Below are 72,089 nucleotides of genomic sequence, written 5' to 3'. Positions count from 1 at the left end.
ACATCTAGAGCATTTGTAATTTAAATATGATTTTTTAATACAATCACGTTTGGGAAAAAAGTGTACATAAAGGATATTGATAAAGTTCATTATAGATATAATATATGCTAGTGTCATCGAATATAGCTGGAACCTAGCAAAAAACAAACCACTGAACATAGTAAATATAATCAATTTTTTACGAAAAATTACAATTTTTGTGCAACACGGTAAAAGGAAATGATATAATATCATCTTGCGTATGAAGATCAAAATAGTATTTTTAACATAATCAAAAGCATGTAGATATAGTTATAAGAGATATAGTAGCTCCTTTAGAGTCTTAACAAAAAATCTGATTGGTGAACTGAAGTAATACTAGAGTAATTTCTAAAAAATTTCAAACAAAGTCAAAATTGAATCCGCGGAAGTTTTTCAACCAATGAAGGGGAGTTTGGGGATGACGAGGGGGTAGTTCTAATCCTATAAGGGAAAATTTTGCTTGTTTTAGGGTCCAATGCTACCCTTTACTTTCATAATAACGGCGAAGACCAAAAATATTCCAGGAAATCAAGAAGAACTATATATCGACACCTACCTCCACTTATTAGTTCCATAGAACTAATTTTGTGTTTATCTGAGTTGGTGATGCTAGACTTTTGCCTAATGATCTGGTTTCTTTCATTCGTATTTATGCCCAGCAAATGTGATAAGCTCTTTGATTTTATTCTTTTTTCAATTTTGTTGGTGAAAAAGCCTCATTAAATTTCGTTAAAAATTAGACGTCTGGACGTCTGGTCGTTACCATTAGAATAGAATGGAACATGATTTATCGGCTAAAATAGCAAAAAAGCTAGCATAAGCACGTAAGAATTACCATAACAAAACAAATATTATCGGATAAACATAAAACAAAAATTGAATCAATAATAAAACAGATTTTAGGGGATAAACATAAAAGAAAAGTTATATCAATTATTAAAATGGGAAACAAAATAGGGGACAAAGGATTTTTTGTATCTCATGGTCAACATTTGGGGATACAGGTCCAGTTGGTTATTTGGAGCTCTACGAGCATTGATTATTGTATTAGGAAGGGTTGGGGGATTTTCTTTAAAGGGAGGATAAAACGTCAATGATAGTCAGAACTAAGACACTTGTGACCAAAGTTCATGGTAAGGATGTGATGTCATGATTCCAATGTAATAAGTTCAAGTCTAGCCAAACCTTCATCGTATGTAGTATAAGCCGTCCCCAGAATAATTTTTATTGCTCTTTTTTTTTGACTACTTTCAATTTTAGAACATTGGTCTTTGGTCAACCAAGGATGCCAGACAGGACAAGCATATTCCAGACAGGGTCTTATATAAGAACAATAAATTATTTTAAGGTTTTGGATTGATATGGAGAACCGTTTGAGAAGGGAAAAAGATTTAAGGAGAAAATAACCTGACTTAAATAAGTGGGAAAGATGGGAGTTTCATTTAAAGTCGTTGTCCATCTGCACACCAAGCAGTTTAACTGTATTTAAATTTGGTATGCAAAGGTAATTATTGATAGGGGGTATATTAAAAAAAAAACATGAAACTGCTTTTGGGTATGCTTAAGTTGAGTTTAACATTGTCAAGTAATGTTTGTTTCACTAATTTCAAATCATCAGCAAATTTAAAATAGTTGTCAAAACTTGGTAGAACATTATTAAAAACTAATAAAAATGCTAAGGACCTAACTTACTCCCTTGAGGTGCTCCACAGTAAATTGAGGAAAAACCTGATGAATCCCCGTTAGGGAGGACTACACATAGCTCAAGGCCAGACAAAAAGCTAGCTAACATACGTAAAACAAAATCTCTTGCACCTAAATCCCTTGCATTATCTATAACTGTCTGATGATCCAAATTGTCGAAGGCTTTGCTAATATCAGCAAAAACAGCCTCAACGTAGGTACTATTCAACTCAAGATGTTTGAAAATAGTATCAAGCACATAAATCAAGCAACGCGTGGTGCTATGATTCTGCCTAAAGCCAAACTGATTTGGGTTGATTTTATCATGAATATCGTCAAAAAGGAAATGGTAAATAAAACTTTCAAAGATTTTAGAGAAAATGGGGTTTTTGATATTGGTCTTAAGTCAGAGGGAACTTTATAGGTCTTAGTTTTTGGTATAGGAGACATAATAGCTCGTTTAAAACACACTGGAAAAATAATATCTACAAAATATTGGTTAAAAATAGCAGTTAGAGGTACACTTAAATGCTGGACACATTCCACAATCAATTTGATATTGGGTATACTGACTTATTTGTGTCAAGAGTTTCAAGTTTAAGTTGAGTCTGATGAATTTCAATCACAGGAATGTCACTCACTGCACTGTTGGCCGGCATATGCTGAAGTGGCGGGTGAATTTTACAATTTGAAGCAAAATGATCATTTACGAAATCCGCACTCACTGGATCACCATTACTGTCCAGTAAGAAAAATTTTGAAGAGACCTTTCCCATGAGTTCTTGGACACTTTTGTGGAATTTCTTAGGGTTCGAATACAATAACTTATTGAGCACCTGCTCACCATGCTGCTTTCTTGCTTTACGGATTTCGCTAACAACGATGTTTCTAAGCTTTCGAGATTCTTGGAAAACCCTTCCTTAAAGAGTTTATCTCGCTCATTTATTAGGCACAAAATTTTTTTCTTTATCCACGGTTTGCAGTTAGATTTGCGAGTAACATTATTCACTGGAAAGGTGTCACAGTCTATCTGGAAAAGTTTCACTGAAAACTTAGAAGCCATTTCATTACCATTGGTAAGACACAGGATATTGGCCCAAGATTTGGAACTAAGTTTTAATTTGAAATGGGTGACCTTCTCGTCAGTAATGGGTCTATAAAAGTAACTGATCAATTGCTTAGTGGGAAAGGACGATAAAGGGGTCCAAAAGATGCATAGATGGTCACTTGTCCCTAATTATTGCAAATATGCCGTCAGCTTCTTCTTAAATCCACTAAGGGGAGGGTAATAATTAACACAAAAAATCATGGAAGATACTTCTTTTAGGAGGTTTTTGAGTCTGTTTCAGAGCCAAAGAAATTCGGTTTTGGAGTTTTCCACTATTTCAGAAAATAAAAGAATCCAATTAGGAAGGGTAGACCAACAAAAAAAAGAAGCTACTCCTCCACCATGAGATAGAGTGATACCATCTTTGTCTATCCTGGGCTTAAAATGGAAAACATAATTTGGAATGGAGCAAAAGTCTTCAGTTGCAGGCCATGTTTTGGTAAGGCAAGCAATATCTATCTGGTTTTTGTCGAGACTAATTTGAAGTTTCTCCATTTTATTTACCTTACATGCACTAGAAGGATTCTGGGAAATGTGTAGGAGGAGGAGCAATGTATCAAACCAGGGTTTCTTGATTTGTTATTGTAGACTTGTTGTAAGTTCTTGGGTTCATTTGATGTAAATAACGGGACTGGGGAGATGGACTGATTTGGCAATTTAAAAGGGAGGGAGCTGGAACGTAACATGGAGGTCTTCTTAATGGGTTTGTTCGGTGCCGTTGATAACTCGGATTCATGTCTCTTTTAATGGCTGGTGGGAACAGTGGGCTGGTGTGGCAAACTTTGTTTTTTGGCTGCTCAATATTCATAGTGATTATACACGGGAGTCAGTTTAAGAGTTGATGATAACTCTTTCTGGTATTATTAAAAAGTTTCTTGAATGCGCCATAGCCATGATTCAAATGAATCCGGTCACAACCAAAACAATGACCACTTCCAAACTTAAAACAAACTTTATGGTGTAATAGTTGGCAGCCAGAGACTTTACACTCACCCCCAACACTAAACAACTTGCAAAGATGCAGATATTTACATTTTTGCCTTTTTTGCAAATATTATTCCAGGCAAATTTACGTACACCCTTATGTGTAGTGAGTTCATGACCGCTTATCTTGATTGAGTTGATCTTTAGTTCGCATTCATTAGTTAATCAACTTCATGTTCTACAGGTCAGATGAACTCTTAATTATATTATCCTCAAGGTAGCTGAACTTTAGAAAAATACAAGTTTGTTTCATCGCCTCTTTGTTACAGGAAATAATTGAATATTTATCTGGGTGGGATTTATTAATGATAATTTCCTGATTTTAATCCTCATTAACATCAGACGACTTTGGAGGGATTTCATTTAGACGCGACCTAAGGTCTATGATTACAGATAATTCCTTGCTTATTAATTCTAATTTATCTCTCATTGCTATCAGGGACAGGAGTGATAAGCCCGATAGGGGATTAGAAAAACAATTGCCACAAGTAGTAGTTTCAGTCTGGCAGGAGGCATTAGATTCGTTGACTTCGTAATAAATATGTCTTAACAGGTCAGAGACTGAATAACGACTAAAATTTGACCAGCATTTTGAGGTTCCCACTTTGTAGTTTTTCTGGGGCTGCTCAATTTTGCATGTTGGGAAATTACCTATGAAAAATTTTTACAGGAGGAATTTTTTGTGAGAGGGGGTGATTTGCCGGGGGTAAAACTTCTAGTGCCGAATAAATCATTTTAAAATTACAGTAAAGACCGAAGTTCATCTCATAGTAACTGATGCATCAGAGAAAAGGAAAAGAGGTCTGTGTTATATATTACGTTAGACGATGTTACATTTGATTTTAAATTATTTGTATTGAAAAACGATCATTAGAAGAAAAAAAAACATTGTATATATTATTTATAATAAAAGACGATCAGAAGAAGAACAAACTATTGCAGATAGTTGACTTAGTTAGCTGCCTCATTCTTTGAGGTTCGTCTCATACTATTCCAAAGAAAAAAACCGTCGGCTTTTTCTGTTTGTTACGACAAAGAAAGAATATAAAGTTATCATAAAAGACACTGAGATAGAGTTACATAAGGAATCTAAATGGTTCACTATTCGGGTTGCAGCGGTAGCTGGCAATCCGGGTTGCATCGGTAGTCCGGGTTGCATTATAATAAAGAACGACTTCTTGCCTATACGGCATAACTGTTGGCCTTTGACATGCCCAATATCCCAAAAGCAAAGTCACTGGACCGTTCTTCTATGCTGAACAAAATTGTTTTCTGAATGTTTTGACTAGATGTGTTTGAGAAATAAATTGGCTTTAGAGGCGGGCTGATTGCCCTCCTTTCTCTTTTTACACTAACCCTAGAACTTTTAATTTGTAATTGATTTTACATTAGAGGACGAACTATAGCCCATTTTAACTGGAATCTGCGCTGCAGCAATAGCTTGCAACCAATCCAGGTTGCCGTGGTAGCCAGCAACCTAGTAAGAGACGATCACGTCCAATGTCAAGACATATGAAAACCCATAACTCATAAAAAGGAGTCAGGTCAAAATAAAAAATATACCACTAGAAGTGTCTTGTCATTAGCCCCCAAATATAAAACTTTCTGTCATTTGGTTTGAACAGCCAGGGGAATATATTTGCTTGAAAATCAAGAAAAGTGGCAGATACTGCAGCATTCTGCCTAAACGGCATTAAAGATTGAACTGTAGCCCATAGTAAACGAAGCATTGAATCTGGGTTGCATAAGTAGCTAGTAACCTAGTAAGAGATCAGGGTTCCAACAGTAGCTAGCAAGCTAGTAAGAGACGATCACGTCCAATGTTATGAAATATAAAAACCCATAACTCCTTTAAAAATAGTCAGATCAAAACAAAAAGTATATCATTAGAACTGCCTTGTCCAACACCCTTGTAAAGAAAAATTTCTGTCATTTGACTTTAACCGCAAGGGAAATATATTGACTTGAAAATCAAGAAAAGTGAAAGCTACTACAGCATTGTTCCCAAACGGTATCTTTTTTTCCTTCCACAGATAGATTGGCACTGGAACATAATTGAGAGTTGTTCATTGGCTCATTTTAAAGGAAATCTTTAGATGAAGTGAAATTGGTAATTAATTTTTTTTAAATAGAATTATTTTTTACGACAAATTCATTTCTTATGCACAAAACTGATCAATGACGTCTTAGTCGTTGGATGTACTACATAAAGGCTCGATCATCAAATAAAGCTGAAACTATGTAAAGGGCAATTATGCCTCCATATTTTCATATTGAAGTCTGTAATTTTCCATTACATCTGTAAACTGTTCCACAGTTGGCGGTCCATACCTTGGATGCTTTTCATTAAACATGCAATATTTCTTTTGGATGCTACTATGAAGTTTTACCAATGCATTATATTAAAAGACGATCGTTAGAAGAACATTTATATATTAAAAGACGACCATTGGTATACCAAACCTTTGCATATATTGGACTTAGCTAGCTACATGATTGTTTGAGGTTCGTCTCTTACTGTTTTAAGGAAGATCCGGGTTGCGGCAGTAGCTAGCAACCTAGTAAGAGGCAATCACGCCCCATAGTAAAAACTAATGTAACACATAGCTTCTGAAAAAGGATTTAGATCGAAACAAAAAGTTCACTATTAGAACTGCCTTGTTCAAAAACCTATATATAGCAAACTTACTGTCTCTTGGCTTGAATAACAACGAAAATATATTGGCTTGAAAATCAAGAAAATTGACTTTAACCACGATATTCTCCACATAAGAATATACAAGTATCTTTTCAAAGATATTTGAATTTTGGAGAAATCCAATGGTTCATGGTAATTAACTCTATAGTAATAGGTACTAAATAGGAACTCTATAGTAATAATTCTCAATAGTAACCGATATTCTAAGGAACAAAATTTTGGTACCAATAGCCACATCAAAGCAAACAGTTCGGATTAGGGGCCGATCAAAGAATTAAAAATGTCTATATGAATATTATACACAAATCAAAATTCTTGTTTAGGGTAAAAGTTTCCGTGTTGTAGTTGTAGCTACCAACCTAGTAAGAGACGATCACGTCCAATGTTAAGAAATAGATAATTGTTAAGAAATGTTAAATGATAGATAATTATGTAAAATGAAGTAATCTGCCTGATTCTTTGAGAGTCGTCTATTACTACTCCAAAGAAGAAAAATCCTTAGACTTTTTCCTGTTTTTTATATAAACCATCGATATCATAATTATGGATTATGTAAGTTTTAGCAGGATTATAGTCTAGTAAAGAATTATAATAAAGAACGAATATGAAGTTATCATAATCCAATTTATGTGGTACCGGTTTGCAACTTGTTGAAACTATACAAAAGGATTACTTTTTTTGCATATTTACATAAAGAATCGACAAAAGACTAGTGATTAGATTTTAAACAATTACATTCTGAAAAATTAGAGGCCGACCGAATTTGAACCGGTGACCAATCGAACTGCAATCGAATACTCTACCCCTGAGCTACGGCCCTTGTGATTACGAAAGAATTAAAAATTTCTACATGAATATTATACACAAATCAAAATTCTTGTTTAGGGTAAAATTTTCCGTGTTGTAGCTGTAGCTACCAACCTAGTAAGAGACGATCACGTCCAATGTTAAGATATATAAAACCCAAAACTCCTAAAAAAATCAGATCAAAACAAAAAGTACACCATTAGAACCGCCATTTCTGAAACCCCTGTATAGAAAACTTTCTGTCATTTGAACAATATATTTCCCTTCCTTGAACAGGATGGGAAATATATTGGCTTCAAAATCAAGAAAAGTGTCAGCTACTACAGCATACTGCTTTAACAACATCTTTTTTCTTTATTTTTTATGTTCCACAGATAGCTTGGCAATGGAATATCGTCTAGAGTTGTTCAAAGGCTCCTTTTAAAGGAAAATAACTGGGTTAAAAACCGTTTGTAACTAAACAAATTATTTTAAAACAGAATAAATTTTCCACTAAAAACTGCATTTTTGATGTCTTTTCATACTGCTGTCATTTCAAAGATATTTGATTTTCGAAGCCATCGAACAGTTCGTGGTAAATTTATATTGGTAAATTTTAATTTATGTTGGTTCCCAAACTATCTGTCTTTGGTGGAGGTGGGTGCCCATATTTTCTATGGTTATTAGCTGCTAATCTCTCAAGGTTGTGGAATCTGTCAGCTATTTCCCTAGATGGCCACCCTCGGCCTCCATCCCGCCTTTTTGGTTCACGATTTGGCTCCTCAAAGTTCACCCGCTTCTGTCCCCTTTCACATCTTATACTTTCTTGGGCTCCTGTGTTATTTATTGACATCTGATCAAACTTTTTCATAGCCTCGTCAATTTTTACTTCTGTTTCGACTAGGATTATAGACTGCTCTAAATTTTCAGGTTTTCGTGATAATATTATTCTTAATAGCTTTTTTGGTAACCCTTGGGTAAAAGTATGTAGCTGTACTTTCTGTAATGTCTCGTCATTTCCGCCTTTCTCTAATTCTAGGCATACAGATCTACAAATTTTGTCAGCATATTCCCTGATACTAGTTGAGGTATTGAATGTCACTACCTCTGTTCTTAGCCTCTTGGATATGCTTGTCTGTATGAACCTTATTTTAAAAGATTCAATTAGAGTACTGATATCCTTGGGCTCTTTTTCCTTAATTGCCTCAAAATGTTTAAGGGCGCTTCCCTTTAATATGGCTGCAATGCATTGCTCTTTGAACTTATCCTCAAACGATTCAGTTACTTCTTCGAAAATTTTCAATTTTTCAATTAACTCATCTACATCTGAAATTCCCGCGTATTCGGGTATAATTTTTGCAATTTCAAGTACCGTTGATAGGAAGTCATTTTTTCCTCTGGTAAAGCCATTTTATTTCAATCTACTAATTTTATCTAGCCCTATCGATCAAGCTTTTCCAACGGCCACCAGTTGCGGTAAGGTAATTCTTATTGTATTTAAGTGGGGTATAGTGGTAGATGCCTTTATTCTCCTTTTATAGGGGAGATAAACTATGGCCCTAAGGTAATTAAACTTTGGTAGCGTGCCTTAGCCTATGACCGGACTAATGAGGTGTACCAGCTGGGTATTTTCGAGGGAATAAATGTAGATTGAAGAGAGGTTGGCTATAACACAATACTCTTATTCAGTTAGCATATACTGATACAAGGTTTGATAATACATATATATTTTAGTGGGACTGGTTGTCCCAAGTAGACCACAAGTCTCAGAAAACTACAATAATATATAATAAGATACTTAAATACTTACTATAATCCGACAATATTCCAAGGTATTTCTAAAGCAACGGACCAGAGGTCAGTCCGGCATAAAGTTAGTATCCGTCTATGCCTTCCCATAAAATTTATCTTTTATACATTTTTATCAACCACACCTTCCTGGACCCAACCGACGCAATAGCTAGGAAGTAGTGATTTCTCAATTTCCCGTTAAGCAGAAACTTGGCAGGATATGATCCTTATCTTAATAAAAAGTGGTATTTCTAAACTTTGTATTTGTGTCTTAATATTTTTACTAAATTCCAAATTGACTTAGTTAGGAAGCTTTACCACACAATTTGCAGTCAAATAAGCCCCTTTGAACTTTTTACGACAATGCTTTAAATGAAAATTTTATATGACCCCAGGAATAACTTATAACCTTAGCCCTGAGGGCTTTGAGGGGGGGGGTTGTCATCCTCCAAAACCTAATTTCCAGAACTTTCAACTATGTTGAGCAAAATGGCTATCTCAAAATTTTGACTGGATGTGTTTGGGGAAATCGTGGGCTTGAGAGGCCTTTTTATTAAAAAGGGCACTAACCCTCTCAATTTCGAATTGAATGAGCTCTTTTCGAAGTTTCTAAGACAAAACTATCTATAAAAACCTTATATGCCCCCAGGGCATAAATTACAACCTTTGCCCTGGGAGCTCTGCCAACCTCATAGACATAATTTCTAGAGCTTTCAACAACGTTGAATAAAATGGCTATCTCAAAGCTTTTATTGAATGGGTTTGGGGAAATCATGGGCATGAGAGGGGGGTTAGTTGCTCTCAATTCACTTTCGAATATGAAAAAGGGCACTAGACATTTTAATGTCTATTCAAATGAGCTTTTTTGCAGTTTCTACGACAAAACTTTCTATAAAAGCCTTATATGCCCCCAGGGTATAACTGACAACCCATGCCCTGAGGTTTCTGCGGGGGATTTCATCCTCAAAAATTTAATTTTCAGATCTTTCAACTAAGTTGAACAAAATGACTATCTTAAAATTCTTATTGGACATGTTTGGGGAAATGGTGGGCGTAAAAGGTGGGTTAGTTGCCTTTCAATCAATTTTGATTATTAAAAAGGGCACTAGCCATTTTAATTTCCAATTGAATGAGCTCTTTTTGAAGTTTCTACAGCACCACTATCTATAATAACCTTATATGCCCCCAAGGCATAACTTACTACCCTTGCCCTAAGGGCTGTGGGGGGAGAGGGGTTGTCATCCACAATGACCTAATTTCTAGAACTATTCTACCTGCGTTGAACAAGATGACTATCTCAAAGTTTTGTTTGGATGTGTTTCGGGAAATGGTGGGCGTGAGAGCGGGGTTAATTGCTTTCCATTCACTTTCGACTATGAAAGTTTCTACAACAACACTTTCTATAAGAACCTTCTATGCCCAAATGGCATAACGTACAACCCTTGGCCTAAGGGCTGTGGGGGGTTTGTCATCCTCAAAGACATAATTTTCAGAACAAACAACTACGTTGAAGAAAATGGGTATCTCAAAATTTTGATGGTATATGTTTGGGTAAATAGTGGGCGTAAGAGGGGGGTTCGTTGCCCTCAAATCGCTTTCAACTGTTAAAAAGAGCACTAACCATTTCAATTTCCAATCGAATGAGCCCTTTTCGACGTTCTTACGACAACGCTTTTCATAAAAACCTTATATGGCGTCATGTCATAAATTACAACCCTTGCCGTGAAGGGTGGGGAGAGGATTTGCCATCTTCAAAGACACAATTTTGAGAACTTTCAACTACGTTGAACAAAATGGCTATCTCAAAATTTTGATTGGATGTGTTTGGGGAAATGGTGAGCGTGAGAGGGGGCTGTTCAATCACTTTTGAATATTAAAAAGAGCACTAGCACTTTCAATTTCCAATCAAATGAGCCTTTTTTGAAGTTTCTTCGACAGCCCTTTCTATAAAAACCTTATATGCCCTCAGGGCATAACTTACAACCCTTATCCTGAAGACTATGGGGGGTTTGTCATCATAAAAGACATAATTCTCCGGATGTTCAACTCCGTTGAAGAAAATGGCTATCTCTAAATTTTCATGATATGTGTTCGGGGAAATAGTGAGAGGAGGGTTAGTTGCCCTCCAATCGCTTTCAACTGTTAAAAACAGCATTAACCATTTCAATTTCCAATCGAATTAACCCTTTTTGAAGTTTCTACGACAACAATTTTTTATAAAAACCTTATATGGCAAAAGGGCATAAATTAAAACCCTTGCCCATAGGGATGTGGGGGGTTTGTTATACTCAAAGTTATAATTTCCAGAATTTTCAACTACGTCAAAAAGAATGGCTATCACAAAATTTTGTCTGAATGTGTTTCGGAAAATGGTGGGCGTGAGAGGGGGTTATTCAATCACTTCTGAATATTAAAAAGGGCACTGACAATTTCAATTTCCAATCAAATGAGCCCTTTTTGAAGTTTTTGCGACAACGCTTTAAATGAAAATATTATATGCCCCCAGGAATAATTTATAACCTTAGCCTTGAGGGATGGGGGGAGGGGGTGTTCATCCTCAAAGACCTAGTTTCCAGAATTTTCAATTTCGTTGAGCAGAAAGGCTATCTAAAAATTTTGACTGGATGTGTTTGGGGAAATGGTGGGTTTGAGAGGATGTTAGATATCCTCCAATTACTTTCGACTATTAAAAAGGCCACTATCCCTCTCAATATTCAATTGAATGATCCCTTTTTGAAGCTTCAACGACAACGCTATCCATAAAAACCTTAAATGCCCCCAGGGAATAAATTACAACCTTTGCCCTGGGGGCATTGGGGGTTTAGTCATCCTCAAAGACATTTATTTTAGAGCTTTCAACTACTTTGAACAAAATGACTATCTCAAAACCTTTATTGAATGTGTTTGGGGAAATGGTGGGCTTGAGAGTGGGGTTAGTTGCTTTCAATTCATTTTCGACAATGAAAAAGGGCACTAGCCCTTTTAATTTCCAGTAAAATGAGCCCTTTTGAAGTTTCTACGACAACACTTTCTATAAAAAGCTTATGTGTCCCCAGGATATAACTTGCAATCCTTGCCCTGAGGGCTCTGAGGGGTTTATCATCCTCAAAGATCTATTTTCCAGATCTTTCAACTACGTTGAACAAAAGGACTATCTAAAAATTTTATTGGACGTGTTTGGGGAAATGGTGGGCATGAGAGGGGGGTTAGTGGCCTTTCAATCACTTTTGACTATTAAGAAGGGCACTAGCCCTTTTAATTTCCAATAGAATGAACCCTTTTTGAAGTTTCTAAAACATCGCTTTCAATAAAAACTTGATACAATCCCAAGGCATAACTTACAACCCTTGCACTGAGGGGTGTGGTGGGGGGAGGAGGGGTTGTCATCCTCAAAGACCTTATTCTAGAATTTTCTACTCCGTTGAACAAAATGGCTATCTGTAAATTATGATTGGATGTATTTCAGGAAATGGTGGGTGATAAAAGCGGGGTTAGGTTTTAGTTTTCAGGAATAAAGAACATACACGTCTAAAATAAATCTGATTCTATTAATTATATTTGATTTTTTAATAAAGTTTGGTTTTAGTTTTCAGAAACAAGAACATCCACTTTTAAAATACATCTGGTTTTATTAATAATATTTGATTTTCAAATAAAATTGGGTTTTAATTTTCAGGAATAAGAGAATCCTCGTACTGACCCATTTTCAACACCACATCTGCTGTCTTCTTTTCACCTTTAGTTATAGATGGCAGCACACCAGCTCAAGCAGAAGGCCATATTGAGAGACAGGCAAAAAGTTAGGTTCATTTAAATGAAAAAATGAACCTTGTGGATGTTCTTATTTCTGAAAACTAAAACCCAACTTTATTAAAAAATTGAATATTATTAATAATGTCATATGTATTTTAAACGTGGATTTTCTTATTTCTGAAAAAAAACCAATTTTATTAGAAAATCAAATATTGTTAATAAAACCAGATGTGTTTAAACGTGGCCACTCTTATTTCTGAAAACTAAAACCCATTTTTATTAAAAAATCAAGAATTATTAATAGAATCAGATGTATTTTAGACGTGGATATTTTTATTTCTGACAACTAAAACCCAAACCTTATTAAGATAAAAATAAATATTATTAATAAAATCACATGTATTTTAAACGTGGATGTACATATTTCTAAAAACTAAGACCCAACTTTATTAAGAAAATCAAATATTATTAATAAAATCAGATGTATTTTAAACGGGGATCTTCATAATTCTGAAAACTCAAACCCAACTTTATTAAAAAATCAAATCTTATTAATAAAATCATATGTATTTTAAACGTGAGTGTTCTGATTTCTGGAAACTAAAACCCAACTTCATAAAAAAATAATATTATTAATAAATCAGATGTATTTGAAACGTGGATGTTCGTATTTCTTGAATTTAAAACCCAACTTTATTAAGAAATCAAATGTTATTAATAAAATCAGATGTCTTTTCAACGTTGATGTTCTTATTTCTGAAAACTATAACCCTACTTTATTAAAAAATCAAGAATAATTAATAAAATCAGATGTATTTTAAACGTGGATGTTATTACTTCTGAAAACTATAACCCAACTTTATTAAAAAATCAAATATTATTAATAAAATCAGATATATTTTAAACGTGGACGTTCTTATTTCTGAAAACTAAAATACAACTTTATTTAAAAAAAATCAAGTATTATTATTAAAAGCAGATGTATTTTAGACCCGGATGTTCTTATTTTCAGAAACTAAAACCCAACTTTATTAAAATTATATATTATTAATAAAATCAGATGTATTTAAACGTGAATGTTCTTATTTCTGAAAACTAAAACCCAACATTATTAAGAAAAATCAAATATTATTAATAAAATCAGATGTAATTTAAATGTCAATGTTCGTATTTCTTGAAACTAAAAACCAACTTTATGATAAATCAAATGTTATTAATAACATCAGATGTAATTTAAACATGGACGTTCTTATTTCTGAAAACTAAAACACAACTTTATTAAAAAAAATTAAGTATTATTAATAAAATCATATGTATTTTAGACGTGGATATTCTTATTTCTGAAAACTAAAACCCAAACCCTATTAAAATAAATCAAATGTTATTAATAAAATCACGATAAATAAAAGTTCAAATAGGGATAAAATCCTTTTAATAGACAGTGATGATGATAGCAGTGATAGAAATTCACAAAAATACCAGATATTTTGGTCACGTATACAGTGACCGTCATCAATAGTAAAACTAAAATGAAACAATTTAGAACAAAAGTTTATATACTAAATCAAATAACACTACATATTGTTTAAATCTATAATTCTTTTCAAAGCGAAGGCGGAAGCTATTCTCTTTGACCTTCTTGGATTCGGTTCATTAGCGTTCAATGATATAACATTTGGACAACGGTTAACTACATTGGGTGAATTGAACTTTACTCTGTCAGATTTTAATAAATTATCATAGATAGAGTTCAGCCCATATTCACCTTTATGCCGATTCAGAGCAATATTCTTGAATAAGATTTTCTTTATTTCAAGAATTTCACGAAAATTTTGCTTTAAACCCCGATCCCTAGAAATCAATGAGACATTTTCGAATAAAATCAAATGGTCTGGAAAATTAAAAATATGTTCTGAAAGGGCTAAAGCAAAATCTTCAGACTTAGAATCTTGCTTTAAAGCCGAAGAAATTGAATTTTTGTGTTGTAATAATCTCATTTCCAAACTTTAGTTAGTACGTCCCACATATGAGTTTCCGCAAGCACATGGGATCTGATAAACCCCACTTTGTTGCCACAATGAAGTTAGATCCTTCCCAGAATTTAGAAAACTACCCAAAGTATTATTACTCTTTAAAGCTACCCTTAGACCATTGCTTTGTCAAATTCTTTTAAGTTTTTCACTTAGCCCGGGTACATATGGTAAGGAACAAAAAACATCCTTCTCCCGAGTTGTCTCTAAGACTTCTTTAGAAACTTCTAGAAACCTTTTTCTTCTTTTTGAAAAGTCTGGTTAATTAACCATTCTGGATACATGTTGCTTATTAGTATTTTCCTTAGAAAAGACAACTCCTCCTCAACAAATTTTGGAGAGTAAATACTAAAGATCCGATCAGTTAAAGATATAATCAAACCAATTTTTACTTGGTGAGCGTGACCGGAACTATAAGACAAAAATCTATTGTTATTTGTCGGTTTTCTGTAAATTTTAAAATCCAGACTATTTCGATTTTTCAAAAGAAGAACATCAAGGAAAGGAAGTTTCCCATTCTCCTCCAATTCAACGGTAAACTTTCAATCCCTCCCAAACAATTAAGATGTTCCAAAAATCCTTTTAATTCCTCCTCCCCATAAACCCATACTGGAATAATGTCATCAATAACACGGCCCCAAGAAATATGTTTTAAAAAATATGAATCTAACGCAATTGTTACAAAACTATCCCCACAAATATAAGACAATAAAGGGGATAAAGAGGCCCCCGTAGTTAAACCATTTATTTGTTACAAATACTCCCCTCTGAATTGAAAAAAATAAGAGAACTTATTGTACTACCTTAATAAATACATAATTATAGAAACATCCAAATCGGTTTTTCCGCTAATCAAATCTAAATTTCTGAACAGCTTTCCTTATAGAAGAGTTACGACTGCTTCTACATCAATATTTGTGTACATTGATACAATGTCGAAGCTTGAAAGCAAAGAATTCGAAGAAATTTATACTTTTTTCAGTTTTTCAACCAAATTCGAAGAATTCTTTATATACGAAATTTGTGTAGACAAAAGTGGTTTGCAGATTGACACTAAACATTTGCTCAAAACACTTGTTGGTGACCTTGTACTTGACACAATTGGTCGTAATGGTAGGTTAGGCTTATGAATTTTGGGAAGTATTTACTTGCAGAAACTCATATGTGGGACATACTAACCAGAGTTTGGAAATGAGATTATTACAACACAAAGATTCAATTTCTTCGGGTTTAAAGCAAGATTCTAAGTCTGAAAATTTTACTTCAGCCCTTTCAAAACATATTTTTAATTTTCCAGACCATTTTATTTTGTTCGAGAATGTCTCTTTGATTTCTAGGGATCGGGGTTTAAAGCAAAACTTTCGTGAAATTCTTGAAATAAAGACAATCTTATTCAAGAATATTGCTTTGAATCGGGATACAGGTGAATATGGGCTGAACTCTATCCATGATAATTTATTAAAATCTGACAGAGTAAAGTTCAATTCACCCAATGTAGTTGACCGTTGTCCAAATGTTATATCATTGAACGCTAGTGAACCGAATCCAAGAAGGTCAAAGAGAATAGCTTTCGCCTTTGCTTTGAAAAGAATTATAGATTTAAACAATATGTAGTGTTATTTGATATAGTACATAAACTTTTATTTTAAATTGTTTTAGTTTAGTTTTACTACTGATGACGGTCACTGTATATGTGACCGAAATATCTGGTAATTTTGTGAATTTTTATCACTGTTATCATCATCACTGTCTATTAAAAGGATTTTATCCCTATTTGAACTTTTATTTATCGTCATGGAAAGGCAGTGTGGTCTTGGAAATTATCTACGTCATAAAATCACATGTATTTTAAACGTGGATGTTCGTATTTCTTGAAGCTAAAACCCATTTTTATTAAAAAAACAAACGTTATTAATAAAATCCGATGTAGTTTAAAGGTGGATGTTCATATTTTTGAAAACTAAAACACAACTTTATTTTCAAAAATCAAGTATTATTAATGAAATCAAATGTATTTTAGACGTGGATATTCTTATTTCTGAAAACTAAAACCCAAAACCTATTAAAATAAATCAAATGTTATTAATAAAATCAGATGTATTTTAAACGGGGATTTTCGTATTTCTTGAAGCTAAAACCCAATTTTACTAAAATCGAACGTTATTAATAAAATCATATGTATTTTAAAAGTGGATGTTCATATTTCTGAAAAATAAAACCCAACTTTATTAGAAAATAAATCTTATCAATAAAATTAAATGTCTTTTAAACGTGTATGTTCTTATTTCTGAAAACTAAAACACAACTTTATTAAAAAATCAAGTATTATTAATAGAATCAGATGTATTTTAGACGTGGATGTTCTTGTTTCCGAAAACTAAAACACAAAACTTATTAAAAAATCCAAAATTAATTATAACATCACATGTACTTTAAACGGGGATATTCGTATTTCTTGAAACTAAACTCCAACTTTATTTAAAAAAATCAAATAGTATTAATGAAATCAGATGTATTTTAAACGTGGGTGTTCTTATTTCTCAAACTAAGATCCAACTTTATTAAAAAAAATCAAATATTTTTGATAAGAAAACATGCATCTTAAACAGTAGCGTTCATGTTTTCTAAAATTGAAACACAACATTATTAGAAAAATCAAATATTAATAATAGGATCAGATGTATTTCAAACGTGGGTGTTCTTATTTCTGAAAACTAAAACCCAACTTTAATAAAAAAAATATTATTAATAAAATCAGATGTATTTTAAACGTGGTTGTTCGTATTTCTTGAAACTAAGACCTCTTTTTTATTTAAAAAATCAAATGTTATTAATAAAATCGGATGTATTTTAAACGTGAACGTTCTTATTTCTGAAAACTAAAACCCAACTTTATTTTTTTAAAAATTAAATATTATTAACAAAACCAGATGTATTTTAAACGTGAATGTTCGTATTTCTTCAAAAACAAAACCCAACTTTATTAAAAAATCAAATGTGATTCATAAAATAAGATATATTTTAAACGGAGATGTTCATATTTCCGAAAACTAAAATCCAACTTTAAAAAAAACAAATGTTATTAATAAAATCAGATTTATTTTATACGAGAATGTTCATATTTCTGAAAACTAAAACCTAACTTTATTAAAAAATCAAATATTATTCATAACATCACCTGTATTTTAAACGTGGATGTTCGTATTTCTTGAAACTAAAACCCAACTTTATTTAAAAAATCAAATGTTATTAATAAATTCAGATGTATTTTAAACGGGAACGTTCTTATTTCTGAAAACTAAAGCCCAACTTTATTTCAAAAATCAAATATTATTAATAAAACCAGATGTATTTTAAACGTGGATGTTCATATTTCTGAAAACTAAAACCCAACATTTCTAAAAAAAATATTATTAATAAATACTGATGTATTTTAAACTGGGATGTTCATATTTCTTGAAACTAAAACCCAACTTTATTAAAAAATCAAATGTTTTTGTAAAATCAGATGTATTTTAAACATGGATGTTCTTATTTCTGAAAACTGAAACCCAACTTTACTGAAAATATCAAGTATAATTATTAAAATCAGAAGTATTTTAGACGTGGATGTTCTTATTTCCGAAAAATAAAACCCAACTTTATTAAAAATCAAATATTATTAACAAAATCAAATGCAATTTAAATGTGAATGTTCGTATTTCTTATAACTAAAACCTAACTTTATTAAAAATCAAATATAATTCATAAAATTAGATGTATTTTAAACGGGGATGTTCATATTTCTGAAAACTAACACCGAAGTTTATTTAAGGAAATCAAATAATTTTAATAAAACTAGATTTATTTTAAACGCGGATGTTCATATTTTTGAAAACTAAAACCCAACTTTATTAAAAAAATCAAATACCATTAATAAAATCACATGTATTTTAAACACGGTTGTTCTTATTTCTGAAAACTGAAACCCAACTTTATTAAACAAAAATATTATTAATAGAATCATATGTACTTTAAACGAGGATGTTCCTATTTCTGAAAACTAAAACCCAACTTTATTAGAAAATCAAATATTATTAATAAAATCACACGTATTTTAAACGTGGATGTTCTTATTTCTGAAAAATAAAGTCCAACTTTATTCAAAAATAGAATATTAGTAATGAAATCAGATATATTTTAAACATGGAATTCTTATTTCTGAAAACTAGAGCCCAACTTTATTAAAAAATCAAATATTATTAATAAAATCAGATGTATTTTAAACATGGACGTTCTTATTTCTGGAAACTAAAACCGAACTTTATTAAAAAAAATCAAGTATTATTAACATAATTAGATGTATTTTAGACGTGGATGTTCTTATTTCCGGAAACTAAAACCCAAGCCTAATTATAAAATTCAAATATTATGAATAAAATCACATGTATTTTGAACGTGGATGTTCGTGTTTCTTGAAACTAAAACCCAACTTTATTAAAAAAATCAAATATTAATAATAAAATCAGATGTATTTTAAACGGGGATTTTCATATCTTTGAAAACTAAAACCCAACTTTATTAATGAAATAAAATATTATTAAGAAAATCAGATGTATTTTAAACGAGGATGTTCATATTTCTGAAAAATAAAACTCAACTTTATTAAAAAATCAAATATTATTAATAAAATCACATACATTTTAAACGTGGACGTTCGTATTTCTTGAAACTATAACTCAACTTTATTAAAAATCCAAGATTATTAATAAAATCAGATGTATTTTAAACGTGGATGTTCTTATTTCTGAAAACTACAACGACACTTAATTAAAAAATCAAATATTATTCATAAAATTAGATATATTTTAAACCTGGATGTTCTTATTTCTGAAAACTATAACCCAACTTTATTAAGAAAAATTAAATATTACTAATAAAATCAGATGTATTTTAAACGTGGATGTTCTTATTTTTGAAAACTAAAACCCAACTTTATTAAAAAAAAATATATTATTAATAATGTCATATGTATTTGAAACGTGGATGTTCCAGTTTCTGAAAACTGAAAACTGTCTCAGTCTGTGCGTCTGGACGGGATGTTTGCTTGTCTGTCTAGATTTTTGAGAAAAAAATTCAGCTTATCTCTCTCAGACTTTGGTAAAAGTTCTTTTAACCTATCTCATTTTCTAATATATCCGCTATAAGCGTGTTAGTAGTAGTATCGATATTTCTGAAAATTCTTTTTCTTACATCTCCAGCTTTTCAATACATATTTTAAACGTTTGACGTTCTCGTATATACTAAAAATAATGGAAATATATCAAAGTAATGCATAAAATATTTTTATTGAAATAATGACATGTAGAATCTTAACATAAATATGTTACATACATTATTATACTTTATTAGTGTCATTGAACAACTTTGGACATTTTGATTCTGTTCCATAAGATACCTCATAATGTTCTCTCTTGATTCTGTAGCTATTGTCATCTCTTAGTTCGTAATCAGTAGAATAATCATTATTTGATTTTGAGTCATACACACATTTTACTGGGGTGTAATTTTCTAAGTCCAAAAAATTCAGTAAAAAAAAAATGCTAGTACAAACATTATTTTTCTAATAGTAGAAGTCACGACAGAAATATCTATATCATTCTCATTCTGAATTTGGAAAATATTAAATGTGAATTTTTTATGTTTTAAGTATGTTTCATGTCATTCTAAGACATATAAAAAAAGTTGTAAAAAATTACCATGTTAAAAAAAGTTAAAAAAAAGTATAAGAAAGTGGGGGGGACGCCCTAAAAAAAATGGAGAGAGGGGACCCCTTGGTGGTTGGGGAGAGGGAGGCCCTTAGAGGTTGAGGTCCCTGGTGGCTAGGGTCAATGGTGGCTGCAGTCCTTGATGGTTCAAATCCATAACCATCTCACTAGTCGATTTCTAAGGATTTCTAAGGATTGTCCTGAATTTCTATATTAAAATTCTTTTTTCTTGGCATCTACAAATTTATTAGTTTTAACTTTTTTAGTATACTCCAATGCTACAACATTCATAATCAGGAAACATTTAGGCTATGGGAAACTTTTAAAAGCTAACCATCTAAATTGTCATATATGATAATGTTAAGCAAAAAAGTGTCAAAATTGAACATTTAATTCGTTCACTTTTCTAACTGTCAAAGATGAGGTTTGAAGATTGTTCTGATAACTTTTTGTCTTACACATTTATAACTCTTAATGGAGCCTCTATATTGAAAATTGGAACTTGTGTATTATAGCAACCACACGCTAGAAATTCTAACTTTTTTCCTGTCCAAATAATCCCTAAAATGTCTCAATCGGTTTCGTCGAAATAGTTCCCATAAAACGTCTCAATCTTTTTCGCCCAAATAGTCCCCTAAAATTTGTCAATCTGTTTCGCCCAAATAGTCTCCTAAAATGTCTCAATCTGTTTCGGCCAAATAGTCCCTTAAGCTGTCTCAATCTGTTTCGCTCAAATAATGCCCTAAAATGTCAATTAATCTCTGACGGTTCCCTTGTTCTGACAATTGTGCATTGAAACATTTAAAATTCCCAGGAAATCATTCCCGCGTTAAATATATTTAATCTCTATTAATCTCGCTTGAATTTCTGAAAATTATCTTATATGTCCTAGTTACATTATAAGGGCTTCGAAATAACAATTCCAGAATTTATCTCTCAGACTAAAGAATTTTAAATTACATATCTCTTATACAATAGAATCTATAGGCTTCCTCTCTCTCCCTCGGTAAAGCAATAATAATTCCACTCTGTATATATTACACTTAGAAACATCTTAAATCTAGCTTTTAATAATCCTTCCAAGCTAAATTCATAGAGGTCAAGCTATGTCACTCCCGGTCAGATTCCAGCTCTCTGATTGGCCAAGAAATAGGCTTGTGGCTGTGACGCCACTCCCGGTCGGACTGGGACCCCTCTCCCTACTGGCATAGGGGTTTTGAGCCCTACTCATGTTAATTTCTGCCCGTTTTGAGTTTGACTCGGTTATTTTCTGTAATTTCTGCTCGTTTTGGGTTTCATTATTTATCAATACTGATTTGTGGTAGTTTCACGCTTGGTATTTTTAATTAATTTCTGTTCGTTTTATATTGACATAGTCTTTTCAGGGAAAGAAAAAATAATTCTTTAAATCTTGACGATTTTTTAAGACTTTACAGTTTGGCCTGCTATTTGTATGCTGGAGAAAACTTTCAGCAATTTTTAACAACATACAAACTGTTAAAAATCTGGAGACAAATACTAGTGTTTAATTTAGTTTCATACCTCCTCTAGTTGACCTGAAATAGAACACTTGATACCATTTGCAAAAAAAATCTGTTTACTTTCATTGATAGCTTGGATACACTTACGCTATTTTGATTTGGTTAAATTTTAAGAGCAGAAGTAGCCCCAAAAGTTTGAACCTAATACCCTCAGTCGTTCTTGAGATACTGCTGAGGTGCCTTATTGGGAATTAGCAATAACACAGTGGATTTTGATTTAATCCTAAGGCAACATTTAGTTTTTAAACATAATGGGCAAATTCGTGGATGGTTGTGGGAGGGGGCTAGTTGCCCTCCAATCACTTTCGACTGTTAAAAAGGGCATTAGCCCTTTCTATTTTCGATCGAAAGAGCCCTTTTCGGAGTTCCTAAGACAACTCCTTTGATACGAAGTGCCCTGGTCTAAACAAAAAAAAATAAAAAAAATAGTAATACATTGTACCCACATCAATCTTTACTATAAAAATGTCAAGTCTTCCAATCACTTTCTACTGTTAAAAAGGGCAGAAGTCCTTTCAATTTCCGATGGAATGAGCCCTTTTTGAGTTTTTACGACAACGCTTTCTATAAACACCTTATATGCCCCCAGGGAATAAATTATAACCTTGCCCTGAGGGCTGTGAGGGGGGTTTAATCCTCAACGACCTAATATACAGAACTTTCAACTACGTTAAACAAAATGGCTATCGCAAAATTTTGATTGGATGTGTCTGGGGAAATGGTGGAAGTGAGAGGGGGGGGGGTTATTTGCTCTCCAATCACTTTCAGCTACTAAAAAAGGCACTAGCCCTTTCAATTTGCAATAAAATGAGCCCTTTTGAAGTTTCTACGACTGCTTTTAATAAAAACCTTATGTGCCCCAGGGCATAACTTACAGCCCTTGTCCTGAGGACTGGGAGGGGGGGATGTCATCCTCAAAGACCTAATTTCCAGAACTTTCAACTACATTGAAGAAAATTGCTATCTCAAAATTTTGATTGGATGTATTTTGGGAAATAGTGAGCGTGAGAGGGGGGTTAGTTGCCTTCCAGTGACTTTCAGCTATCAAAAAGGGCACTAGCCATTTTAATTTCCAATCCAATGATTCCTTTTTGAAGTTTCTATGACAACTTTTTCTATAAAAAAACTCATATGCTCCCAGGACATAACTTACAACCCTTGCCTTGAGGGCTGTGGGGGAGTGTCATCCTCAAAAACATAATTTCCAGACTTTTCAATTACGTCAAACTAAATGGCTATCTAAAAAAATTTGATTGGATGTTTTTTGGGGAAATGATGGGTGTGAGAGGACTATTATTTATCCTCCAATCACGTTCGAATATTAAAAAGGGCACAATTCATTCTAATTCCCAGTCGAATGAGCCCTTTCTGAAGTTTCTACAACATAACTATCTATAAAAACCTCATATGCCCCCAGGGCAAAACTTACAACCCTTGCCCTGAGGGCTCTGAGGGGATTATAATCCTCAAAGACCTAGTTTCTAAAACTTTTACATACGTTGAACAAAATGGCTATCTAAAAATGATGATTGGATGAGTTTGGGGAAAACGTGGGTATGAGAGGGGTGTTTGTTGCCCTCAAATCACATTCGACAATCAAAAAGGGCACTAGTCCTTTCAATTTCCAATCGAACGAGCCCTTTTTCAAGCTTCTACGACAAAACTTTGAATAAAAAACCTTGTATGCCCCCAGGGTATAACTTACAACCCTACATTGAGGGCTCTGGGGGGGAGTATCATCCTCAAAGATATAATTTCAGAACATTTCAACTACTTTGAACAAAATAGCTATCTAAAAGTTTTGATTGGATGTGTTTAGATAAACGGGGGGCCTGGAAGGGGTGTTAGTTGCCTTCCAGTCATTTTCGACTATTAAAAAAGGCACTAGCCATTTCAGTTTCCAATCTGATTAGCCCTTTTTGAAGTTTCTACGACAACGCTTTCTATGAAAACCTTATTTGCTCCCAGGGTATAACTTAAAACCCTACATTGAGGGCTCTGGGGGGGGGGAGTATCATCCTCAAAGATATAATTTCAGAACATTTCAACTACTTTGAACAAAATAGCTATCTAAAAGTTTTGATTGGATGTGTTTAGATAAACGGGGGGCCTGGAAGGGGTGTTAGTTGCCTTCCAGTCATTTTCGACTATTAAAAAAGGCACTAGCCATTTCAGTTTCCAATCTGATTAGCCCTTTTTGAAGTTTCTACGACAACGCTTTCTATGAAAACCTTATTTGCTCCCAGGGTATAACTTAAAACCCTTACCCTGAGGACTGTTGGGGTGGTGTCATCCTCAAAGACCTGGTTTTCAGAACTTTCAACTACGTTAAACAAAATGGCTATCTAAAAATTTTGAATTTATGTGTTTGGGGAAAAGGTGGGCATGAGAGGGGGGTTAGTTGCCCTCCAACCCCTTTGACTATTAAAAAGGGCGCTAGTCCTTTGAATTTCTAATTGAATGAGGCTTTTTTGAAGTTTCTACGACAAAGAATTTATAAAAACCTTATATACCCCCAGGGCATAACTTACAACGCTTGCTTTGAGGGCTGTGAGGGGAATGTCCTCTTTAAAAGCATAATTTCTATCTTTAAATCATCTACGCTGAACAAAATCGCTATTTCAAAATCTTAATTGGATGTGTTTGGGAAAAGAGGGCGTGAGGGGGAGGGCTGGTTACCCTCAGATATCTTTTGACTCTTAATAAGTGAACTAGAACTTTCAATTTCCAATCAAATGAGCCCTCTCTGAAGTTTATACGAGCATTCATTTCATAAGAACCATATATGCCCCCAGGTCATAACTTACAACACATGCCCCGGGGCCCTTGGGGGTTGTGTCAACACCTGAGTTTTTGTAATTTGATCTTTGAACTACTTTTAACAAAATGGCTATCTCAAACTTTTATCAGATGCATTTTGGATAAAAAAAAAAGCTGTGTGGCGGGGCTGGTTACCCTCCGATATCTTTTGACTCTTAAAAAGTGAACTAGAACTTTCAATATCCAATCAAATGAGCCTTCTCTGAAGTTTATACGAGAATTTCTTCCATAAGTACCATATATACCCCAAGGCATAACTTACAACGCCTGCCCCCGGGCCCATGGAGGCTGTGTTGACACCGGAGTTTTTGCTATGTGATGATTGAACGATTTTTAACAAAATAGCTATCTCAATATTTTTAACAGATACATTTGGTAAAAAAAAGCCATGGGGGGGGGCTAATTGACCTCCGATCACTTTGACTATTAAAAAGAGCACTAGCCCTTTGAATTTCTAATCCAACGAGGCTTTTTTGAAGTTTCTACGCCAACGATTTTATAAGAATCTTATATGCCCCCAGGGCATAACTTACAACCCTTGCTCTGAGGGCTGTGAGCGAAATGTCCTCTTTAAAAGCATAATTTCTATCTTAAAATCATCTACGCTGAACAAAATCGTTATTTCACAATCTTAATTGGATGTGTTTGGGGAAAAGGGGCATGGGGGGGGCTGGTTACCCTACGATTTCTTTTGACTCTTAAAAAGTGAACTAGAACATTCAATTTCCAATCAAATGAGCCCTCTCTGAAGTTTATACGAGCATTCCTTTCATAAGAACCATATATGGCCCCAGGGCATAACTTACAACACCTGCCCCGGGGCCCTTGGGGGTTGTTTCAACACCAAAGTTTTTGTAATTTGATCATTGAACTATTTTTAACAACCTGCCCCCGGGCCCATGGGGGCTATGTTGACACCGGAGTTTTTGCTATGTGATGATTAAACTATTTTTAACAAAATAGCTATCTCAAAATTTTTAACAGATGCATTTATTAAAAAAAGGGCATGGGGGGATAGTTGCCCTCCGATGACTTTTGATTCTTAAAAAAGGTACTAGAACTCTAGATTTCCAATCGAATGAGCCCCCTTCTAGTTTATACGACGACCCCATCCATATGAAGTGCCTCTGGAAAAAATTGTAATGATAAAACATTGGAGCCGTATGGCCTTTACTATAGGCAACGCTAGAGCGTTGCCTTTGATAAAAGATGACAGATTGCCAAAGATTATGCTATCCATATTGAGCTTTTAGGCTATCCATCAAGGGAAAAACGAGGAGCAAGCCCTCTCCGACTGGTTAGGATCATGAGGTTATAAAGAAGAATCCGAAGGGAATTGGAAGGGATAAGATGAGAGGGAATACGGAGTAAAGCTTTGTAGAAATTGGGACGGAAGGGAACCATTTACAGCTTTTTAGCTCTTATTCAGCTTGGTACTGCAGTGAGTTACTATTGATATTAGCAGTAACGTTCAGGGTCTTATTCTGACGTAAGGGCTATTTAGCTAATTGTATTAAGTAAGCAAGATATGGAAAGAAATGAAAAGAAAGGAACATTGCTGGTTTTGATTTCTATGCACTCAGATCTTCCGTTTGGAAAATACTTAAAATTGTTTGGGGGCTGGATACGTAGAAAGCGTTTAATTATTAGAGTTTGGTGTAACTAAATATATGAACTTGGTGTTTAATTCTCAGGAGGTTGGTGCCTAATGTACCTCTCTAGTGGTTAATTTACATCTTTTTGCGCCGCTTGTTTCACAACGCACATCAGGTGGACTTTTACAACGTCATATCTCTTCGCCCAAGGTACAGTAAGGCACATTTGTGGCCACGCATGGCAACTACCATATACGATTTAGTTCCAGCTTATATGATTTTTCAAAGCATAGCCCTTAGTTGAAGCTTCCAGTGATTTCAAAAATTAATCTCTGCTGATTCCTGAAAGTTTTATTATATGTCAGAACAATGAATCACATGGGGAAGAGAAACTTTCCTGGACTTAGATTTTACTGATGATTTAAGTACCCTGGATGGAAGTCTCAGCAAAATGAATGAACTCTTATAGGTTTTGCGAGTTCAGGGTGCTAGAATAGGTTTGAAAATTACTGTTAACATGACTAAATCGCTAAGGCTAGGAATAAGTGAAGATGAAAAGGTAACGTTGGGTAACAAAAAGATCGATCAATTGGACAGTTTCTCTTACTTTGGTAGCATCAGAGGCAACGCTATTGCGTTACCTATAGTAAAGGCCATAAGGCTCTAGCGTTTTATTTTTTCCAGAGGTAGTTCATATAGAAGGAGTGGTCGTATAAACTTCGATTGTAAATTTGAATTTCTAGTGCCCTTTTTGACAGTCAAAAGTGGTCAGAGGGGAAAAAGCCCTCCATGTCCTTTTACCCAAATATATCCGATAAAAGTTTTGAGATGGCCATTTTGTTAAAAATATATCAAAAATAAGATACCAAAACTCTGAGATCGACACAACACCTCAGAGCCCGGGGGTAGGTGTTTTAAGTTATGCCCTGGGTGTATATATTGTTCTTGTGGAAGGGGTGATCGTATCAACTTCAGAGGGGGCTCATTTGATTGGAAATTGAAAGTTCTAGTTCACTTTTTAAGAGTCAAAAGAGATCGGAGGACAATTAGACCCCCCCCCTCCACGCCCTTTTTTCTCTAAATACATCCAATCAAGATTTGGTGAACGCTGTTTTGTTCAAAATAGTTCATATATTAGATAACAAAAATCCGGGGTTCACATAATCCCCCCGGAGACCAGGGGCAGGTGTCGTAAGCTATGCCCCGGGGGCATATAATATTTTTATGGAAGGAGTGGTCGTATAAACTTCAGAGGGGGCTCATTTTATTGGAAATTAAAAGTTCTAGTTTCTGTTTTAAGTTTCAAAAGTGATTGGAGGGCATCTACACAACCCCCAAGAGCCCGGGGGCATGTTTGGTCAGCCATGCTCTGGGGCCAACTAAAGTTTTTATTCGAGGGTTTTTAAAAGCAGTTCAAAGATAAGATGAGCCCAACACGCACTAAAAAAACTTATTGACGATATTTTACTCCAAAGCTCATTTAAGCTGACCCCTGTCTCTCCATGGCCCAATCCCCCTCCGCCAAAAAAACATATCGACAATATGTTATTCCAAAAATCATGGGAGTTGACCCCTCGCCCTCCCTTCATGGCCTGACCTCCCTCCCCCCGCCTAAAAAAACATTGACGATATTTTATTCAAAAAATTATGGGACCTTCCCCTGTCCCAACCCCCCCCCCAAAAAAAAAAAAACAACTTATTTAACAATACTTTATTCCAAAATTTATGGGATGTGATCCTTGGCCCTCCATGGCCCGATCCCCTCCCCCGGAAAAAAACTTTTCAATGATAGATCATGGGGTTTAACCGCTGGTCAACCTTCCATGGTCTGACTGTTTTTAAATAATGCTAGGAAATCCGGCGACCCCTTCAGGCCACTTATTCTCTTCTGTAAATAATGAGCAAGATCTTGATGTCACTATTGATAATGAACTAAAATTCAGCACTCATGCTAAGAGGTCTGCTGCTTGTGCTAGTTTAACTATGGGACTAATTAAGCATGCTCCTTCCACATGTTCCGCTAAAGTCATCAGTCTTCTATATTAGGGATTTGTGCGTCCTAAACATGGAGTTGGAATGTCTCTTACCTCCCCATATTTTGTGAAACACAAAAAAGTTCTTGAAGATTTGCCAAGACCTGCCAACAAAGTGATATCTGGCAATTTGGATCTTTTCTACCCAGCAAGACAATCAAGGCTAAATCTCCCTACACTTAATTGCAGGAGAAATGAAGGGGATGCCATTTTAGCCTATAAGTTAATGAGGGCTAATACTTTCTCAGCATTATTCCCTACTGTTGGTACCAACTCAAGAACTAAAGGTCATCACCCGAAATTACTCAAGCAGTCTAGCATGTATAAAGTCCGGACTCAACTCTTTTTATCACGAATTATGAACATTTGGAACAAACTCTTTGAAAAAAAAGTTAGTGCCGAATCTGTTGATGTTTTCAAACAAAGGCTAGATGCTGAGTCGTCCTGCAGAGAGTTTAAACTCAATTGGGATGCTAATGATTATGCAACAGCACCTAGTCACTAAAGAACCTTGAATACAACACTAATAACTAATGACGAATAAGTCATCATTTGTGAGCTCTACAAGCAGAAATCCTTAGATTACTCCTAGCTGCAATTTAAGGTAAAATACAGTTAAAGTTTTCCGGTTTAAAAAAGCCCAGGAGTCTGCAACTAATTTTACTAGTGGTGCTAACAATATAATAATAATATATAATATATATTGAAAACCCGTCGTATACAATAAATGTACAATGACAGAGTATACAAAAATACGAAAAGAGGAAACAATACGATAATAATAACAACAAAAGCAACAACTTCTTAAATAGTATACAAAATCCTGGTTGGGATTGTGATATGCTTTTAGAAATTGATATACCAGTGAAAAAGGGTATTAGGCAAGGAGCAGTGAATTCACCAGATTTATTCAATAATTCCGTAATCGAAGTGCAACATGAAGCACCAATAACGTGTATTTTATGTGGGATTGTTGTGTCGCTCATAGGTTATGCCGACGACATTTTAAACATTAGTAGAACCCTGAATGGAATAAAGAGTTGTTTTAGTGCAATAAAGGTAGAATATGCTCGTGTCGGCCATACATTTAATCCATCGAAAACTGAATTGTTATTTTTCAATTATAAAGTGTCGACTGAGGACATATGCGTTATGCTAGATGATACGGAAATCAAACCTGTTCCATCACTTACTTACCTTGGAGTCCCGATCGGTACGTCACTCAAGGCCACACGCGTAATTATTATCGCTGATACCCTTAGAAAAGTTCATTCTGCATATGGAAAGCTTGTCCTGAGCAAGGCGAGATTTATTCGTGATATTTTAGCCCAATTGTATAATGCATTTGTTTTACCGAGTTTTCTCTACATCTCTCCGTTTTGGAGTTGCTTCACACAGACAGAGAAGAAAAAGTCGCGCATGATTTATTTTAAATACGCTAAGTTTCTACTTGGACTACACCCATGGTACAAAAACCAGTATTTGATCATGTTTGGATTGATTAACCCTTCCTTGGCATTTCCTTACTGAGTGGTAATTCTTCATAAGAAGTTAGTTACTCCATGTTATCATAGGTGAACTCTTCAGTGATAAGAGATATGAATTTTCTATTTGAATGTCGATGTTGCGGGATAAGTTCATTTTATTTTTTCTTGTTAATCTGTACTTTGTTGTTTTTCTTTTCTTTTTGCATTTTTTTTAACTTTTTTATACACTGCCTCCCATTGTATCTTTTAAATTTTTTTCAGGTAATAAATCTACATGATATATATTATTATTATATTAAAATAGTACGAAAAGTGGAAACTGAAAGATAGCATACTCAAAGATTACAACAGAAACAACAACTTCTTCGAAAATAGCAACAACGAAAACAACTTTTGAAAGGAGAAGAAGAAAAAAAAAAAAAAAAGAAATAAATAAAAAGGGAAACAAAAGGGAAAATTAAAAAAGCAAACTTGCCCACTCGTGCTTTAGAATTGCTGGTTTTGTTTTTTGCCGGCTAATAAGTGTCTGAACAGCTAGATTTGGGTCCGCTAGGTTAAAGCGCCGAATCAGAAAACTATTTTTTGTCCAAGGTTGCAATTTTAGTAGGTACTTTGCAAAACGGAAAAATATAGAGCGGATTTTAGACTTTTCACGGTTTGCCAATAAATTCCAGAAAGGGGTCACATATAATTATGTATAATATATACATATAATATATGTAATTCTTTTTTACAACTTCTACCTTTCTTACAATTTGATAGTGTTCGCAATTTTTGTCAAATGTAACCAAAAAATTACTTTTCTTACCATTGAATATTAAGAAATGTGTTTTGGCAACGATGCCTGATGGTCAAATAGCCCAATGTGTTTAAATTCTGAAAATACTGAAATTACAGCATAAGCTCTAACATAAAAGCAAATTATGGATTATAAGTCTGTAGGTTAACACTAGGTCATAATTTCTTTTTAAGGAAACATGATTATGATATATCAGTAGGCTACCATTATAGGCTAGGCATGTCTACAGTTTTACCATTAACTTACTAATGACTTAGCTTTGACAGAGACATTTCTTTACAGTCAGGGTTTCATTTTGAATCCAATATAATATTCATTTAGATAGAAATGAGCCCCCAAGTGAGCAAATATATAGGTTATGCCTACCCTGAGTTGTATAGGCCTGTATGCACTACATTTTCTGTAGATCATTTTATTTTTCAGAATGACTGGTAAATTTTTCATTGTTCATATTATTGACTTATGAATAGAGTAAACATACCACTCACGGCCTTTTTTATGCTCTTTCCAAATATAATAGGCTAATCATTTTTGTCAAAAATGAATTTTACCCCTCCCCTATATATACCAATTCAGGGGGTAATTTTTTGGTAAATATTTACCAAATCATATTATTGAATTACAAATAAAGTGAATATACCATTTGATGCCTTTTTTATGCTGATTATGAATATGACAATCATTTCTATTGGAAATGAATTTTACTACTACTAACAACTCTTTGCAGCACCAAGCTGCCTGAGGCCAACACAGCTACACATGCTCCTCCTCCATCCCAATCTATTCAAAGCCTCCCTTTTTACACCTGCCCACGAAGTTCCCATTTCCTTTAAATCTTTCTTTATGACGTCCTCCCACCCTAGACAGGGATGACCTGCTTTCTGTTTAGCCCTAGATGGTTGGCCGAAAAGAACAATCTTTGGCAATCTGTCATCCTTCATCTACACAACATGCCCTAACCACCTCAACCTTTCTTTCACTATAGCCCTAGAAAGCAGTATTGAGCCACATTTTTTGTATAGCCTGTGGTTTGAAACATGGTCAGTCAGTCAGGTACCCAGAACAATCCTTAAGCAATTTCTCTGGAAAACGTGTAGCAAATCTTCATCCACTTTTTGGAGCATCCATACTTCAGAGCCATATTTAACCACTGTCATCACTGTAGCTTCTAAGATTCTAATCTTGGTTTGCAGACTTATCTTCCTATTCTTCCAGACTTTTTTTAACTGTGAAAAAACACCCTGAGCCTTGGCTATTTGATTTTTAACATCTTCACTGCTCCCACCATCTTTACTAATAATATGTCAATTCAGGATATATATTTGCACATATGGGGGTGGGGGTTAGGTTAGGGGGGAGGCTGAAATTCATTTCCAATAGAAATGATTGTTATATTTGTAATCAGCATAAAAAAAGGCATCAAATGGTGTATTCACTTTATTCTTAACTCAATAATATGATTTGGTAAATATTTACCAATTTTTTTTTCAAATCATATTAATGACTTATGAATAAAGTAAACATACCACTTGATGCCTTTTTTTATGCTCTTTCCAAATATAATAATCATTTTTGTCAGAAATAAGTTTGATAAAAATTTAGAATTGTGGCCCCTGATAAGGAGACATGTTAAGAAAACAATTCTTACTTTAAAATATTTATAATGATCCTAGCTTACTTATTATCCAAGGGGAGAACCTTTATCATCAAGTCTTTTCTCTTTTTCCCTTCTTTTTCTAACTTAAAAGAAATAAAACTACAATTTTTGCCATGTTCTTGTTGCAATGCCTAAATCTTTTGAAATTGCTGCTTTCAAAATTGTTTATTATAGATAGCATTCATCCTGGTCATTGTTAATTCTGTTTTTTTTTTCAATGATAGATAAAGCAGTGGCGATTTTGTATTTTCGCCTCACCATTTTCAATCATTAAAAAAATTATTATACCCCCACCCCCCTAATGTGCAAAAATATAACCAAAATTGCATTCTAATTATAAAAATAACCTTCATTTACATCAAAAATAAATTTTGCCCCCACTCCCCTGATGTGCAAGTATAAACTGTGATTTAGATGTATTTAGGGGTCGGGGTATAGTTCATTTGGTTATATTTAGATTCAGAATGCAATTTTTGTTATATATTTGCACATTAGGGTGTTGGGGGTATATACTCTACATGTATATGTATATTTATAGCAATATTTTGTATTTTTGCCACTGCTTTATTTGTCATTAAAAAACAAAATTAACAATGACTGGGATGAATGCTATCTATAATAAACAATTTTTATAGCAGTAATTTCAAAATATTTACACATTTTGACAAGAGTGTGGCAAAAATTGTAATTTTTTCTTTGAAGTTGGAAAAAGAAGGAAAAAAGAGAAAAGACTTGATGAAAAAGATTCTCCCCTTGTATAATATGAGAACTAGGATCATTATACATGTTTTAAAGTAAGAATTGTTTTCTTAACATGTCTCCTTATCAGGGGCCACAATTCTGAATTTTACCCCCACCCCTATATATACCAATTCAGAGTATATATTTGCAAATTAGGGGGGGGGTAATTTTATTTCTGATGTAAGTGGAAGGTAAGTTTAAACTTTACTCCACCCCCCTAATGTGCAAATATATACCCTAAATTGGTATATATAGGGGTGGGGGTTAAAATTCATTTCCAACAAAAATTATTATTATATTTGGGAAGAACACAAAAAAAGACTTTTTTTAAATGACTTAACTGTTTAAGTGGTGATTAGCTATCCAAGTACTGGGATTTCCTATGTAATCTTTTTTTTAGAATGTTTAAAGTAGTATCCAGAATTTTATAGTATTTCTTCATGGACTGTCTAGTACTAGTTTATAGGTTGGCTTCCTTAGAAGAAAAGGAATGCAAAGCTCTGAAAACAAGGGTAAAGGAACAATTTTTTGACACTGCAATTTTGGAACTACTGCTGAAATTCTCCTTCAAAACAGGTTAACTCTGCTTAGTTGTGACTTGGAACACCATCTCTTGAAGCCATCGTTATATTTTGACAATGCAAAATGTGGACACTATCCAATACTCCCAGATGAGAAAAGAATATTTAATTCAATCAGTTCCTGTTTTTGACACAAAATGAGCTCCCAACAATTTTTTAGTTATGTAATGTTCAAACTGTTATTACTTGGTTATTATTTTTGCAAAAAAAAAGTTAGGATCAGCACCAATGCATCAAGATACATCTAATCTTCTCTAAAATGTAGCCACATTGGTTTTGTTTTGATAAAATTATGTTTCAAGTGTCAACAACTCTTGTCTGATGTAGTGGATTACCAGACCAACTAAAAATGTTCATTCAGCTAAATTCAAATGTAGATATTGGCTTCTATCATGAGATTCATTTCGTTTGAGAATATCTTGTAGTAACCTTGTCAAAATTTTCAAAAGACAACAACAGGCCCTGTCAAAATATAGGTAACTCTGTTGAAACTTCACTGAACATGTAAAACAGATGAGAAACAATTGGTGTCAAAATTCAAGGGTCCTCTGAGAAAAACATAGTTGTCAAATTGATGGGTACTTTCTCAACAACAAGAGATTTTGATGTTAATTATTTCTAATAATAGAATAGAATATTATTTCTAATAATATATAGTGTAAAAAAAAACATTAAAAAAAAGTTTTTTTAAAATATAGTTTTACTGATTGATGCTAGATACTAGATTTTTCCATCATCTGAGGAACTGCCACTTGGCCTCATACTAAATTCATAATTTTAAGCATTTGACTTGGTTGATCATAACATCCTAATTCATTTATCACTAAATAATTTTGAAATAGACCCTCTCTTAGTAAATTTTCTATACATTTTCTTTCAAATAGATCCCAAGTTCTAAAATACAATAATATTCTTTCTGAACCCCTCCCTAATTAGCGTGGAAATCTTCAAGGAACCTTGTTAGGACCACTCTTATGTGTAGCATTGATTAGTGAAATTGCTAAGAGTTGCTGAAAGGTGTTAGTATGTAGATGACCTGCTCATCCTTGCTATGTTTTGGACAAAACTAAGAATTTACCTATGAAAGTAGATTCCACTAAGTCAAATATAATGATAATAAACTTCTTAAAACTCTTAAAATCAATTCCCACTTTCTTAGACCCCATCCCACCCAAAATTCTAGTGAAACATGGTAAACTCCTCAGTGCCTCAAATTGTTAATCCTCAATAGGACTTGCATATCTCAAGGATTCTGGACTTTCCAGACAAATGATAGTCAAAACTAAATGTTTAAAGTCGATTTTAATAGCAGATTAACTTCAAAATGGCAAAATCACTGTGGACAACAAAGAAATCTCTGTTGGACCATTAAAGCTGAGAGGAAGTGGGCCATTCCAGATAGCGTGTAAAGAGTGACCTATATCACACATTATATTATAGAGACTTGGGGCACACAATTTACACTTTATATGATTATCTAATTTTGTCCCTATTTTTGAAAGTTTTTTGTTTCTACTATCTGAATAGTGTTTTACACATTTACATTACATATGTTTACATAATTACATTAAACAAAGTTCAAGAGAAAAAAAGAAGTAAAGTAAAAAGAATAGACATGTTGAATGCACCAGGATCTGCCCACAAGTATTCCCCAAGTATTTTGCCACATGTCAAATTGGGTTCTAACTTGTGTCAAAAAGGTAACTTTTTTGTTCTGTCAAATTTGTGGGTGAAAACGCTCCAATTTAAAAAATTGGAGTTTTGTACCCTTTTCTGATAAAACTTTAAACTTTTAATCAAACAATTAGGTTCTTAGATGTTTTTCTACATCTGAAATCATTTTCAAACCAAAAGTCTTTAAATTAAGCCTTCTAGAGTAGAAAAAGTGTTTTTCTTGCAAAAACTGTTTAATCATTAATGCCTTTACCCTAATCTTCAAAATTCTAGTATGCTCATTTCTATTGTTCCTAAAACATCTTGCTTTACTTTACCCTGGTACTGGGTAGATAAAGTAAACTGCTTTTAGGAATGGTGTAAGTAGGCAAAGTATTTTATAATTTTTAAAAGTAGTTCTCAGAATTTTATAGCATATTCTTCTGAGGAGCCCAACCACTAAAGTAGTACTTTAAAGTCTGTAAAGAAACACCAATAAAATTTTAATGGATGGAAAGCCAACAGTGGAGCCCAATCTTGGACACTTACAGCTTGAAGAAATAGAGACAGCTTGTTTAAACTGGACACAGCTTGAGCCTAGAGTTGGAAAATTCTGCACAATCTTGGACTTGGGAACTTGACATCACAAATAAGTATCTCAAGTAAATACAAACTATCATGGATGCATTCAATCTAAGGCATATATTGTGAAGCAGAATAATTTTATTTAAATAATATATGATGTAACGGCTGAAAAACCAATCATATCCAGGATTAGGAAAATACTGTTTCTGTTAATGAAAGATGTATTTTAACCAATATATTTACCCATGACTAGGCACTGTCTTGGTTTTACCCTGTAATGAGGGTCTGCATATAACTAGCTTGAAATATTTATTCCTTGACATCATTTGTAAAGTTAAATTTATGCTAATCATAGTTCAGTCCAAAAGTTCAAGAATTCAGCTGTCATTACAAAGCTTATTTGGGGCTATAATCTGTGACTGTTGGAGTTAAGAATGATGCTTTAAATTTTAAATCAAAAGTTTTTTTTCAAGTTTGTGTTACTTTCTACATTTATAAAATTTAAGAAGATAATACTGCATGAAGATACCCCATAGATTAATAGGTAGATAATGTATTTAAAAGCCAAAGGCCATATACATGAGTAGGGGAGAACGGGGCGAAATTGGACAGGGGTAAACTTGGACGTCGAACCTGACATCTAGCCTATTGCTTCTATCGATCCACAAAAAATAGGGTAGATGGGGCTTATGTATGTCTACATTGGCGGGAAGTTTGAAATCTAACAGAACTGTTAACACCAGGATAAGAGGTAAGAAAGTTTTTGATGCTTAAAAAAAATCTGGGAGTCGCAACATCAGCTCGATTTGCGGTAACAAAAGGTGGTAGTTTTCCTTTGTTGTTGATGTTGTACAGTTGCTAGATACATCCTCTATCTATGCCCTGATTTTCATTTGTCTAGCCCTAGTACTTCTTTTTCAGGACGCTATTTTCTAAAATTGGCTTGATAGGGGTATGATTGGAAAACAATTCGGGGGTGACTTTGGTCACTGGCCAAGGTCACTCCGTGTGTCCAACTTCACCCTGTGCTATTTTTGTTTATCATTTGAGAGAATGTCTTTACCTCTGTAGAGGCAATTTTTAGAGAATTTCTTATCTAATATTTGGAGTTTGATCGATGATGCTAGATGGCGTTGCTTGTGTGTAGATGTGTTTTTTTTTCACACAACACAACGAGGTTAAGTTGGCTGTTTCATTAGCTTAATGAAAGGAGCAGCATTAAAACTTAAAACGAACAGAAATTATTCCGTATATCCCCTCCTCAACGCCTCACTCGTTACTACGCTAAAGTTTGACTCGTTCTCACAACTCTATTTTATTAAAAAATAAAAAATTTTATCGTAAAGAGAGTGGCGTTGAGAAGGGGACAACCCCTTTCATATACGGAATAATTTCTGTTCGTTTTAAGTTTTAATTACGCTCCTTACTTTCAGTTAAAAAAACTAGTCTTTTGTAATTTAATTTCAGGACGTTTTTGAATTAATGCAGTTTCAATTTTGGCTCATCGTACATGAATAATTCAAACAAAATTTGTATATCAATTTTATTTATTTTTTGGCTAAATGGCTTTCTCGAAATTTTGTTCTGACGTAACTTATGAATTCACTCACGTAACAAACTATATTCGTATATTTTTATTCCGTATTTTAGGGGGTTCACCCCCTAGTCAATACCTCACTCTACGCTAAAGTTCAAATTTTGTTCCAATGCTTTAAGAATGACCCCTTAATCACAAAAGCCGTTAATTAAAAAAAAAAAAATTAATTTTTAATATAATTTTTTTTTAATTACATGATCAAACAATTCGTGGTAACGAACTGTAAGTAAGGAGGGACCCGGTTCATATCATTGCTTCTTAAAGCTATTTTCAGGTTATTTCCCATGCATTTACTGTTTGTTCTTTCTAGTTGGCCAATGGTTCGCAACTACATCAGGAAACACGATCTACCAGATGGCGAATCCATGGAGCAGGCAGTGAATGCAGTCTTAGAGCGTAGACTATCTATTAGAAATGCCGAAAAAACCTATGGACTGAAGAAATCAACCGTTGCCTATGCTCTGAAAAATCGACAAGGAGTTACTGAAGAACCTCGAGCGAATCCAGTTACACCCCCAGGTTGCCCAAACTGAAGAGAAAAACTGTTTTCTCTAACAAACAAGAAAGAGTTTGTAGAGTATCTCCTAAAATGTCAGCTGATGAATCACGGCCTCACTCCGTAAGAAGCGAGGAAACTTGCCTTTGAATGGGGCAAATTGATTGGCGTCGAAACACCGAAGAGCTGGGTGCGAGACGACATAGCTGGGGTGGACTGGTTCTCAGGCTTTATGAAACGAAACCCAGAGCTATCTATTCGTAAGCCTGAAAATACCAGCCAGGCAAGGGCTGCTGGCTTCAATCAAGTGGTTGTGAATCTGTTCTTCGACAACCTGCAGAAACTCTATGAAAAATTCAAGTTCCCACCAAACCGTATCTGGAACTGTGATAAAACTAGGGTTCCTACTGAATTGCCAGCTCCAAAAGTAATCGCAAGGAAAGGATCGAAGCAAGTTTCCCAGACAGTGTCAGCAGAGAGAGGGGAAAATGTTACAATGCTTGGGTTTATTTCAGCAACTGGTCAAGCTCTTCCCCCCGTTTTTATATTCCCACAGGTGATGGTGAACGACCGGCTTTTTCGAGAAGGCCCCACAGGATGTCTCGGGCTTTCTCGCCCTAGTGGTTGGATGACTTCCATCTACTATTTAGCTGCTATTGAGCACTTCATCAAGCTGGTGAAGCCATCGAAAGAAGACCCTATGCTACTGCTACTTGACAACCACGATAGCCATGTTTCGGTGTAATTAGCGCGGCTATGCAAAGATAATTGGGTCCACCTCTTGACCTTTCCTCCCCATTGTTCCCACCGCTTACAGCCATTGGACGTCACTGTCTACGGACCATTCAAGTTTGCGATGAGAGAATCACTGAACACCTGGTTGCAGATCCATCCAGGTCAACAAATTCCGATTCACAAGACTACCTAGCTCTGCAAAGAACCATTCCTTCGCAAGTTCAACCCAGAAAATATAACAGTTGGTTTCACGAAAGCTGGAATTTGGCCCTTCAACAGAAGTGTATTTTCTGAGGTAGACTTTCTACCTGCTGAGGTGACAAATCGTCCACCCCCGGACGATTCGTTACTAGATGTGCAGCCAATACCCTCTCCCTCTCCTCCTTCACCTTCTCTTCCCCAAAGCGAGCTAGGAAAACAGACTCCTGAAGCAGTAAGACCCTATCCAAGAGCAGATATGACAAAGCCCAGAAGGAATGCGAGAAAGCAAGGTCGAACTCGTATTCTTACCGATACACCTGAAAAAGATACTTTAGAAGCTGAAGCACGAGCAAGAAAGGAAAAGCAGAGTAAAAAGCCTATGCCCAAGCAGGCCAAGCAGCCCACTGCCAAGAAAAGAAAGCAAATTGAATCTCCAGTGGAAAGTAGTGGTGATGACATTGAACTTGACGACAATTCATCTGACGATTCTCTGCACCTCCATGAGGCTGATAAGGATGACGTAGACAAGGACATTCAAGCCGGAGACTTTATTATTGTCAAGTTCGAGTGAGGAAAGAAGAAAGCCCTTGTGTATTATGTTGGCGAAGTTCTTGATGTTGTGGAAAAGCAGTTTGCGAGGGTTAACTTTCTTCGGAAACAAGGGGACAAATTCATGTTTCCTCAGCTTCCTGATATTGCTGAGATAGACATTACCGACATAGAACTGAAGCTTCATGTCCCCTCTTCAGCTGGTGGAACCAGTCGTGCAGTTCAGGGGCTTGTCTTTGGTTGTGATCTTTCGATGTACGCTTCAAAATGACAATTCTAGTTGAAACCCGGATGCCCGTGCAATTTTCCTGGCTGATTTTTTTATGCGATTTTGAGTTTTCATATGATTTTGAGTGATTATGTATCATTTTACACGAATATTCTGTATTTGGATAAAGTTTAACTGCTTAAAACTGTCTTGTCCTAGGTCGTCCCATGCCTGTCCAATTTCACCCCGTGTATGGGGCGAAACTGGACACTTGACAAGGTCCTACTCTCATGGTACTCACGCTTCAGGGTGATCTTTAAAAAATCTGAAAAAAATTCACCATTATTTGCGAGACTTTTACCTTTCTAACGACCCACACTAAATTGTTTTATGTCAATCCAGTACCTAGTTATGCTTGGAAAACTAAAAAGTGTCCAAGTTCGCCCCGTTCTCCCCTATTCAATCAACCAAACAAAAATAATGAACTTCAACTGAACTTTTAAAACAAGAAAACAAATTTATAGCCTACAAATAACTAAAAGTTTCTTCTCTTTAACTTTTAACTACACACTTCCTTAAATTCAAAACTTCCTCAAGGTAGCTGCAAACTGCCTCTATCACAGGTTTTGCCCTCAATTCAAGAATACCAGTGAGAGAAAGGGTGTCCTTTCCAAAAATACTCTCTCTTGGGCTTGAAAGCTCCTAGTACCGTGTGAGAAGATGGTTTACATTCTCAACTTCTGATCACAAAAGGGGCAAGAGTACTTCGAATCCGTTTAACTCCTGTTTCTATCAAATACTTTCCATCGACCATGCAATGGAAGGCTATTTGCTCTGAGCTGGAACCACATCCCATGGCACTTAGTGGGTAAATCTATCTTGAAATAAATTTTCAAGATGGGAGGAAACACTATACCTTATGGCTTACCACAGCTTTTCAGACTAAAGAATAATAGTCTTTATCCAATAGCCTTGGTATAAGTTAAGCATTTCTATTGTCACTTCTAGTTTAGTGGTTGCCCTCCTTAGGGAGAAACATTATAAAAGTCTGAAAACTGTTCTTATAAAGTTCTGAATTATTTATATCATTCCTAAGAGCACTTAACTTTATTTTAGCATATCTGTCCCTATTGTGCATATATATAGTCCAAATTGTATGTCCTTCTTGTGTTTTCTAAAACTTGCCAATGAGGTAATAGCGTTGCCTTCGTATTTGGAAATCAGAGGCAACACTATAGTGTTGCCTATAGTAAAGGCCATACAGCTCCAATGTTTTATTATTTATTATTTTTTTTCCCCAGAGGCACTTCATATGGAAGGGGTCGTCGTAGAAGCTTCAAAGGGGGCTTATTCGATTGGAAATCGAGAGTTCTAGTGCCCTTTTTAATAGTCAAAAATGATTGGAGGGCAACTAACCCTCCCCATGCCCATCATTCCCCCAATCACATCCAATCCAAATTTTGAGATAGCCATTTTGTTCAGCGTAGTTGATTTCCAGATAGAAAATATATTTTTGAGGAGGATACTCCCCCACAACCCTCAGGGCAAGGGTTTTAAGTTATGCCCTGGGGGCATATAAGGTTTTTATAGAAGGCGTTGTCGTAGAAACTTCAAAACAGGCTCATTCGATTGGAAATTAAAAAGCTAGGGCCCTTTTTAATAGTCAAAAGTGATTGGAGTGTAACTCGCGGCCCCCCCCCCCCCCCCCCCCATCATTTCCCCAAACACATTCAATCAATATTTTAAGGTAGCCAATTTGTTCAGCGTAGTTCATTTCCAGATAGAAAGTGTGTTTTTAAGGAGGACACTCCCCCACTACCATCAGGGAAAGGGTTTTAAGTTTTACCCTGGGGGCAAATAACGTTTTTATAGAAGGTGTTGTCGTAGAAACTTCAAAACAGGCTCACTCGATTAAAAATTAAAGGGCTAGTGCCATTTTTAATAGTAGAAAATGATTGGAGGGCAACTAGCCCCCCCCCCCCCCCACGCCCATCCTTCCCCCAAACACATCCGATCAAAACTTTGAGATAGCCATTTTGTTCAGCATAGTTGATTCCCAAATGGAAAATACATTTTTGAGGAGGATACTCCCCCACAACCCTCAGGGCAAGGGTTTTAAGTTATGCCCTGGAGGCATATAAGGTTTTTATAGAAGGCGTTGTTGTAGAAACTTCAAAACATGCTCATTCGATTGGAAATTAAAGGGCTAGTGCCCTTTTTAATAGTCGAAAGTGATTGGAGTGTAACTAGCTCCCTCCCACCACGCTTATCATTTCCCCAAACACATCCAATCAAAATTTTCAGATAGCCAATTTGTTCAGCATAGTTGATTTTCAGATAGAAAATATATTTTTGAGGAGGACACTCCCAAAACCCTCAGGGCAACGGTTTTAAGTTACGCCCTGGGGGCATATAAATAGAAGGCGTTGTCGTATAAACTTCAAAACAGGCTCATTCGATTGGAATTTGCTATTACCTTTTGTTTTTTCAATATCCCTCTCAACACACCCTGAAAGTTTCCCCTTAATGATGGCTGGTGTTTACCTTCCCGACACTTACCCCCCCAGAAAACACCCCGCAGAAAATATCCCCCAGAAAATTCCCCCTTCTCCGCCAAGGATGGGGGAAAAGCTTTGCCAAAACCTAGCTTTGCCCCGCCTTCTTCTTCTAATTCACAGCAGGTGGGCTATTTAGTTGATACTATTTAGCCCTCTTCTTTTTGCTTCACTCTGTGGGTTACAGAGCTACTGTCTTGATTGTCTCTTGTTTATTAGATATTCTCAGATATCTTTCAGTAGATCTTTTGACTCAAGGAGTTCAAATATAAGATGATAGATATCGATTTCTTTGCTCTGTGAGCAGGTATAGTTGGCTAGGCTCTTGTCTGATAATGAGATTTTGTGGTATATGAAGCATTTTAACAGTTCACAAAGCAAGGTATGTTGTGCAGACGTAAGCATATTCCATTCAAATAGACAATGGTCATTTGTTTCATTATTCATATTACAATGCCTGCCAAGAGGGGACAGGGGAATTGAACCACTTCAATTAGAAAACTTATATGAGAATGCAAGTAAATTTAGTCCATTTGTTCCAGAACGAATTCTGTGATAAATTTTAGAAAGATACTTATTGGGAAAGTGGGAAAGGATAGGGTTAATCTTACTAAAATTAATATCTGATAGCCTCCATCGGTAAATATCTTTAATTGGGATTGGTCCCAATTGGTCCCGCCATTTATTTAAGAAGTTTAGAGTACGTGCTTTCTCTAGAAAAGTTCGAGAGAACAGAGTTGGTGGAACCAAATGTTGGAATTCACTTCCCATTTGAATGTGATTTGTTTATTTTCCGGTGAAATTGCGGAAAAATAGAAAAGACAAATAAACGATAAAGGCAGATTATAATTTGCCAATTCAGGCTAAAATGACAAGCTCATATATAGTAATAGTATATAGTAAGCTTACTATATACAAGCTTACTATACATAATAGCAAACATAAGTTACAGCACCTTGTTTACTTCTATCTAAGTCTAAAAAGACTTTATACCCACTTCATAGATTTCATTCAAATAATTAAAATAACCCATTTTGCAGACTAGTGCTCTTTGTTTTTTTTTTGGGAAAATAAACTGGTGATGTTCTTGAAGTTCGATTCACAAAGGTTAAACAATCTGTTATTTGGGTTAGGCTCAAAAGTGCCTATGGGAGTAAGAAGCAATAGCACCCCTTACACTTTTCAAAGTAGATTTTTTTCAAAGTAACAATACAATAATACCTTTTTTTATTTATTTCAATTGGAAATAAATGCCAAATAAAAGATCTAAAGGCAAACTGGCCAGCTTTGTCAAAACAAAGGAATAAATATGAAAAGGACAAACAGATCCGTGATTTTTAATATATGTGATTAATTGTATATGTATATATATATATATGTATATATATATATATATATATATATATATATATATATATATATATATATATATATATATATATATATATATATATATATATATATATATATATATATAAACATATATATACATATATGTATATGTATATATATATATTTTAGTTACTCTGTTTTAGCTTTATATATGTTTTTCTTATTTTAGTTTTAGATTCTAGTTGGTTTTTTTTTACCCAAACCAAACAGAAATTACAGTAAATAACGGAGTCAAATGAGCAGAAATTAACATGAATAGGGCTGAAAACCCCTATGCCTTCCCAAGGCAAGAACATAATTTGCACTTTACTGAAAAAAAATACAAATGAATGTGAATTGTCAGTTTAATATACATATACTGATATTTAGTACGGTAATCAAAATGTCGATATTTGCTTTATTAAAGTTATAAACTTAAAAACATTTATATTTTTTCCGTAAAGTGCAAATTATGTTCTGGCCTTGGGAAGGCATAGGGGTTTTGAGTCCTACTCATGTTAATTTCTGCTCTTTTTGAGTTTGACTTGGTTATTTATTGTAATTTCTGTTCGTTTTGGGTTTCCTTTATTTATCGATGCTGATTTGGGTAGTTTCACGCTTGGTAGATTATTTGATTTAATTTTTGCTCATTTTTGGTTTAATGGAGTTCTTTACTTTTCGTTGAAAAACTTATTTTGTGGAAAAAGTTTTTTTAATTAATTTCTGTTCGTTTTATATTGACACAGTCTTTACAGGGAAAAAGAAAATAATGCTTCCTGTTTACTTTCTTTGATAGCTTGGATACACTTACGCTATTTTGATTTGGTTAATTTTAAGAGCAGAAGTAGCCCCGAAAGTTTGAAGATAATACCCTCAGCCGTTTTTGGGATACTGCTGAGATGCCTTATTGGGAATTAGCATTAACACAGGGCATTTTGATTTAATCTTTAAGTTTTAAACATAATGGGCAAATGGGAGCGTGAGCATGAAAGGGGGATTAGTTGCCCTCCAATGACTTTTGACTATTGAAAAGGGCATTAGCCCTTTCTATTTTCAATCGAATGAGCCCTTTTCGAAGTTCATACGACAATTCCTTGGATACAAAGTACCCTGGTCTAAAAAAAAAAAAAAAAAAAAAAAAAAAAAAAAAAAAAAAATACATTATACCCACATTGATCTTTACTATAAAAATCTCAAGCCTTCCAATCACTTTAAACTAATAAAAAGAGCACTAGGCCTTTCGATTCCCAATCAAATGAGCCTTTTTTGAGTTTCTATGACAAAGCTTTCTACAAACACCTTATATGCTCCCAGGGCATAAACTACAACCCTTACCCTAAGGGTTGTGAGATTGGTTGTCATCCTCAAAGACCTAATTTCCAGAACTTTCGACTAAGTTAAACAAAATGGTTGTCACAAATTTTTGATTGGATGTGTTTGGAGAAATGGTGGTCGTGAGAGGAGTGTTGATCACTCTTATCACTTTCAACTATTAAAAAGGCACTAGCACTTTCAATTTCCAATTGAATGAGCCCTTTTGAAGTTTCTTCAACAACGCTTTCAATGAAAACCTTATATGCCCCCAGGGCATAGCTTACAACCCTTGGCCTTATGGCTGGGGGGGGGTTCATCTTCAAAGACCTAATTTCTAGAACTTTCTACTATGCTGAACAAATTGGCTATCTGAAAATTTTAATTGGATGTGTGTGGGGGAATGTTGGGCGTGAGAGGGGGGCTAGTTACCCTCCAATCACTTTTGACTATTAGCGGGCACCAGTCATCTCAATTTCCAATTGAATAAGCCCCTTTTGTAGTTTTTACGGCTCTATCTATAAAAACCTTATCTATGCTCTGGGTGGTTTGTCATCCTTAAATTCATAATTTCCAGAACTTTCAACTACGTTGAACAAAATGGCTATCTCTAAACTTTGATTGAATGAGTTGGGGGAAATGATGGGCCTGAGAGGGGGGTTATTTGCTCTCCACTCATTTTTAACTATTAAAAAGGGCAATTTCAATTTTCAATCAAATGAGCCCTTTTTGAAATGTCTACAACAACTTTCTATATAAACCTTATGTGCCCCCAGGGCATAACTTACAACCCTTACAGTGAGGGCTCTGAGGGGGTTATCATCCTTAAAGACCTAATTTCAAGAACTTTCAACTACGTTGAACAAAATTGATATCTCAAAATTTTGATTGGATGTGTTTGAGGAAATGGTGGGCCTGAGAGGGCGGATAGTTTCCCTTCAATCACTTTTGACTGTTAAAAAGGGCACTAGTCCTTTGAATTTCCAATTAAATGAGCCCTTTTTGAAGTTTCTAAAGCATTGCTTTCTATAAAAACCTTATATGCCCCAAGGGCATAACTCAAAACCCGTGCCCTGAGGGCTGTGGGGGGGAGGGAAGGGGTTTTCATCCTTAAAGACCTAATTTCCGAAACTTTCAACTACGTTGAATAAAATGGCTTAGTAAATATTTTGATTGGATGTGTTTGGGGAAAAGGTGGGCGTGAGGGGGGGGGGTAGTTACCCTCAAATCACTTTCAACTATTAAAAAGGGCACTAGCCCTTTGAATTTCCAATTGAGTGAGCCCTTTTTCAGGCTTCTATGACAAAGTTTTCAATAAAGACCTTATATGCCCCCAGAGCATAACTTATAACCCTTGCCCTAAAGAGTGTGGGGAGAGTGTCCTGCTCAAAGGTACAATTTTCAGAACTTTCAACTACGTGGAACAAAATGGCTATCTCAAAATTTCGCAAATTTTATAGGTCAAAATTGAAATCACCCAATATAAGAACTGGTATTTTACACTCCCCCAACTTAACAAGTACTTGATCAAAAAGATCAAAAAGTCTCTCTGAATTACTAGAAGGAGGTCTGTAAAGAACATAAAATAAACGGTAAGCATCCCGATGGAGTAACCTCAAGGAGTTAGCTCTCAAATATACCTTCTTCCCAAATAGACATCACTCAGCAGGATGGAAGATCAACTATTTCGAACATAAATTGCTAAGCCACCTTTCGCACTGATTTTCCTATTGTGGAAAAAACACCTCATATTGCAGATATCCAGCATGTAAACAGGAGTATTATCCAATAAAAATGTTTCACAGACAGTAACAACGTCATGTAGACTCAAAGCCAATAAGAACCTGTGTTCGTTTTGAGCACTTTGTAACCCTTGAGCGTTTAAGTGTAGTACGCGGAGAGGAAATTTACACTGGCCAAGAGCACTGGGTAGCTGGTGACTGTTTGTTGAAAAATCACATTCCGGCAAGTTTTTTACACTTGGTAGGTCACCGTCACTGGCAATTGTCATGTTTAAAATGGTATCTTGTTTCAACTTCGAGTCTAAAAGTCCTTGGAAACGGCCCATATCAGAATGTAACTTTATTCAAACAGAAGGTGGGGTCTCCAAACTGTAAATATCGGCAACGTCAGCAATCCTCTTACAGGGTACAATATGTGAACCATTTCTCACATATATAACACCTCTAAGAGTCCACTGCTTGAAGGCTAAATAAATATCAAATTTTTTGCTAAAAAATTGTCAGACAAGTTTCGACAATATTCAATACAAGTGACCTTCTTTCATCGAGTGATTGAGAAAGATTGTAAAATAAGTTCATAAAAACTTGCCACACGGGTTTGTTTAAAATCCAGAAAAAGACCATTTATCGTCTGCACTGATTGAAAGATAGATTCATGCTGAATCTATCACTAAATTAAAAGACGCTCAGTGAAGCCTTGTTGTCAAAATGTGTATCAGCTATACTTCAAGAATTGCTAAGGGTATCAAGTTTAAACTTTTGATTAATTTTAAGTGGGGTGTTGAACTAGCCAAAAAAATGAACCCTTAGCCCGCTAAGGGTTTTAAGTTGAAACTTGTAAGGAATAGTTAACTAATTGAAAAAAAGCATGTGTATCCAAGTTGTCAATTTGGCGTGTCCGCAACTTCTCAGGAATAGCTAAGAGTAATAATTTGAAGCCTTTAGGCAATGACTATGGAGATATTTTACAAGATCAGAAGACACTATGTTTATCAATAAAGGCTAAGGGTATTAAGTTGAAACTTTCAGGTGGCACTGAGGGAGATGCTGAATACTATTTTAAATTCAAATATATTATGTGAATAGAAGTTATCAAAACGCTGTATATGCAATATGCCAGTAATGGCTAATGGTATAACAATCTCATTTATATTGTCTATAATTTTTTTTTTAGAATTAGAAGAAGGTGAAATGACAACGAATGATGATGAACTTAACCATTTTAAATACTCTGAGTTGCCAGTTAAACAGGAATGTAATTCAGCAGCCATTTCGACACAATTGAAGCTTGATCTTGACTTTACTGGGACTAGTTTATCAGATTACCAAAATGAAGGTATGATTTGAGAGTGATAATCTTCACCTTTTATATTACTTTTTGTGATTGTTTTCCTTTTCTTGATTTGTTAACTTCTGTTCATTGTTTATTTTACATTGTAAATAGGAACTGTTTTTCGTACCATCCTGGTATGCTTTATGAACGTGACATTACATGTTTTATGATTTTGATTATGTTTTTATTATGATTTTCATTATAATAAGATATTAAAACATTTTTTTGACTGCGTTATCAATAAGTTTAACGTCTCTGATTCTTAAAAATTATAAATTCTAATTCATAGCCAAATTGAGTGTTATATATTATCAAAATCTTTAACATATCGTTGATAGGCTGTGGAGAAGAGTAGTGCTCCACCTCCTAATAAGGGTGCTTGTTTCTCAGTTTATTTTGGTTTCTTTGTCTATTTCTTACTTTTATTTTTATTTTTTCATTTTGTCCTTATTCTATTTTAGTTTTTTATATGTTAGTTTCTAGGAAACAAAACGAAGTTTTTGTTGTTATTATTTATATAACCGAAATTTTACACTGTAGGCTACCCTTATAATCGGCCATAGTTAAAAATTCCCTTTGTTATTTATTATAATATTGGCAGGATCAACTGCAATTAAAATAAGTAAAATCCTTTCTCAAAGGAAAAGTCGTGGAAGTCGTGAATCTGTCCACTTCATTAAATTGGTTAATTAAACCAACAGATTGTTTTTTTATGTATACGACATTATATACAATTGTATATATATGAAGTTCTTGTTCTAACAATTTGATGTCATTCCAAACCGGTTCCTGGCTGTAAGAACTGGGTATGTCTTAGGGCATCGATAAGAATCATAAGATGTTAGATTGTCACATCATTTAATGAAGTTCATTTTAGAAAATATTTTTCTAAAATATAGAAAAATTTTTCTATATCATTAGAAAATATTTTATCGTATATGCCTCGGTCGTTCCTACTACCTGACTGTGAGACAAGGGCTCTGAAGCCATCCGACATTTAAAAGTGGTTGGAGTTACTCTGGTTTCATCTAGTTTCTCAAAATTTTATTTTATTTTTCGATAGATAGACCACTCATAGATTGACGCTTTGTAAGTTTTGTATTCACTAGGAGCCACTGCTAGTCAAACATTCTAATTTTAAAGGTTTATTTTACACCTGTGTAAAATAACACAAGCATCAATTTTAGATCATAACCATTTTTCAATTCGAAATTACATTCCTAGTACAGTAAAAGTCAATAAGAGTAATCTTTAGTATAGAGTATAAAAAAAGTTAGTGTTTGTTTCACATAGTAACTTAATTTGGTATTGTTTATCTGGTGGCCGGTGTTTATCCCTCCCCCGGCGTTTACCCCTCCTAGAAAATACCCCCCCCCCCCGTGAAAAACAAAGCCTTCCAAATTTCAGAATTTTATTTGAGTTAATTTTCTTCTTCATAGGGGGAAGGAATTTTGGGACTTTTGTATTTTGCACAATTCACTCAAGTTTACGCTTTGTAAAACTCAAGAACAAACCGGTTTCTTCATTAGTTTCTTTAATCTTAGTACGAAACAAGACAAAGACAAGTGGCAGAATAGATGGGAAATATATAATTTGGGCTATATATTTGCACATAGGGGGGGGGGGAGGAGGGGGTGGTAAAGTATTTGGACAGTTTGAAGTCAGAAAACAACTCCTTCTAGGTATGGCCAATAAAAAATTACAGAAGAAATGCAAGGTATCTGGAAATTTTGTAAACTAAAAAAAAAAAAAAATACCAGTATAAAGTAAATGTAATGTTTTATTTAAGTCTTAAGTGTTGTGTTTCTTCAATGGCCGATTTTCAAAGTATCAAGTACTATTATAAGGTTAATGTAATGTTTAATTTGAATGTTTTTTGGTTATCATCGATAACAGTTTATTCCATTTTTGTTTTTAATTCATGTTATTCTAATGTGTTCATGGCCGTATATTTGGCTTTAAAATACATATCTCTATCTAACTATCTAATATGCAAAATAATTGTACCAAACACATTTTGCATGCAGACCCGCTATAGCCTACTTTACCCCCCTCCTCCCAATATGCAAAGTTATAGCCCAAATTTGTTTCTTAAGTAACGATAAAACTGTTAGTGTTCTTGAATATTAGTACCAAAATTCGTTCCCCCTACGGAAATAAAAAAAAATTAAACTCAAATAAAATTCTCAAATTTGGAAAGTCTTAATTTCCATGGGGGGGGGGGGTATTTTCCCCGGGGTTATCGCCGGGGGGGGGGGGGGTAAACGCCTAGAACCTGTTTATCTAATTAAATTTACTGAATAGTGAAGTTTAAAAAAAAAAATTGGTCAACTTGAAGAAATCTGCATGTGTTTGTACTTTACTTTTTAGAACTGCATTTTACCTCGTTTGTGTACTTTTGAACTTTAAATATCTCTTTATTTTAGATGTCAAGATTCCAATTTTGGATTACAAATATGAGTTTCCAGAATTGCCATCACGCAGTATGGATTATCAATTAGAAAAGCACTCAGTTTATCAACCCACTTTGGAAAGCAACAGTGATTTAGAAGATAATCGTAAAATAGGAAACCTGTCTGAGGGAGAATACTATGAGTGTCATATTTGTGAGAAAAAATCCTCCCAACTGCACAAGTTGAAACTGTACCAGAGAACTCACTTGGAGGAAAAATCTTATAAGTGTAAAATTTGTGAAAAAAAATTCTCCCAGACGAGTAGTTTAAAATCTTATGAAAGAATTCATTCTAGGAAAAAGCCCTATGAGTGCAAAGATTGTGAGAAAAAATTCTCCATAAAGAGCAAATTAAAATTACATGAAAGAATTCACTCAGGGGAAAAGCCCCATGAGTGTAAAATTTGCGAGAAAAATTCTCCCAGACGGGTAGTTTGAAATTGCATGAAAGAATTCACTCGGGAGAAAAGCCCTATGAGTGTAAAACTTGTGAGAAAAAATTCTCCGACAAGGGTAGTTTGAAAAAACATGAAAGAATTCACTCGGGGGAAAAGCCCTATGAGTGTAAAATTTGTGAGAAAAAATTTCCCAGACTGGTAGTTTGAAAAAACATGAAAGAATTCACTCGAGGGAAAAGCCCTATGAGTTTAAAATTTGAAAAACAAAATTCTCCTTAAAGAGCAGTTTAAAATTACATGAACGAATTCACTCGGGAGAAAAGCCCTATGAGTGTAAAACTTGTGAGAAAAAATTTTCCAGGAAGGGTAATTTGAAAAAACATGAAGGAATTCATTCTGAAGAAAAGCCCTATAACTTTAATATTTGCAAGAAAAAATTCTTCCTGACGGGTAATTGGAAATTGCATGAAAGAATTCATTCGGGGGAAAAGCCCTATGAGTGTAAAACTTGTGAGAAAAAATTCTCCGAGAAAGGTAGTTTGAAAATACATGAAGGAATTCACTCGAGTGAAAAGCCCTATGAGTGTAAAATTTGTGAGAAAAAATTCTCCCGCGCGGGTAATTTGAAAACTCATCAAAGAATTCACTCGGGGAAATGCCCCATGAGTGTAAAATTTGCGAGAAGAAATTCTCCCTGACGGGTAGTTTGAAATTGAATGAAAGAATTTACACGTGGAAAAAGCCCTATGAGTGTAAAATTTGCGAGAAAAAGTTCTCCCAGGCGGGTAGTTTGAAATTGCATGAAAGAATTCACTCAGGAGAAAAGCCCTGTGGGTTAAAAACTTGTGAGAAAAATTCCATGAGAAGGGTAGTTTTAAAAAACATGAAAAAATTCACTCGGGGTAGAAGCCCTATGTGTGTAAAAATTGTGAGGAGAAATTCTCCCAAACTGACAGTATGAAATCGCATCATAGATTTCACTCGGGTGAAAAACTCTATAAGTGTAAACTTTTTGAGAAAAAAATTTCCCCATACGGGTAATTTGAAATCGCATCAAAGAACTAACTCGGGGGAAAAACCCTATGAGTTTGAAATTTGTGGGAAAACATTCTCCCAAATTGACAGTTTGAAGTTGCATCAGAGAAAAAGCCCTGTGTGTAAAAGGAAATGGGCTGAACCTCAGTTTTGACAAACATGTTTTTGGAGCATTATTCGAGTTTACTATTAGATTCAATAAAAGTCTCAATTAAGTGTTTTTTTTTGTTTAATTTTAGCACACTAAAATCCTAAAATATCCTGGCTTCGTGTTTTTTTTTGCTGTGTTTGTTGTTAGTGTTCAATCAGTAAATTTAAACTATATCGTTAGTCGGTTCACCTATGGCCAGCAGTCCTCCAATTGGAACAGACTGTTCAAATTTGCTAGAGATCATCCTCACCATTGCTTACACCATATTCCAGCACAAATCATCAAAAGAACCTGAAGAAGGAACAACCCCCATCAAAGGAAGTAAACATGGAGAAATCAAAATCTTAAGCAGTGAAAGAAGACATCTGCCTGAACTTACAAAACCAGTTACTGCTTGAATCTATAGAACTGCAGGATCCTTACTATGAGCATTGCCATTCGATTACACAAGTAGAGGGTGAAGAAACTAAGCCCTTTGATGTAGAAAACGGTGTAGAAAGTGGGTGTATATTGTCCCCCTTCTCGTTTGACTATTGTTTAGACTGTAAAAACAATATCCGAGTTTTCACGATGTCGTTACAGAATTAAGCAAATCTAGATTACGTGGATGACATAAAAGCTCTTGCTGTGTTCACCAAATGCATGGGCAATGCTAAGTGAAACAGATTATTTCTCTCATCTACTGGGCATGAAGATAAGCACGGCCAGAATTAAAGTCATTGTCCTAAAAATACAGTCCGAGTATCAGCTTGTACCTTACTTACATGAACTGGAGATATTAGATCGTTTTACTTACATTTGCTCACTAAAAGCCACTTGTGGAGATTGTCACCAGCGTTGCCAACACGGTATAATTGTATCCTTCTTGGTACAATTTGGAGGTCCTGGTACAATGCAGTAAAATTAGAAATTTTTTTTTGTACAATATAAATTCCCCGGTACATTTGGGCATTATTTGCTCCTTTCTAACTCGGATATATGCTAAAGTTACTTAGAACGAACAGAAATTAAATAAACAATCAATGCAAACAAAAATACAATAGATATTATTGTAAATGAATAAATAAACCTTAAAAGGAATGAAACTTAAATTGAATATGCAAATCAAGGTTGGAACGAACAAAAATCACTACAAACAAGAGTTTGGGTATCGCCTCCTTCTCTAACGGTAAAACTCTAAAACCTACTACGTTATTGGCGTTTTACTGATAACGAATTCTATTACAAATATTTTCTTTTGCACTACATATTGAAAAGAAACATTTAAATTATAGTAAAATTTTGAACTAATGAGCTTTCAGCAATTAATATCGTTATATATCAAATATTCAGTTTAATTTATTGTTTCTTTCTAAAGTTGTTCAAGACGAATATAGTTTCACTACAAACAAGAGTTTGGATACTGCCCCCTTCCTTAACTGTAAATAAAAACCAAAAGCCTACTACGTCATTGGTGCTTCACTGAAAACGATTTATATTAATAATATTTTTTTCAAGTTCTTACTGCCTTGAAAATAAAAATAAAATTACAGTGAAATAAATTCTTGAACTGATGGATCTTTCAACAATTAACATCATTATATATCAAATATTCAATTTGATGTTGTTTATACTTTCCAAGACTGTCGAAGACGCATATAGTTTTCTTAAAAATTGAACTAGAACTTTCAATTTCTATTCAAATTAGCCCTCTGAAGTTTATACGAATATCCCTTCCATAAGAACCATATATGCCCCGGGGCATAACTTGCAACGCCTGCCCTCGGGCCCTGGGTGGTTGTGTCGACACCGGAGTTTCTTTTATCTCACGTTTGAACTATTTTTAACAAAATGGCTATCTTAAAATTATTACCGGATCCAGTCGCTTCGTTTCGTGTTACAGGCTTTTAGCAAATATCATCTTTGATTGATTCTAAGTCTTTGCCTTTGATTGTCTTTGATTGAAAGTATTAACGCCTTTGAACCAAGGATCTCTTAAAATCTTACAAGCGTCTTCTGTAGCTGACCAACGAGTCAAATTTATTGTTTTTAATGTTTTCCCTTTCATAATTTCAGACATTAATTTTTGCCAGCGTTGTGTCGAACTTACAAAAAAAAACGTAGATTTCTTGAAGCAAAATAAAGAAGCTGCCACACTTGCAACTAAATTTTGCCGCTCATGTGCGCTTCTTTCACACCACCTAGGAACGGCCCCAATACGTTCATTACGTAAGGCGCTAACGCTATCATTTCAGTTTTGGTGAATTTTAATATTTTTTCGCATTTTTTTTTAAAATCCGCCCCCCCCCCCTAAAATTTGCCACCCTAGGCTTCAGCCTACTCAGCCTAGTCGCAAATCCAGCACTGTATACAAAGCATGACATTAACAATTGGAGTACAAAGCGCGTAACCAAGAGTATTCTAGTATATGCGTAGGACAGGTTTCAGGAAGGGCCAAAAAGCTGAATTAGGGGTTAGGCAAGACCTGAAGCATTACTGAGAATAATATAGCTAAGTGAAAAGGCAAGTTTTAGTTAGTCTTGTTGAAGCAGTCTGGAATTAATTTTGAATGAGTTAAGTTCAGTTGCAGTCTCGAAACAGTCGAGATGAAAATTATCCTAGAAGTCTTGGCTAGATACTAATGTTTTTAGGACTCTAAAAACAGTTGTGCAGAAACCTAAATTGGTCTCCTACAGTTATACAGTGGACAAGTGTTTGTTTACGTTGAACTCGTACAAGACTTGGCCCTTGTGATTTTGTCAGTGCAATAACATTATTTGTTGGGCCTGTTGAGTACTATTCTGTCAGCGCGAATTTATAGACCTGCATATACTTTGATGTGTCGTGCCTGAGTATATATTGAAGCATACACTTTTTGTTCTGAGTATGTACCTGAGCATTGCGCTGGCTATTCTTTGCGGCTATGACACGACAAACATGTTTCTTTAATAGCGAAGTCTAGTAAGGTCATCAAGAAGGTAATTTCAAGGTTTGTTGGCCTTGTTTAAGGCCAATAAACTCACTGACCATATTTTGTTAATTTTAACTCTACCCTGCTGATGTTACTGGGCTATATTAAATATAGCAGATGGTAATGTATTATATTTCAATGGCGCGGTCAATTCATAAGAAAATGGATTTAAACCAATAAATCCCCCTCCCCCCCGGGGATTTAATCTGGAACCTTGCAATAAGAATTGTATCTCCCTTGCAGTTTTCTACTTTTATAGCCTCAGTCATGTGGTTTGTTGTTGTGGTAATTTTGAGAATAAATAGTGTACTGAAATTGTGAAATTATTGATTTGTTGATGCAGCTTGATTCTATTAGTCTGATTATCATGTTTCCTTCTATTGTTATCCAAATCATTGATTCATTTCAAATAATGTTCTTATTTGACAGTTGTATTGAAATTTTTTTGCACAAAACTATTTACTGGGTCTAGAATGCAAGAAAACTGAATATGAAAAAAGATATAAAATATTGCAAGCTGCAAACAAACAGATATTATTAGGGCTATATCTGGGACCATTATCAAGGAGATGGGGTGGGTCGGGCAGCGTAAGAAAGTCAACCATGATATTTGGGAAGAGCAAAAATTAGGAATGTTTTGGTATTAATTTTATTGTACTTTGGTGTTTCCTTTAGATGTAGCCAATAGTAGCATACGTACCAAATAGGTTTGAGTTTAATGGAGCTGTTGTCTTTTCCTGGGATATGCAAGCTATATTTAGTTTTTACCCCCTTTTGCCGAAAAAGTCACTGTCTTACATGTAATTTTGTTTCTATTGATTTCATGGAGATTAAAGTGTGAGTTTACCCCGGCACGAACAAATCTTTGCTGCTGTAACTTGTGCCAGGATGAAAACTCCCTCCGGTCCGAAGGTGAAGATGATGAGCTCGTGGCCTTTGCCGATGACACCACGCTTGGTTGTTGTGAAACGGATAAGACAACGCTCATGTCTAAACTGAGGGAGGTTTTGGATGGGACGTATCTCTGGATGGATGCTAACTGACTTGTTATTAATGTTGAGAAATCTTGCGTTCTATTTGTTTCCCGGATTGGAAGTGCCCATCCGGAGATATGTGGTATCCGGACATCCAGAGGTGTGATTAGTCGGCAAGAAAAGAATTTTGCAAAATACCTAGGAATCCTCCTCGATGAGAACCTATCATTCGTGCATCATATTCAAGCAGCAGAGTTGAAGCTATCCCGGAATTTTGAAATAATAAAAAAACTGAAAAGCGCCTTGCCGCAGAAAACGCTGGTCCTCCTGTACAATGCTCTTTTAAAACCCCATTTACAGTATTGTGCAATGATCTGGCAATCAACTTTTAAATCCCACCTGCGAAAACTGAATTCGATTCATCAACGATGCCTGATATTAATTGGAAAAAAATGAAGAGTACTTGTCATTAGGGTCCCTGCATCAATTATCATGCTTGACCTTTGTGTTCAAGTTTTTAGCTGGAGAGCTGCTATCTGCGTTTAAAGGATTATTTCGACCTATTTCAGACCAGCATATTTTGCATACTCGATCATCATCAAACCTGCAAATACCCCTCACCCCGACCGTGCGATCAGATTTTGCTCCTAACGTAGCTTGTGCAAAGATATGGAACCTGATCCCAGAAGAGCTGAGAGGTAGGAGCTCCCTCGCATCATTTAAAAAAAAAGTAAAAAATCATTTAATAGCATTACAAATGAATAGTTAATAAATTATAAAAAAAAAGAATTAAATGTAAGTAGTAAATTTAAATTACAAATGTATGATTTTTAAATATGACGGGGTGGTTTCCCCTGAGGGTAAAGAACGGGAAGGTAATAGTTTTAGTTATTTGGTGAATGAGGGGTATGGTTGTGTCTGAGATTAGGAGCGGTGACCATTCTGCGTATTATGTTAAATTGTAATGATTTTGGTTCTCGGCGTCCAGGAATGGACTGAGTATTTTGATTATGTGGGATTTATTATTTTCATTTGTTAATAAACCCATTGAACCATTAACCATTAGTTTTTCTTGAGTTTTGGTTAATAAAATCTGTCTAGAAGCTTCAATTTGTGCTGAAAGATAGTGGCTTTTGCCCGACAAAAGCCCTTGCAAAACGCTTTGTGGGAGTCCCTCCATATCCTCCCTTTAGTTACATCCTTTTTGTGATACAAGAGTATATTTAAAATCTTATTTTTGCTCTATTTAAACAGCTTTGAGCCATTCTTGGTTATCAGTTAACATATATATATATATATATATATATATATATATATATATATATATATATATATATATATATATATATATATAGAGACACACACACACACACACACACACACACACACACACACACACACACACACACACACACACACACAGCACGCACGCACGCACGCACGCATGTATGTATGTATATATATATATATATATATATATATATATATATATATATATATATATATATATATATATATATATATATATATATATATATATATATATATATATATATATATATATATATATATATATATATATATATATATATATATATATATATATATATATATATATATATATATATATATATATATATATATATATATATATATATATATATATATATATATATATATATATATATATATATATATATATATATATATATATATATATATATATATATATATATATATATATATATATATATATATATATATATATATATATATATATATATATATATATATATATATATATATATATATATATATATATATATATATATATATATATATATATATATATATATATATATATATATAGTGGCTTTTGCCCGACAAAAAGTCCCTGACAAAAAGCCACTATCTTATATATAAGATAGTGGCTTTTGCCTGACAAAAGCCCTTGCAAACGCTTTGTGGGAGTCCCTCCATATCCTCCCCTTTAGTTACATCCTTTTTGTGATACAAGAGTATATTTAAAATCTTATTTTTGCTCTATTTAAACAGCTTTGAGCCATTCTTGGCATTGCTAACATATATATATATATATATATATATACACACACACACACACACACACACACACACACACACACACACACACATACACACACACACACATACACACACACACACACACACACACACACACACACACACACACACACACATATATATATATATATATATATATATATATATATATATATATATATATATATATATATATATATATATATATATATATATATATATATATATATATATATATATATATATATATATATATATATATATATATATATATATATATATATATATATATATATATATATATATATATATATATATATATATATATATATATATATATATATATATATATATATGCATGATATATACGTATATATATATATATATATATATATATATATATATATATATATATATATATATATATATATATATATATATATATATATATATATATATATATATATATATATATATATATATATATATATATATATATATATATATATATATATATATATATATATATATATATATATCACGAAGCATTTAAAAGTATAAGATCAGTGGCGTAAGTTGCTATGCGGTAGGATGGGGGGGGGGTGAATTGCCCCTCCCAGACTTTAGTTTGCACACACACCCTCAGATCCCAATTTGGCCTCCTCCCCCAGCTGAAATTTAGTTTTTCCGAAAAACTTGTCAAAACTGAGATAAGTCTGTATAATTCAAGCATCCACAGAAATGGGTCCGTTTTCTTTACCGTATCTTTACCTTTATTGGACTATATGGCTCGTTTTTCAGTTTTCACTGTCATATTTAAACTTGGTTTGGGAAAATTGGCTCCAACTTCGTCCCCCCTCAAAGATTTTGACGAATTTACGCTTCGTTTATTTATTTACTTTTTTGCCTTGTTGATGAGTTAAATTTTTAAGCTTGTAGGCTTCAACAATTAAAAGATCTGCTAGCCGTTGGTGGTGTATTATTTCGTTTGTTGTAAGGAATAAGAGTCGGGAATCTTCCGCCCAAAGGCCAGTGTGTCCTCTGCGCTTTGCTTGAAATGATTTACAATCGGAAATTGCATAATCGATAAATTGTCAAATAATTTACCGAAAATTCTTGTTCATTCTTGTCAATGTTTTATCAGTTATCCTCACGTCTTTTCTTTAATAGATTTTTTTTAAACTTACTCCTCCCTCAACTTGACTAAAGGCTAATGCTGAAAGCGGAAACAAATTCTTCATATGTGTCCACATTTTACCTTTTTTTGTGATTTTGTTATTTAAAATCAGGTTACAACTGGAAGCCCTGGTATTCAAATTATGCTGGGTCAAGTAAAGGAACGCCACGTAAACCCGTATGCATTTACCAAAGAATACCGCCCCCTTTTTTTACAGTATGTTCTCTTCTGCATAGCTAATTTTCGTAATCGTTCTGTCCGGTCTTAATTCTAAATGAGAAGTATAAACATTTCCTGGCCATCTTGAAAAACATTCTAATGACTTAAATGATGAATTAAATTCTGGTACTTCTATTTGCATCCCTTCATTAAACCTGAATATATGTTACTGCAAATGTTTAAATTTCGGAAATTTCGACATTCACCGGTGAATGTCAAAATACCTTTCCTTCTTCTTGCATTTAGTCACTGTAGTCAGTCAACTTTTTCAATTTAATGCAAGGTTTGAAGATGACAAGTTAAGTTAGGTTTGTTTCCGTTAGGTTACCTTAAATTTTTAACCCGTTTCTGATATTTGTTTCAAACTTTAACTTTGCCTAATCGAGCCCAACCTTACCTTTTCATATGACTGAAAAAGCTGACTCGCAAAGCTAATAGAATCTGAACAGATAAAGGAATCTCGGACATTCACCGATGAATATAGACTTTCACCAGATTTCGGACATTCACGGTAACATACCTCATATTTGCTTATTCCACATTTATTTCTGACCTTCTGCTTAGTCAAGTTACCAAGTAAAGAGATATAACTACCAGGCTGACTAGATATAATAATTACTAGATATGACTAGTATGCCAATAATAGACGCTTTTGTGGACCTTGTTTCAGCCCAGCTCCATTGCCGTCGAATACATCAAAGCAGGATGGGCCAATAATTCTAATCAGAAACCTAATCATACCCTGGTCATCTTGAAATATATTCTAATGGCCAAACTGATAAGTTTGGTACAGGTAATATCCCTTGCATTACTTTATTCAACCTGAATATGCCTCATCTTTGCTTATTCCATATCTAATCTATCTTGCTCCATACTTTTAGCAGAGCAGGGAACAATTCAAATGACCTTAGAAGTGTTGAACAGTTATGTCCAGAAGCAAGCTTCATTATTCTTAAATATCGTCTTCTCCATTTTAACTAGAAGCTTGCCCGTAATTTATTACTGGCTTTCAATATTCAGATAGCTTTTCTACTTTATTTTAATCAGAGGCAACGCTGTAGCTAGTCCCCGAAGCCGCGCCACGACGAAATGACGGCGGCGAATGTCTGATTCAGTATCGGCGGCGGCGCGCCACCAGGCGCGCCGAAATTTTTGGCGGCGCGCCACCGATTTAAACCGGGCGGCGCGCCACGGCGCGCCGATTTTTATGATTAAAAATAATAATAAAAATTCCACTTCACCAAGCAATTTCAACCTCGATTTTAGTAAGGATTTTTAAATGGTTGGCTAAAAACATACAAGAACAATATGACAAAACAGAAATTTGTTGGGCCGTGCGGAAAGTGTTTATGTTCACAGTCGATCAGACCAAGTAGAATTCTCATTTTTAGCCACTAGACCCAGGGAAACCTATGTTGTGTTTATGTTTAACATCGCATTGTTCCTATAAAATCCCGTGTTTAGTCATTTCCTTCTTGTTAATGATTTGGGCTAATGTGTATATAACTTTAAAATTTTGAAGTTAAAACATCTCCTGTTCATCAAATATATACGAAAAGGAAGTGAAAAAAAAAACAACAAACAAATAACAACATCGAAAAAACACTGTATATAAATCAGATACCATGGCTTAACAACACCAACAATTTTAAATCAGTGGTTACATCACTTCAGTTACAATTGATGTAACAAAAGTGAGTTTGTTCACTCTGCCTGGAGCCATTGATCTTTTTGCAGTCACTATCAGTCCTGTCGTGCTAAAAAGCCGTTTAGCTGGGGCACATGTGGTCGGTACAGCCAGAACTTGACGAGCGTATACTGCCATTCGCGGGATCTGATACTAGTATTGGACTTTGGGGTCCCACAGAATGCCGCAAATGGGCTTCTTCTTTGTATCTGCCGAAATAAGTTGTTTTATAAGGGAGAACAAACCTGCACCTTCACCATAGGGCTCCTGCGCCCTACACTACAGGAGGAACTAAACTGCACCTTTACCCTCTTTTCTTATCAACACGAAATAACCCTCCGAAATTCTTTTCTGAAAGAAGTGGTCAAGTTATAACGTTTAAACTCAAAGTTTAAGGCTACTTCAACTTCAGTATGCTCCGCTAACTGTGCAAAAAAAAAAAAATGTAATTCATTTCTATAGACATATTTCTATACTAGCTCTAGATAATCTACCAAGCGGGAAACTACCGCAAATCAGCATCGATAAATAAATAAAACCCAAAACGAACAAAAATAACAATAAATAACTGAGTCAAACTCAAAACGAGCAGATATTAACATAAGTTGGGCTCAAAGCCCCTATGCCTTCTCAAGGCCAGCATATAATTTGCACTTTACTGAAAAAATATAAATGTTTTTACTTTTATAACTTTAATAAATCAAATAATATTAACATCTTGATTACTAAATATCAGTATATGTATATTAAACAGGCAATGCACATTCATTCGTATTTTTGTCAGTAAAGTACAAATTATTACAAATCTGGACACAAATAGTAGTGTTTAATTTAGTTTCATACCTCCTCTAGTGGACCTGAAATGGAAAACTTGATAGCATTCGCAAAAAAATTTGTTTATTTTCTTTGATAGCTTGGATACACTTACGCTATTTTGATTTGGTCAAATTTTAAGAGTAGAAGAAGCCCTGAAAGTTTGAACATAATACCCTCAGTCGTTCTTGGAATACTCCTGATATACCTTATTGGGAATTAGCATTAATAGGCTGCACTCTGATTTAATCTGAGAGAAACACTAACAACTTAAACAAACAGGCAAATAAGAGGGTGGGCGTGGGAGGGGGATCAGTTGCCTTTCTACCACTTTCGACTATCAGGAGTGGTACAAGCTCCCTCTACTTTCAGGCGATTTGGCCCTTTTTGAAGTTTCTGCGACGACTTCGTTGGTATAAAAGACCATGTCTTAAACAAAAACAACAACAAAAAAATGTTAAACAATATCCACATCAGGTGTTAGTATACTAATTACAAGTTTAGCTATCGCTTGTGACTGTTGAAAAGGGCACTAGGCGGGCTAATGTCCAAACTCATGATCCCTTTCTGAGTTTCTACGACAACGCTTTCTATAAACACCGTATATGCCCCCAGGGCATACATTACAACCCTTACCCTAAGGGCTGTGAGGGTGGTTGTCATCCTCTAAGACCTAATTTCCAGAACTTTCAACTACGCTGAACAAAATGGCTATCTCAAAATTTTGATTGAATGTGTTTCGGGAATTGGTGGGCGTGGACGGGGTGTTATATGCCTTCCAATCATTTTTTACTATTAAAAAGGGCACAAGCCACTCCAATATCCAATTGGATGAGCCCTTTTCGAAGTTTCTGCGACAACTTCTTCGATACGAAGTGTCCTGCTCTAACGGAAAAAAATAATAAATAATACATTTCGCCAACATCGTTCTTATATGCCCCCAGGGCAGAACTACAAAACCCTTGCCCTAAGGGTTGTGGGGGAGTAACCTCCTCAAAAAACATGTTTTCTCTCTGGAAATCAGTTACTCTGAACAAAATGGTTATCTTAAAATTTTGATTGGATGTGTTTGGGGAAACGGTGGGCGTGGAAGGGGTGTTAGCTGCCTTCCAATCACTTTCGACTATTAAAAAGGGCACTAATTATTCCAATTTCCAATCGAATGAGCCCTTTTTGAAGTTTCTACGACAACTCCTTCGATACGATTTGCCCTGGTATGGAAAAAAAAATAATACATTGTGCCAACATTGTTCTTTACTTAGACAGCTCGATTGCGCTGCCTATGACAGCATCCTGAATTGCCTAATGCTCTTTTACCTACCTTTTTTCAGCAGAAAAATCAGAAAGAAAAATGAACAGAATCCAGAAAGAACAGAATTTTAAAGTGGAAGGTAGAATTTTTGTTTCAAGAAAAATTTCTTCTTCTCCTTCCTATGAACCGATATACATGGCGAGCCCAAGATGACAGTATTCATTTTTAAGAAACAGATTAGCCGGGATGACGGTTGAAGCCCGGAGGTCGATATCGATAACCAAAAAAGAGAGAAAAAAACAAAAAAAACGGCGGCGTATTAGTGACGCCGCTGCCGATCGACGCAGCGGCAACGTCATTGCGCTTACGCAAGCTCGGCGGCGCGCCGCCCGTTTTTTTTCAGTGGCGCGCCGCCCACTTTTCGGCGTGGCTTCGGGGTCTAGCTGTACCGTTGCCTATAGTAAAGGCTACACGGCTCCAATGTTTTATTATTATTATTATTTATTTTTTTTTCCAGAGGCACTTCATACGGAAGGGGTTGTCGTAGAAACTTCAAAGGGGGATCATTCGTTTGGAAATCGAGAGTTCTAGTGCCCTTTTTAATAGTCGAAAATGTTTGGAGGGCAACTAGCCCCCCCCCCCACGCCCATCATTCCCTCAAACTCATCCAATCAAAATTTTGAGATAGCCATTTTGTTAAGCGTAGTTGATTTCCAGATAGAAAATATATTTTTGAGGAGGATACCCCCCCACAACCCTCAGGGCAAGGGTTTTAAGTTAGGCCCTGGGGGCATATAAAGTTTTTATAGAAGACGTTGTCGTAGAAACTTCAAAACAGGCTCATTTAATTGGAAATTAAAGGTCTAATACACTTTTTAATAGTCGAAAGTGATTCGAGCGTAAATAGCCCCCTCCCCCCCACGCTCCTCATTTGCCAAAACTCCTCCCATCAAAATTTTCGAATAGCCATTTATTTCAGCGGAGTTGATTTCCAGATAGAAAATATATTTTTGAGGTGGACACTCCCCCCCAACCCTCAGGGCAAGGGTTTTAAGTTATGCCGTGGGGACATATAAGGTTTTTTATAGAAGGCGTTGTCGTAGAAACTTCAAAACAGGCTCATTCGATTGGAAATTAAAGGGCTATTGCCCTTTTTAATAGTCCAAAATGATCGGAGGGCAACTAGCCCCCTCCCACGCCAATCATTCCCCAAAACAGATCCAATCAAAATTTTGAGATAGCTATTTTGTTCAGCGTAGTTGATTCCCAGATAGCAAATATATTTTTGAGGCGAATATTCCCCCACAACCCTCAGGGCAAGGGTTTTAAGTTATGCCCTGGGGACATACAAGGTTTTTATAGAAGGCGTTGTCATAGAAACTTCAAAACATGCTCATTTGACACGAAATCAAAGGATTAGTGCCGTTTTTAATAGTCAAAAGCGGTTGGAGTTCAACTAACCTCCTTCCCCCCCCCACGCCCATCCTTTCCCCCAACCCCACCACTCAAACTGTTCACATACCCATTTTGTTCAGCAGAGTTGATTTCCAGATAGAATTATATTTTTGAGGAGGACACTCCCCCACAACCCTCAGGCCAAGGGTATTAAGTTCTGCCCTGGGGCATATAAGGTTTTTATAGAAGGCGTTGTCGTAGAAACTTCAAAACAGGCTCATTCGATTGGAAATTAAAGGGCTAGTGCCCTTTTCAATAGTCGAAAGTGATTGAAGTGCAACTATCCCCCCCCACGCCCATCATTTCCCAAAACACATCCAATCAAAATTCTGAGATAGCCATTTTGTTCAGCGTAGTTGATTTCCAGATAGAAATTTTGGTTTTGAGGAGGACACCCCCCAGAACCTTCAGGGCAAGGGTTTTAAGATATGCCCTGGGGGAATATAAGTTTTTATAGAAGGCTTTGTCGTAGAAACTTCAAAATAGGCTCATTCGATTGGAAATTCAAAGGGATAGTGCCCTTTTTAATAGTCGAAAGTGATTGGAGGGCAACTAGTCCCCCCCCTCCCTACGCCCATCATTCCCCTAAACACATCCAATCAAAATTTTGAGATAGCCATTTTTGTTCAGCGTAGTTGATTTCCAGATTGAAAATATATTTTTGAGGAGGACACTCCCCCAAAACCCTCAGGGCAAAGGTTTTAAGTTATGCCCTGGGAGTATTTAGGGTTTTTATAAAAGGCGTCGTCGTAGAAACTTCAAAACAGGCTCATTCGATTGAAAATTAAAGGGCTAGTGCAATTTTTAATAGTCAAAAGTGATTGGAGGGCAGCTAGCCCCTCCCCCTACGCCCATCATTTCCCCAAACACATCCAATCAAACTTTTGAGATAGCCATTTTTTCAGTGTAGCTGATTTCCAGATAGAAAATATGTTTTTGAGGAGGACAATCCCCCAGAACCTTCAGGGCAAGGGTTTTAAGATATGCCCTGGGGGCATAGAAGGTTTTTATAGAAGGCGTTGTCGTAGAAATTTCAAAACAGGCTCATTCAATTGGAAATTAAAGGGCTATTGCCCTTTTTAATATTCCAAAATGATTGGAGGGCAACTAGCCCCCCCCCCTACGCCAATCATTCCCCAAAACACATCCAATCAAAATTTTGAGATAGCCATTTTGTTCAGCATAGTTGATTCCTAGATAGAAAATATATTTTTGAGGAGAAGACTCCCCCACAACCCTCAGGGTAAGGGTTTTAAGTTATGCCCTGGGGACATACAAGGTTTTTATAGAAGGCGTTGTCGTAGAAACTTCAAAACATGCTCATTCGATTGGAAATTAATGGGCTAGTGCAATTTTTAATTTACGAAAGTGAAGTGTGTGGAACTAGCCCCCTCCCCCCCCCCACGCCCATCATTTCCCCAAACACATCCAATCAAAATTTTCAGATAACCGTTTTGTTCAGCATAGTTGATTTCCAGATAGAATTATATTTTTGAGGAGGACACTCCCCCACAACCCTCAGTCCAAAGGTATTAAGTTCTGCCCTGGGGCATATAAGGTTTTTATATAAGGCGTTGTAGTAGAAACTTCAATACAGGCTCATTCGATTTGAAATTAAAGGGCTAGTGCCATTTTCAATAGTAGAAAGTTATTGGAGTGCAACTAGCCCCCCCCCCACGCCCATCATTTCCCCAAACACATCCACTCAAAATTTTGAGATAGCCATTTTGTTCAGCGTAGTTGATTTACAGATAGAAAATATGTTTTTGAGGAGGACGTCCCCCAGAACCTTCAGGGCAAGGGTTTTAAGATATGCCCTGGGGGAATATAATTTTTTATAGAAGGAGTTGTCGTAGAAACTTCAAAAAAGGCTCATTTGATTGAAAATTCAAAGGGCTAGTGCCCTTTTTAATAGTCAAAAGTGATTGGAGGGCAAATAGTCCCCCCCCCTCCCGACGGCCAATATTCCCCTAAACACATCCAAACAAAATTTTGAGATAGCCATTTTTGTTCAGCGTAGTTGATTTCCAGATTGAAAATATATTTTTGAGGAGGAAACTCCCCCACAACCCTCAGGGCGAAGGTTTTAAGATATGCCCTGGGGGTATTTAGGGTTTTTATAAAAGGCGTCATCGTAGAAACTTCAAAACAGGCTCATTTGATTGGAAATTAAAGGGCTAGTGCAATTTTTAATAGTCAAAAGTGATTGGAGGGCAGCTAGCCCCTCCCCCTACGCCCATCATTTCCCCAAACACATCCAATCAAACTTTTGAGATAGAAATTTTTTCAGTGTAGCTGATTTCCAGATAGAAAATATGTTTTTGACGAGGACTCTCCCCCAGAACCTTCAGGGCAATGGTTCTAAGATATGCCCTGGGGGCATATAAGGTTTTTTAGAAGGCGTTGTCGTAGAACCTTCAAAAAAGGTTCATTCGATTGGAAATTCAAAGGGATAGTGCCCTTTTTAATAGTCAACAGTTTGGGTATCGTCTCACCGCAAAAGCCTAAAACCTACTGCGTCATTGGCGCTTTACTGAAAACAATTCTTTGAAATATTTTCACTTTTGTAACTTTAAGAAATCAAAAATTAATTAAGATTTTAGTCAAAAGTGAATTGAATATGCAAATCAAGTTTGAATCGAATAAAAATAACTACAAACAAGAGTTTGGGTATCGTCTCACTGCAAAAGCCTAAAACCTACTGCGTCATTGGCGCTTTACTGAAAACAATTCTTTGAAATATTTTCACTTTTGTAACTTTAAGAAATCAAAAATTAATTAAGATTTTAGGGAATAAATATCAGCATATGTACATTAAATTGGCAATGCACATTTTTTTTCAGTAAACTCATTTGCTTTTTTTTAGTAAAGTACAAATTATATTCTGGTTTTTAGAAAGCATAATTTATGCTCGTTTTGAGTTTGACTTTAATATTTATTTCAATTTTTGTTCGTTGTGGGTTTCATTCATTTATTGATACTGATTTGGGGTACTTGTATGCTTGGTATATTATATGATATTCCGGACGCCAGGTGTTGAAAATGCCATACCACGACGGAATGGGGCTGCTACGAGAATCAGCCTACCCTCCACCCCTTAAATTGACCATGCGGATTCAAAAATACCAATGGCACTTGCTTGCGAGTGGTGGAACACTCCGAAACTTGACATTTTATTATATTTTGGTGTTTCATGCAAGAAAATACATGTTCCACAAAGTTTGAGGTGCAGTTTTTCGCTCAAATAGAAATGCCTAGAAGCCATAAAATGATTTCATAACAAACTAACACGATTAGTTAAAACAAAATGGCACAGTTAAAAAAAATGGCTAAACTTTATGAGTCTTGAACAGTCTTGGAAAATATAAACAAAATCAAATTGAATATTTGATATACAATGATTTTAATTGTTTAAAGATCAATCAGCTCAAGTTTTTTTCACTGTAATTTTTATTTTCATTTTCAATGCTGTAAGAACTGGAATATAATAAATTTGTAATATACGAGTAATTCGTTTTAGCGAAGCACCAATGACGCAGAAAGCTCTAGGTTCTTACAGTTAAAGAAGGGGGCAGTATCCAAATTTTGCTTGTAGTGAAACTATATTTGTTTTGACCAATCTTGAAAAGAACTAATAAATTAAACTGAATATTTGATGCATATAAATATTTATTGCTAAAAGCTCATCAGTTCAAAATTTTGCTGTAATTTTAATACTTATTTTCAATATTAAGTACAAAAGAAAGCATTTGTAATATAATTCGTTTTCAGTAAAGCGCCAATGACGCAGTAGGTTTTAGGCTTTTGCAGTGAGACGATACCCAAACTCTGGTTTGTAGTTATTTTTTTCGATTCAAACTTGATTTGCATATTCAATTTAAGTTTCACTTGTTTCAAAATATATTTATTCATTTACATTAATATATATTGTATTTTTTGTTCGCATTGATTGTTTATTTAATTTCTGTTCGTTTTAATTTTCATTTATACTTTAATAGCAAAATATTTGTTTTCGTTTTAAGCTAGATTTTCATATTCAATCTAAGCATTACTTGCTTTAAGATCTATTTATTCATTTATATTATTTCTTGTTGTATGTTTTTTCCTGTGATTGTTTTTTTAGTTTCTGTTCGTTTTGAGTTTCATTTATTCTTTAATAGTAATTCCCGGTCGTTTTGATTTTGAATTTTAACAGGTATTTGTATCTGCTGAGCTTAAGTTTAAAATGGCCTTTACTTTTCTTTGAAAAACTTTTTTTTCGGAAAGTCTTTTTTAATTAATAAAGATAAAATGTCAAAAACTATAAAATGAATTTAAATGCTAAGTTATTTAATTCAGTTTTGCACCCCTAAGATTTCTGCGTTCGGGGCAAATCAACCCCCTTCTCTAAAGCCACCTGTGGGGAAAGGGGTGTTGGAAAGCTTGCGAAAGACACAAACTTAGTGTTTTAAAGATGTCTGAAAATTCTCGTGATTCTGTTCTAAATTTTCTCCCGTAAGTCTAAGGGAAATCAAATAGGGAAATTAAGCCAAAGCTGAGACTGGACCAATAGTTGGGTCACGTTTGTTAATTAATTTAGTCAAAAGTAGTGCCGCTTTCATTGTTAATATTGTCTTCACTTTTGTTACTGTGTTCAAACAGTTCCTGGTAACGAACTGTAAGCAAGGAGCGATACAGCTCAATGGTAACCGAAACTCTAAAAAATGGAATTCTGATACTAATAGATACATCAGAAGAATTAAATTTTAATTGTGATTTAAAAAATACAAGTTTTATGAAGTCTAATCTTAGCCATCATAAGTTACGCGCATGAAAGCATTCGGCTGATTTTCAAAAAAAAGGAGGAAAGACCCCATAAAAGCTATAGAGCCTTAATGAAAATCACACCATCATATTCAGCGTATCAGAGAACCCTAGTACAGAGGTTTCAAGCTCCTATCTGCCAAAATGTGGAATTTTGTATTTTTTGCCAGAAGAAAGATCACGGATGAGTGTTCATTTGTGTTTTTTTTCCCCAGGGGTGATTGTATCAACCCAGTGGTCCTAGAATATCGTGGGAGGGCTCATTGGAACGGAAATTAAAAGTTCTAGTGCCCTTTTAAGTGACCAAAAAAAATGGAGGGCAACTAGGCCCCCTCCCACGCTCAGTTTTTTCCCAAAATCACCGGATCAAAATTTTGAGATAGCCATTTTGTTCAGCATGGTTGAAAATATTATAACTATGTCTTTTAGGATACTTAATCCCTCGAAGCCACTGGGGGAGGGCTGAAAGTTATGAACTTTACCCAATGTTAACATACAGTATTAGTTATTGGGAAGTATACAGACGTTTTCAGGGGGAATTTTTTCTGGTAGTGGGGGTGGAGGGTGGGTCGGGGGTTATATGGAAGGATCTGTTCAGGACGAAAGTGGTCGGGGGGGAAGGTACATTGCTATGAAGGGGGCGCCGGATTTTCCAGCATTATTTAAAAAAAGATCAGAAATTAATTATAAAAAAAATAAGTTTTCCAACTGAAAATAAGGAGTAACATTAAAACTGAAAACGAACAGAAAATAGTACGTGTATGATTGGGAGTAGAAAAGGGGGTACCAGCCCTGTTCGAACACCGTGCTGCCATCTACAATTTAGTCTAACGCTGACAGGTTATAATTTATTCAAGGATTATCGATCCACGAAGGGGGGAGAATTTCTGAGAAATTGATTTGCATAATCGAGCGGAATGTATTGATCGACTCGAGGGGAATTTATTGTTGTTTCTAAGGGGAATCATTGATTCTAACGGAATGGGAAACAGGAAGTACGTGCCTTCTTCTAGGCCAATCAGAGAGTCGGTTACATATCATTCTAAGCCAATCAGAGGGCTGGTTACATATTAGCGGGAGAGGATTGCAGAGAAAATAAGGAAACGATTTTTGCTATAGTTTTTTTTATTAGTCTGTGAATAGTATTCAAAGGAGCGAGAAGAACAGTTTGACTTTACTCATTTGGATATATTTGTGTTGATGATGATGAGTGGAATGTTTACCCTATTAGAAGTTGATAGTGGAGTTGGCAGCAATAATACAAGAGCACCAAACATTGCGGTGGAAATCACGAGAGGATCACGACTTTGTCTGGAATGGGATGAAGTATATGCAAGATATGTGATATCCTTGAGCAAATTGAAAATGGAGGATCAATTATGTTTCGCTGCAAAATTTGATATAGAACATGTGAATAGACTTCAATGTGCTTTAAGTGCATTAGTGAAACATATCGAAGACAATAAACTGTATCGCTAATTGTACATGCTTAGTATTATTGTTGTTGTAATTATTCAATAAAATTGTTTCGAAATCGAAAATGTTCCCTTTCTTTTTGTCAGGTTAGAATGTTAGGGCTAACGATTTTATGGTCAGTCTAGAGTCAGCAGTCAGGGTGAAAGGATTGAAAAATGAATAAATTTGAGAAAGAGAGAATTAGATTAAATCTAGTGTTTATGGAAAAACATTTCATTTTGGATGACGATTTTCTCGAGTTATCTCTTCAACGGAGAATATTTTCTCGGGGAACACTTGACAATATAATGAGGGCTGATTCTCCCCCATTGGACTATTGTATGAAGCTTTGTCGATGTGACTCAAATGCTTATATTCAATTTATTGATATATTAATTGGAACAAAGCAGAATCATATCGTGGATACACTTTTGAAAACATTGCCAATAGATTCAATGTAGATGGCCCCCCCACCATTCGAAAGAGTTGACGTCACAGAGTTACTCCTCTCCCATTCCTCCCCCTTGAATTTATCCGTTGGCAGGAACTATCAGTTTCTTTTTAGCTGTGATAGAGAGTTGACATCGGAAACCAAAAAAAAAAAAAAAATGTTCTACTCATGTCCATTATGCATGTACACTCTTGGCAGTTGGACTCAGTATGAGAATTGTACAATTATCGATGACTATAGTGAAAAGTGTAAATTATGTAATCCTTGTAAATTACATATAGGCTATGCAGTACAAATTAAAGGATGTAATTCATGTCTTGAAGAGATTTGTGACTCTCACCCTAGAGAACATCTGTGCTCCAATTGTCACTATGATAAATGTGATCAGTGGGAGAATACTTACCCCGCTATGATAGGAAAGAATCCCAAACGTGATTTTAGTTTATTTCTACGAGATTGGTATCGTCGTAGATTTAAATTTTTCTGGGAGGAGGAGCCAGGTCTACGATTCAACTGTTGGGGTAACAACCCCGCTATGATAGGA

At 34.9% G+C, this 72,089-nt stretch overlaps 3 protein-coding genes across 3 annotated transcripts; all 3 read left to right on the top strand.

Annotated features, from left to right (window-relative positions):
* Positions 1–29,430: 29,430 nt before the first annotated feature.
* On the top strand, positions 29,431–30,120 carry LOC148947400 (uncharacterized). The gene has a single exon (XM_089095795.1). The coding sequence runs from the start codon at positions 29,431–29,433 to the stop codon at positions 30,118–30,120; it is 690 nt and encodes a 229-aa protein (XP_088951921.1).
* An 827-nt stretch (positions 30,121–30,947) lies between these two features.
* Positions 30,948–51,309, top strand: LOC148947398 (uncharacterized). Its single transcript, XM_089095831.1, has 3 exons — positions 30,948–31,015; positions 48,033–48,194; positions 50,618–51,309. The coding sequence occupies exons 2-3, from the start codon at positions 48,050–48,052 to the stop codon at positions 51,079–51,081; spliced, it is 609 nt and encodes a 202-aa protein (XP_088951957.1). The 5' UTR covers positions 30,948–31,015; positions 48,033–48,049; the 3' UTR covers positions 51,082–51,309.
* On the top strand, positions 38,419–38,931 carry LOC148947399 (uncharacterized). The gene has a single exon (XM_089095794.1). The coding sequence runs from the start codon at positions 38,419–38,421 to the stop codon at positions 38,929–38,931; it is 513 nt and encodes a 170-aa protein (XP_088951920.1).
* Positions 51,310–72,089: the final 20,780 nt, after the last annotated feature.

The sequence above is a fragment of the Artemia sp. Qi Xiang Cuo genome, chromosome 10, assembly GCF_049724085.1.
Source record: "Artemia sp. Qi Xiang Cuo chromosome 10, ASM4972408v1, whole genome shotgun sequence".
In the NCBI taxonomy this organism is placed as follows: domain Eukaryota; kingdom Metazoa; phylum Arthropoda; class Branchiopoda; order Anostraca; family Artemiidae; genus Artemia; species Artemia sp. Qi Xiang Cuo.
The sequence above is the reverse complement of the archived record's forward strand: the minus strand, read 5'-3'. Positions and strand labels throughout refer to the sequence as shown.

Excerpts from the sequence above, each read along its gene's own strand:
- LOC148947400 (XM_089095795.1), top strand. The coding sequence starts at position 29,431 with ATGCTTTTAGAAATTGATATACCAGTGAAAAAGGGTATTAGGCAAGGA.
- LOC148947398 (XM_089095831.1), top strand. The coding sequence starts at position 48,050 with ATGACAACGAATGATGATGAACTTAACCATTTTAAATACTCTGAGTTG. Across the intron at positions 48,195-50,617 it reads ATCAGATTACCAAAATGAAG|ATGTCAAGATTCCAATTTTG; the intron begins GTATGATTTGAG and ends TCTTTATTTTAG.
- LOC148947399 (XM_089095794.1), top strand. The coding sequence starts at position 38,419 with ATGAAACGAAACCCAGAGCTATCTATTCGTAAGCCTGAAAATACCAGC.